This window comes from Pseudonaja textilis, chromosome Z (assembly GCF_049901715.1).
Source record: "Pseudonaja textilis isolate UNSWEBS1 chromosome Z, rPseTex1.2, whole genome shotgun sequence".
In the NCBI taxonomy this organism is placed as follows: domain Eukaryota; kingdom Metazoa; phylum Chordata; class Lepidosauria; order Squamata; family Elapidae; genus Pseudonaja; species Pseudonaja textilis.
In genome coordinates, this window is record NC_142008.1 from 52,536,993 (window position 1) to 52,597,940 (window position 60,948).

Here is a 60,948-nt window from a genome sequence, read left to right on the forward strand (position 1 = left end):
CCAGTCATTAGACGAATGGATATCTCAACTCCAACTTAATTGGCCAGTCACTCGTAAAGCGCTAGATGACGCACACCAGTCTCACAAGAAGTTTGCAGGCAAAAAGAAAACTCCTCAGAAACCATATCAAGTGGGTGACAAAGTTTTCTTGTCCACCAGATATCTACAAACCACTCAGAAGTCGAAGAAACTTGGTCCTAAATATGTGGGTCCTTTCGCGATTGAACGGATTGTAAATCCTGTGACAGTCCAACTGGAATTACCAAAACCTCTTCAACGAATCCACCCGGTCTTATATGTTAGTTTGTTAAAACCTGAACATACTTCTGATTTAAGACCGACCCAACCTGATCCTCCTATACCATTACTGATCGAAGGTGAACAACATTTTGAAGTTAAAGAAATTCTGGACTCTCGCAAATGGAGAGGTTGGCTCCAATATCTCGTGGCTTGGAAACACTTCCCTTCTTCCCAAGCTGAATGGGTCAATGAAAAAGAAGTTAGAGCCCCTAAGCTGATCAAAGCCTTTCGTACAAAGTATCCCAATAAACCCTAGAAATGTATCCATTTTATTTACCTGATTATTAATTAGTATCTTTTATGTTTCTTTTTCTTTTGTAGGACTAACGCCTTTTTTCTAGGAGGGCTGAATGTCAGCCTTCAAGATCTTCTACTATTGCTTTGCATCTTTTGGCTGCCATAAGTAATGGGGGAGGAGGGGGTAAAGTATGGGAAGCGAGCTGGAGGTGTTACATTCTAGTGTTGTAAAAATGAGGAGGGGGGTATAAATTCCTGTTTAGGTTTCTATTTCTCGCTTAGCTTTCTTTTCTCTGCACAGCTGCAAACCTTTATCAAAATATGCCAAGGTCAATGGCAGAGCCCTCATCACCACCTGAAGATGTCCACATGATCATATTCACAACTTTTAATTGGAAGAATCATTTGAACTATTGGGGGTGGGAACATTTCCATCACTTTGTATATGTGATTTGCGCGCCTAATTTCTCAGATTCAGAATTCTACAGTTGCTACCACTTCGTTTTCAGTAAGATATCTTTTCTCTAATCTATGGAGTCTAAGTATTTCTTTCTTGAATTTTGAATGGAGCACCACCTGACACATGGTGCAGCCAGCTTGCCACTTGCCACTGCCAAGTCACCTCTACCAACTCACTACTGCAAAGTGGCAGGACAACTCAACACAGCCAATTTCTGCACAATAAGCCATAGGTTGCTAGAACGAGGCCTGGCAGGTGAGTGAGTGGGCAGAGGGCAGAGTGGTGGCAGGGGTCTGGGGCTTTGCAGTAGAGAGTGAGCTACATGGATGAGCATATGGATAGAGAGCAGAGTGGTGGCAGCCAGAGGCTTCTCATTTTTACACCCTCCTTCCACAACTGCCGCATCACTGCTGCTGCACCAAGCTCCAGGCTTTTTGGAGTTTTGGCCATTGAATAGCAGTGGCAATGTTTGGACTATTTGGGGCAGGGCAGTAGAGGATGGTGAGGCAGAGGCAGCCAGGGACTCCCCATTTTCACACACCTCTGCCACCACTACCGCCACTGCCACATCAAGCTCCAGACCATTTGAAATTTGGACCTTTGGTGGCGGTGGGATATGAAAATGGGATGCGCCTTGCCTCCACTGCTTTCCTACCAAATCTACCACTGCTGCTTATGATTCAGTGGGCAAGGCATTTTGGATATAATGTGATGCTTGAACAATGGGAAAATATGTGGATTAAGCTTTTAAAATTCACATTAAACTACAATTTAAAGGAAATTTTTTTCTAAGGTGATGTATTGCTGGTATTTAACACCAGATAAGTTATCTGAATGAATAAAGGTACATCAAATGAATGTTGGAAGTGTAAAAGTAAAGAAGGCACTTTTTATAATTTTCAGTGGACAAGTGATAAAACAAAGAAATTTTGGAGTAAGATTCATATTTTAATACAGAAAATTCTTAAAGTAAATATAAAGATGAAACCAGAAACTTTTCTTTTGGATCTAATAGAAAAAGACTTAGAGAAAAAAAATTGGAATTTTGACCCTATATATAATAGCAGCAAGGCTATGATAGCAGTCTTGATAGCAGCAAGACTATTGTATGCACAAAAATGGAAGGACACCTCGATTCCACTATGGACGAATAGTTGCAGAAGCTGATGGAGTTGGCAGAAATGGCTAAATTGACTATTTTGATTAAAGAAAAGAATATAAGTACCTTTGTTTCCATATGGAGACTGCTTCTGAACCTTGTGCTTGAGGTGGAAAAAAATTAAACTCTGATTTGGGGTTTTACTGATTAGATTGATAGATACATGTAGAAATACATATAGAATTTCATATTATTATGGAAAAGCAAAAAGTTGTGGTTTGATGTTGATGCCTTATTTTACTGCAACAGAGGAAGTCAGAAGTCAATACTCACTGTTTTCACTCACTGCTTTCCTATTTACTTTTCTATTTTCTATTTTATCTTATAACTTAATAAAATGCTTAAAAGTTTTTTTTTAAGAAGTGTCTTCAGACATCAATGACTCCCTCATTTAAGAAACAGAGATGAGTATCATCTTTACCTTTATAGAAAGTCCTTAACTTACAACTGTAATGAAGCATGTCCATTATGGTTGTGAATCATGATATTTGTAAAGTGACTAACCCAAATTTGACTCTTTTTTGCAGGAGTTGCTAAGTGAATGTGGCAGTCATTAAATGACCAGTCATTCTCTATAGGTCAGTTTTGCTGAAAACTAAAAGTGGTCATGTGATCTTGAACCTGTGGCACCTCCCATTCGATTGCTGTGAACAGGCAGTGGCGACGATGTCTGCTTCCTAGAACAACTGGTCGGCACTGCACCAACCCTTCTCCCCCCCGCCACAATATTCGCTCTATAAGAAGCACAGACATTTCCACCCACTTTTTTTTTGGGGGGGGGGGGGAATAGTACGCCTTATAGTCTGAAAAATTTGGTAGTTCTTAATGCTGAATACAAATGCTGAATATCAAACCAATATTTCAACATATGCTGGGAAGAAATATGTGCATTTTAAAGCAAAATATAAATGTTATAGTTTCCTCCCAATTGTTACATGTATCATCACATATATCTATTTTACATATATGGTTTTCTTCTGCACTAGAAAAGCCAAGGGACTAATGAGTCATTAGTTTTAACTCTGATTTTCATATTTATGGCCTGGGTTATATTTGTGGCAGATATAACCAAGTTCATAGATTTGTATTGTAGTGACAATCACTCATATTACAACGTCTATTAAAGAACTAACTACAAGTATTTCACTAGAAGATCTATTAATTTAAAGAAAGCACTCATATTAAGTCAAAATATCAAGAAATTACCAAAGGAATCTATAATTGATGATATTTCTGTATATGCAACACCAAACAGTAGTATTTTTTAAGAGAGTGATTTCATTATGAAGTAATTTGGATCTTTTAAATGAGGAAAAGCCTGTGAGTCTTTCTACAAATTAAAATTTCATTTTATTTTGATCCTTGTTTCCAATGTCCTTGTTTATGAAGCAAAAATTATTTTTGAATATTTAATGTAACCTGCCAGGTTCACCTAGCCATGAGATTCTTAATTACAGCTTATTGTCTATAGTATACTAATATACCACTATGACATCAACATGCCCAACACATATTTCTCTCAAGCTTCCTATACTTTGTACTTGAGGTGACTTTATTTATCTATTTATTAGAATTTATCCAATCTCTATTACTTTGTAAGTACCTCAAAGTGGAAAACAACCTTGGAACTGTTCCAAGCAGGGAAGGGAAGTGCTTCCATCTGTTGTCCAGTAGGCTGAGCAAAGTTCCGAGGACACTTTCCTTGTCGTTTGTCCCTGTTTAATTCAAGTCTGTTGTTCGAGCTAGACGTGAGCAATTTGCTGACTGGGATCTTCGAAACTCTCAGAGAAAGCTTTCCAGGTTTTTTTAGAATGTTTAAAGAATTTTTTAGTATTTTTTAGACATTTTAGACGAAAACACTGCTATCCGACAGAGTAACAGCTGATTGTTAGTTGTGGCAGGTCCTTTTAACAACCGAGACAGTGTGAAGACTGGGAGCTCAATTCCGCTGCCAAAGCCGCCTTGATTTCCAGGCTTCACTTACAGCTGACTGTTAAAAAGCATATTAATACCGTTCCGATCTTTGGTGATTTTTTTTCCTTTCACCAAGAACTTCCGTGACAGTCCCTGACTGCTGTTTGAATTTCACGCTAGTGGGTAGAGCAGCTGGCACCATTTTATCAGCCTTCGAGCCAAAACCAAACGGCCAAGGCTTAATTCTGACAAGCTGCCGCTGTCTGCATTGATTCACCTGTCCTCCCCCTTTTGAGGCAAGGCACAGCTTCAGGCTTCTGCATAGAAAGTTTCAATACTCGGGCTTGTGCACTAAAATGATTTTTTTATTATTATTATTTTTTCCTTTCCTCCTCTTAGCCTGAGACAAGCTGGACGGTTGACAGTTCGTGCCAAGGCCATTGCCAGCCTGCACTCTTAAAGCTGTTTTCACTAACTGATTAAATTACAAGGGAACTACAGGCTGAGGTCTAAATTGGCCTTTTGAAGCCTCAGCCATATCAGGTCAGTTTCAAAGTTGCTTAGGTGTTTTTTTATTTTATTTTTTAGAAATTGATTTTGAATTTTAAAATTAAAAAAAAATAAGAAAAAAGTTTTTTTGACAATTTTAAATTTAATTTTTTATACAAGGATCTGACTTATTTGACAGTGGGTCACTTCTACACTTCGGAGCAGACTCTCAAGTGGAAAAGGGAGCCAATTATTTAGCCACATCTTATCATAAGTACACCTGTTTCCAGGAACGCAATGGAAGGAGAAGGCTCTGTTTGCTCCAGCAAGTCAGGATCCAGACTGTCAGAACAAACCCTAGAAATAAGACCTAGGCCCATCGCTCCAAGAAAATTTCGAAGGCAGCAGAAAAATATGAAAAACGCCCCCCAAAAGGCTCTGGAAAAACATCTGGAGAAGAGTCTTTGGGAGGCTCAAAAACACCAACAACCAGCCTCCCCAGCGGGGTCGGCATCTTCTCTGGGGCCTCTATTAGCACCCCCCGGACCTTTCAGTCACCAACAAGGGTGGTGAGAACCTGAGAGGCCTACCCTGATCACCAAGAGGAGCACCTGAGGTCATCGTTACTCAGGCCCTGTGACCAAACATCGGAACCATGATTCAATGTTCCCAATTGATTTGTCAGTAGGGATACACTCTCAGCATACCAAGAGACCCAGAATTGATTTCCAGGTACCATCCCAACCCATGCAATTGATAAGAAACCTACCTGAATTTCAACCACAATCTCATCCCTTGCACCATATTGGGGATGCTGCAGAGGGTCAGGGATTTACTTTCCTGTCTAATCTGCTGCATCTGACTCTTCCTCGGAGGAGGAAGAGGGACAATTAGGCAAGGATATGTCAGAGGATAAAGTGCTAGCCCCATAACAGCCTGTATTCACTGGATTGTTCCGACCTCAACTCTTCAAGTCATTGTTGTTCAAGGCCAAAACACAGCACGCCTTGACAATCCTAACAATCCTTCTGAACCCACCTTAAATGTGGCAGAGTCAGAGGATTTGGATTTTTCTGAACCAATAACAGAAACAGAAGTAATACCAGTCATGAAGATAGACACGGTCAAGCAACAGTGGGTTTCCACAGGCTCCTATCCCAACCCCAGAGGTCATGCTAGAAAGTTTTATAATCTGGCTCAAGATTTGTTGGGGTCACTTCAGACCCCATTAGTTTATGAGCCAGTGGTGGCCCCTAGCAGCTTTCTCTACCATGCCCAATGAGGCAGATGATGCCTTAAAGCTTGAGGACAAGAGGCAAAATCAGCACTCCGTAGGGTACACCAGGTGGATGCCTGAGCCATTAAGGCAATCACAGCTGGTGAAGGTGCTGGTGGCTCTAGCAGCACATCTCAGGAGCATGCCGGTTCGCCTGCAGTATTATTTGGATGACATTTTAGTACAGTCTTCATCCCACCTGCAGGCAGAGATAGATCTCCGGACCATGCTCCGTGTTCTTCAGGACCATGGCTTTTCCGTCAATCTGGAAAAAAGCCATCTTACACCGACCACTTGACTGCCATACCTGGGCGCCACCATTGACACAATGACAAGTGGGGTTTTTCTCTCTTAGGACTGACAGAACAGCATCAGGAATTATCTAGGCACATTCAGACATTCAAACGAGTGCCCCTGGCCCAATTGTCTCAACTTTTGGGAAAGATGATTTCCTGTATTGCCATAGTTTCTTGGGCCCATCTCCACGCCAGGACCTTGCAGTGGTTCTTGCTCCCATTCCAGAGATCCGGCCAGAGCAATTCCATGACCAAGGTTCTAATCCCACCAAAGGTCTATTCAATTCGCTGGTGGACCTCTACAAACATCGCTAAGGGCTGCCTCTTCAGAGAGCCACACCAAGTGACAATTACAACTGATGCCAGCCTCTATGGCTGGGGAGCTTATTGCCAGTCCCTTGTACCGCAGGACTGTTGGACTCCAGCAGACACAGAGTGCAGCATCAATTGGCTGGAACTCAGGGCAGCCCACCTGTCCCTTCACAAGTTCCAATACCAAATTCAAGGACAGTACATCCTTCTTCTCACAGACAATGTGGCCACCAAGGCACACATAAATCAACCGAGGAGCACGCACTCAAAAGTCCCTCATGAAGGAAGCAGAGAGAAATCTCCAGTCCATCAAGGCAGAGCATATCTTGGGAAGAGCAATATTCAAGCAGATTGGTTGAGCAGGGCCACTGTCAACCAATCAGAATGGTGCCAGCACCTGAGTCTCTTCCAGGAGATAATGGATTAGTTCGGCCAACTGAGCCTCAGCCTCTTTGCCTTGCCCCTCAACTACCAGGTTTTTCTCGAGGTTCCTGGCTCAGGGAGCAGAGAGAGTCAATGCTCTCTGCTCCCTGGCCCTTTGCCTCCTATACACATTCCCTCCCCTCCCTCTGATAACCAAGGTCATCAGGAAACTATTAGAGAGGGCAGAAATTCTTCTACTGGCACCATACTGGCCAGATGCCCATGGTTTGTGGACCACGTGGACCTTTTGATCATAGATCCTTGGTGGATTCCATTGGATAGGTCTCCCTCAGCCAGGGATCCATTCAATATCCAGAGCCTCAATGGCTCCACCTGGCTGCCTGGCACTTGAGCGGATTCTTCCTAAAAGATGAGACACTCTCCGCCAAGATCATAGAGACTGTACAAGCTGCAAGACATCCATCCACGATCCATATTTATAATGCTACTTGGAAGATTTTCTGCAGGTGGTGTGACAAAAAGGTAATAGATCCCAACTCAGCATCAGTGGCAGATATACTGGACTTTCTACAGAAGAGCTCATCATCCAAGAGTACATAATTTCCTACAGAGGGGGCCACTAAGACTTCCCATGGTCCATAGATACCCTACCTGGGACTTGAATAAGGTTCTCACGGTGCTCACCAAACCACCCTTTGAACCCTTGAGAACTACCAGTCTCTATCTTCTAACTTATAAAGTGGTTTTCCTGGTGGCTATAACCTCCACCAGGAGAATATCTGAGCTAGCCACTTTCTCAGTGAGCGAAGATCTTTGTGTCTTCCACTTGGATAGGGTAGTTCTTCACCTAGACCCAACCTTTATACCCAAAGTCAATACTTCTTTCCACCGAGTGCAGGAGTTGATTCTTCCCAACTTCTGAGACTGGTGCATGCATTAGAAAAACAATGGCATGCCCTAGATGTGTGCAGGGCCCTCTGCATTTATATGAATAGGACTGTTAACCACAGAAAGACAGAGGCCCTCTTTGTCTCATTCCAGCCCTCTACCTTGGTCAGAAAAGTGATGACTTCAATGGTGGGCAGGTGGCTCAGAGCCACCATTGCAAAGATGTATGAACTACAGACATTACCAGTGCCCAAAGGAATTATGGCACACTCCACCAGGAGTGCAGCCACATCAGCAGATTGAGCGACACAGACCTCTATTGCAAAAATTTGCAGGGTGGTGACATGGTCATCACCATCACTTTTCATACGACATTACAAATTGGACATTTTTACATCAGCAGAAGCTGCCTTTGGCAGACGTGTCCTACAAAAAGTTCACAGAGTGAGGGGGACTTCAGACCAAATGTTGGTCCCTCCCATAAGGACACGCCAGCTTGAGTATGTCCCTGACCTGGATACTTGGAACAGCTCCATGGAGAAAGCGTGTTGGTTCTTACCTGATATGCCCATTCTCTGGGAGCTGTGACGAGCATCCAGTCCCACCTGGAAGTACGTCTGGTTCTGGGTCTGATCCTGATCAAGCATGGTGAGCAACAAAGAATACAATAGAGTAATCTACAACTTCTACTTCACTAAACTGGGGACAAATGACAAGGGGGAATGTCCTCAGAATTTTGCTCAGCCTATTGGACAGAAGCACTTCCCTAACCTGGATGCTTGTCACAGCTCCCAGAGAATGGGCGTATCATGTCCTATATCCCCTCCTTTTATTTTCCTCACAACTCTGTTACTGGCCCCAAATCAGCCAGCTATCTTCAATGCCTAAGATAGGACTAAAATTTACAATCTTCTGGTTTCTAGGCACCTTAACCTTTGCACCAAACTCACTTTTTATTTATTGGAATATTATTGACCTGTAGAAAAACAAATAAAAAGAATAGCGCAATTTTGACAGTAATTTTAAATTCAAAGACTTGCAATGCCTATATTATTCAAGACATCATATTCAGTTTTCTGCTGCTTTTATTTTCTGATATGTCCCTTTTGTGTTTTGTTAGTGCTTGAGTCCTTTTTAAATTGAAGATAGTAAACCAATTCCACTGGCAATTGGATGATAGCTTGGATGACAGGAAGCAAGCATTATACTTTGCAGGCAAGGACTTAGCAAAGGGTTAGAATCAGTGGTGGGATTCAAATAATTTAACAACTGGTTCTCTTCCCTAATGACGATCTGGATAGGCATGGCTGGATGGTCATGTGAATGGGTGAGCATGGCCAACTCAATGTCATTCACATCAAGGGGCGCTTCTCCTCTCCCAGCCTCTCATGACCATGGGAATGCTGCAACAATCGTAAGTGTGAAAAACAGTCATAAGTCACTTTTTTCAGTACCATTGTAACTTTGAATGGTCACTAAATGAAATGTTGTTAGTTAAGGATTAGCAATCGCAATAGCAATAGCACTTAGACTTATATACTGCTTTATAGTGCTTTACAGCCCTCTCAAAGCGGTTTACAGGGTCAGCATATTGCCCCCAACAATCTGGGTCCTCATTTTACCCACCTTGGAAGCCTGGTAGGATTTGATCTGCCAAATTGCAGTATTTATTTTTATTTATTTATTTGTCAATTGCTTACAAGATAATAGGTATAAGTAAAAACACAGTTATGAATACGTGGATACATATAAGAAAAATTAAAAAATAAAAAATATATAAAAGAAACAATAGGACAAGGACTGTAGGCACATTGGTGCGCTTATGCACAGACCTCTTAGGAAAGGGGTGAGTTCAATAGTAGACAGTCTAAGGTTAAAGTTTTTGGGATTTGGGGAAAAAAACCAGAGTCAGGTAGAGTATTCACTATGTTGCTAAAGTCATATTTCCTGCAATCCAGTTTGGTGCGATTAACCTTGAGTTTGTATCTATTGTTTGCTCTAGTGTTTTTATGGTTGAAGCTGAAGTATTCATTGACAGGTAGGGCATTGCAATGTATGATTTTATATACTATACTTAGATTGGACCGAAGGCGGCGTAGTTCTAAGGTTTTCTAGGTCTAGAATTTCCAGTCTGGTGGCATAAGGTATTCTGCAACGAGCAGAGGAGTGGAGAACTCTTGTGAAATATTTCTGGACTTTCTCAACTGTGTTAATATCAGATACGTAGTGTGGGTTGCAGACTGATGAGCTGTATTCGAGTATTGGTCTAGCAAATGTTTTGTATGCTCTAGTTATTAGTGTAATATTACCAGAGAAAAAGCTATATAAGATTAGGTTAACAACTCTTAATGCCTTTTTGGCTATGTACTTAGTGGGCTCTAGCACTTAGGTCATTTGAGATGAATACTCCAAGGTCCTTGACAGAGTTTGGATCATCAACAAGGTCTTGACTATTCAGCCTGTATTTTATTTTCTGTTGTTGTTTTTTTTGCCAATATGTAGGACAGAGCATTTATTTGTTGAGATATGAAGTTGTCATTTGTTTGACCATTCTGTTACATAGTCAAGGTCTTTTTGAAGTAGTAGCAGTATTGTCTGTGGTGTTGAATAGCTTTACATCATCAGCGAAGAGAACTCAGTTGCTCTTGATATGATCACAGAGGTCATTTATGTCGAGTATGAAAACAGTTGGTCCTAGAACACTGCCTTGGGGGACACCACTGTTGGCAGGTACAGAATTTGATAGGACACTCCCAATTTTGACCATTTGTTGTCTGTTTGACAGGAATGCTTCCATCCAGTAATGCAGGTGTCCAGAGATACTGTAAGATTTTACTTTTAGGAGTAGTTTGTTGTGTACCACTGAATCAAAGGCTTTACACAAGTCTATGTAGATTGCATCTATTCTTTGCCCTGATCGAGTTGTGTAGTCCATATGTTTTTGCAGTGTAAGAGTTGCAGATCACATGATAGTTTTTTCCTAAAACCAAATTGTTTATTAGAGAGTAGGTTGTTTGTTTCTAAATGGACGATGATGGATTGGTTAATAATTGATTCCATGACTTTACAGGTGATGCAGCATAAGGAGATTGGTCTGTAATTTTCAACTAGGCTGGGGTCTCCTTTTTTGAAGATGGGGATGACCGTGGCTTGTGACCATAGGTTTGGCAAGGAGCTGGTCCTGAAAGATTTTTCAAAGATTATGCTTAGAGGTTCGGCTATGGCAGTGGGTAGCTTTTTTAAGAAATAGGCACATATTCCGTCCGGTCCAATAGATAGAGATGGTTTTAGATTGCACAGTGCATTTTCAATGTCTTCTGTAAAATCAATATGTACAAGATCATTGTAGTTGTCTGTAGTTCGACTAGGAAATACTGTGCATGATCCATTGCTGTTTACAAATACTGAGCCAAAGAATGTGTTAAAGAGGTTGGCTTTAATAGTGTCGTTGTTGCAGTCTTTACCATTAGGTCCTTTCAGGGGTGAGATGGACCTTGGGTCTTTTAGATTGTTGTTTATAAAATTGTAAAAAGCGCAGGTGGAATTGGTGCGTAGAAGGTTTTCTTCTTGTTTAATGTGATAATTGGTGCATTCAGTTTTTATCTGGTGGCATAAATTTTTGAATTGGCTTTTGAAGTTGGCAACGTGACCAGATTTGTTTTTCCGCCAAAGTGATTTCTTTTTGGATTGAAACTTCCTTATTGTTTTGGGTAATTTGTTTTTTTTTCTGGTTTTGGGAGTTGTTAATGGTACATATAGTTTGATGACTCTTTTGACTTCAAGTCAAAATATGTTGTAGTGGTCTTCTACAGTATTGCATCCAAAGAATAGAAATTGCCAATCAAGGGATGAGAGATCGATGTTTATAAGATCATAGTTGCCTTTTTTGAAGTTATAATTGGGGATTCCGTCATTGTGATGATTTTTGTGTGGCCGTATGTTGAGACAAAAGTCAATAATGTTGTGCTCACTGTTGGAAAAGGATTCTTTAATTTGTATTCTGTAAATTGAATTCAAACTATTGCAGAAGATGAGATCAAGGCAGTTGTTAAGTCTAGTGTTGTTGGTTACTGGTTGTTCTAGTCCCAGATTTGTTACTGCATTGTAGAAGGTTGCATGTGTGGGTTCAGTTGTACATTCATTAAGGGTCCAGTTAATATGAAATAGATTGAAGTCACCAAGAAAGATAAAAGTGTGTGGGCAGGTTACTGCCCATGTTAGTCATGTATTTAGCTTGTTTGCATGTTCAATGTCATAATCAGGGGCTCTGTAACATAGTAAGAACTGAAATGTGATATTTAAGGACAGTTCACAGATGATGGTCTCAGGAATAGCAAACTCCTGGGTTACTTGGATGTTTTTTAGATGTAGGGACTTTTTATAGAAGATAGCAACACCACCTCCTCTACAGATTTCATGATCTGATTGGTAAACATGATAATCTCTTATTGTGGTAATGGAGTCAGGGAGAGATGTGTTGAGCCATGTTTCACAGACAAATATAATGTCGAATTTAGCCATATTTAGTAAGAGGAGAAATTCAGGTATTTTATTTACAAGGCTTCTTGCATTGAGTAGCTTGCATTTAAGGCCAGTTGTGGTTGGAATAGAGGTAGTGCCACCGAGGCTCCATACCTCCATACCTGTACAAAAATACAAAAAGCTTCTTTGCTTGCAAAAAGCTGCCCTAAAAACAAATAATTAGATTAGAAATACCTGCAAGCCAGGTGCCAGAGCATTTTGAGGAATTAAAATAGTTGAAATGCAATGATAATTATCAGCAGTAAACTCTTGCTCATAAAGAGAAACCCTTTAGCAGAAAGGTCATTTAAGTTCTCCAGAAAGAGCACACCCAGGGGAAGCAATCCTTAGATCCATTTGCACCACTTAAAGATACCAGCTGGTCTCACTCGCCTCACAAGATATTTTAAAGAAATCATCCAGATTTAAGGAAAGATCACATGTCCCAGAAAGGCAGTAAAAATCAGTGCCAAGCTTGCATCCTGAGTGAAGAATACTGAGTTCAATTTTCTTTCCTCTTTGTGCTTTTAAGAAAAGCCCAAGGTTATAAGCAAATGTTTTAAATTAATTTACAAGAAAAATTTAATCCTTGCATTTACTGTGTGTTTAAATGATTTCATCTGTCCATCCTTTTCCTGAAGCATGTGAATCCGTTTTTTTCTTTCTCATTTGTTGTCTCCCCATTTTGTTGAAACTGATATATCTGATTAACAACTAGAGTATTGGTGTTTTTTCCCCCCTCAAACCCTGCCTGCAAGCTATCTACTCACCACCACCATCTCTAATCCTCTTACAATGCCTTTCCTAGGAGGATTATGCACAAAGGGGGAGGGGGGCCTTCTTCTTATGTCTTTCAGTCCTGCACAGATGACTGCAACCTTGGAAGCAGATAACGCTGACCTCCAGAGATCTTCCATTCATTGATCCAGTCCTCCACTAGAAAGTCATCACAGCAACCAAACTGGAACAGACCTTCCCAAGCCTGACTGGCCATCCTTATTAGCCAAGCCTAATGCTACCCAACAGACTTGAAAGAAAGGACCCTGAGAAGGACAAGTAAAGACTAAAAGTCTTTTTTCAATCCCCAGAAGACAGCTGGCAAGACTATCGGGGAAGGAGGAAATTCATTGTAAGATTTTCTTTCTTTGCTTCATTCACAATTGTAACTGATCAGTTAAATTGATTCATGTAGGGATTGTATTTGGGAGTGGTTGTCACAACAAGTTCTGAACACCTTGGAGGGAAATTTGTCCAGAATATCTTTTGCCTGTATTTTAGAAGTAGCTGCACTGCATACACAAACACACACAGAGAGACACACCATTCAGAATTACACAGAGGTTATCCCCTTCACTTACCTCCACACAAAGCTCATCCTAGGTTGGTTTTTGCTCTGTGGACTAAGGCCCAAGCAGTCATATCTCTCTGCTAATTCCATGCGGGAGGGGCATCCCCCCTCAGGCAATTCTTTCACTTGAACAGTAGCAGAAAAGAGATCTCCAAAATCCAAGCCCTGTTTGTGACTCACAAATGATGCTGCCCAATTGCCCAGTAAAGCAGGATATGTTGCACTGGTGGTCTCATTGTATGTAATTTTAAAAATACCAAAAAGCCTGAATTGCACACTGCCTAGAGCTAGAGCAGGTTTACTAACACCATTCCTTGGAAATGGGCAGCCTGTAATTTAAAGGAAAACCATGGCTGTGAAGAATTTAGGGACTTGTGCTTACTTGAAACCCAATTAAGTCACAAAAAGTGCATCAAACATCTGAAAATAATCAGCATGGAAAATTGGATACTGTAAATTTCTTTCCAGAACTTTCCCCATGGCTGCTAGACCTTCATGGTTGAAAGCTTTAGAGAGCCACCAAAGGAATCCTTTTCTCTATCAATGCCTTCCCCTTTGTATCAGAAAAACTAAAAGCATCAATCAAGACTCCCTGATCTGATCAATTTTTAACCTTTTGCCAATAATGTGTGTTGCACCCACATATGTTGGCAAAAAGGGGGGAATATTGTAGAAAGTTAGCACCCACCCCTTTCCTAGATGAATGAAATATTCTAGGAAATATTAAAAAGGCAGAATATTATATTTCCTGGGATGTTTTTAAAGACAAATCAGCTTCCTGCAGCTCCTTCCCCCCCACCTCTAGAATGATGGGATTAAAACATGGCTCTCAAGACATGATAGGATTAGCCCTCTACCCACATGGCACCTGGGAAGATTACATCACCTAGCAAGATTCAACCAAGGTTGGGTCTCAGGACCATCTACAAAGTTATCCCTGCATGGCCCCATGGGAGTCTGACAACCAATCATGATACATTTCTTGCTACAGGAACAAGTTCAAAGCAAGTTCAAAGCCCAACAGAGATTATAAATCTCTCTCCTTCTCAACCATGCCTTTTTTTTTGCCCAGGACCTCAATGTGGTCCTGTCCTCCATTAAAACCATCCTTCTAAGCAGTCTCCTTGTCTCCAGTGTCTTCCTTCCACTTGGAACTGAACGCAGATTGACATTTCTTCTAACAAGGTCAATATATCTACAGGACTTCCCTGAACTTGTTCCTATCCCTAGTAGTCAAATGGCTTCCTATGTAAATTCTTCAAGTCAGCATAAATTTAGGGATTCTGGGTATAATATAATTTTGAGTCTTCTCTCTCTCAAATACAGAGTCCAAATTAAATTAAAGCTAAAATAAACTGATGCATTTCTCCTAAATGTTACAATTTTTATGAATACTTTTAGAGCTGTTCCATTGCAATGAATAGATAGCAACTGAAGTGACAAAACTGCCATCCCTACTTTTGATGTCCCCAATTTAAAAATAGCTAGAGATTTATCTGGGTTTTATTTTTTTCAAGTATATTTTATCCTTTTTCAAAAAAAAAATGAGTTTAAAAATATTAACTTGCAAAAGTACAAAGCTGATAACTAGTTACATTTAATACATTTATTTGCAACCATATATTTTAGCAAAATTCATATAAAATTACAACAATCTTTATCAGTTTGATTCATATGTACCCCTACAATTAATAATACTGTAAAAATTGGCATTCATTATCTTCCTTATGGCCATTTCAAACAACATAGCTTGTTTTTTATTGTCTATATAGGTCAGCCTGAAATATATTTTTTCTCCTATGCCAGACTGATTAAGCTGGGTTAACAAAAGCATAAATCTACTATGGCATAATAAAGACAATCTACTATGTGTCCCTGATATAATTTTCAGTGGATCAGATCATTTACCTTTGAATAATCACAAATGCATAAGTAGTGTATAATTGGTAATCCTTTATATCTTCCAACAAACAGGCTGATGGCATTGTCAAAAAACAAAGCTATGTGAAAACGTGTTTCAGGGTGATGGGATGTGAGATGTAAATAAATGATATTCCTTTTCCCATCTTTAAGAAATTAATTAGCCAACTGAAACTTGTGTACGTGCTCTTTATATTCTCTAAAATCTTTAAATTATATTTAAATAATAATAATCTTTAATAAATAATGCCTCAATAATGTATGGTGATTTATGTCATTCAACAGTTGTTGACCTAGTGAAAATTGTGAGAATAGTCTTGAATATCAATTTACTCATCTACTACTGTTGAATTTTTCATTGAATTTTGCCAATTGATTGAGCATGACAGCTTGTCTTCTATAATGTGAAATTATTTTCTTTACCCTAATGCAAATCAATGAGTGGTCCCCACTCATTCAACACCACTATTTGTGTACATCAGGGTAAATTAGTACTTATGTCACAAATTTGCCCTAGACCATCTATCTCTCTGGTTCACTTAATCCTCAAACTGGAACTCCCTATGTCTATTACGAAATCTCACATCTTGCATATTATTCTTACTGATGTTATATATTTTCCATGATAACATTTAATGAAATGGTCACTTAAATGTGTGAATGACCTTACTTATTCTATCTTCTTAAAATGTGTGAATGACCTTACTTATTCTATCTTCTTAAAATCTAGGATTATTTGCCAAAAGGCTAAAGCCCCCTTAAGCCTTTTGGAAAATAATATGATGACTTTAAAAAATCCATTTGCAAGTATTCTTTTTATAATAAATGCTACATTCTGTTAATAATCTTCTCATTCCAATTAATGACTGACAACTAGTTAATTCCTATGACTGCCTAACACAGGTGGACATAGGAACATATTTTCTTTCTATCTGCAAGTGGAAAGAAATAACACTGTTTACAGTGTAAACTAATATATGTCTTGTTTCAGATATTAAAAAGATTACAGAATAAATGAATTAAGAACTATAGACTTTTTTGTTATATGTAATTTAAACTTAGGGTTAGGTTAAACATGAAGAAATGGGGTAGTGGGGATATACAACTTGAGGCTGCACAGTATTTCCTGGTTTGCACCCCAAAAGCCACTTCACCCATTCCCCTTTTTCTACATTAGGAATGAAATTACTGCCCAAGTAGCACTTAATTTCTACCCATTTGTTCTGCTTCATGCCCTTAGCTATTTCTTTCCCTGCTTTATTTAAATTATCACCATTTAACCCCATTTTTATTGAACCCCATTTTCTATTAAATGAAAGACATAATGGGTCTGTCTCTTCAACCTTCAAAACTGAGTTTCTACTTCTTCCAATGCAAATGAAAGCATCAGGAATTAGATATTCTGGTAATATTTAGTACCTGGACAAAGACAACCTAAATCATATCTTCTTTTCACTTTGTTGCTGCTCACTGACTTTATAAAAGATTGCTTTTCTTTGACTAGGGAGTCCTTTTCAGAATCTATTGGAGGTGTCATGTGATTTTGACAATGACAGTGCTAATTTTCTATCAGAGATACAAGCAAAAGTTACTTTGCTAAGAAACTAGAACAGCAAAAATTGGAAGTGTGGTCAAAATCTAGGTTACACTGGCTGCTAGAGGTTGACAAGAAATATTGCTAGTTTTGCTCATGAAAGACTTGCCGCTTTGCGTAAAGAAAAAAACACTCTTTATTCTAACTGAAGCATCTGTTTTTATTTCAAATTTGCACAGCTCTATGTTAAAGTATATAATATAGTATCTTTTCATGTGGCTTCACTTAGCTTGGAATTGTGTAATTAATGACATTGCAACTCTTCCATTGTGATGGAACTATTTTCTTGCTGTGTGTCAAGGTAACAGAGTAAATGCAGCTTTACAGTATGCAAAACATATCATACATCTATTATCCCCATCCGATTTTTATTGAATGATCTGCTAATAATAATTAGCTAATACACTATTAAATTATATTCTATCATTGGCTCTTGGACAACTTACTTGGTAGTCACTACCCCAATGATTTTTACTGTTTCCAGGCTTTCAAATTTAAGGATAAAGGCCTTGTAAACTCTTTTTATTTTCAATAACATTATAGCACTTACATCTTCCTGTACAATAAAAATACAGGCTAATTGCAGGTCTCCTGCTTTATTGATTTAAAAAGGCAAAGGTGAGATTGGGAAATGAACATTCTGAAATGCCTAGAGCCAATAATGGGGAGCATTCTATAAGGACATTATCTTCTGAAGACTCTAAAGATGCCTTCATTTTGTTATCAATTTACAAACCCAAAAGGTTGATAAAACATAATATAGCTGATCAAATTTATATTGTTAACAAAATAATGAGTTTGTCCAGATACCTAAAACTACAATGAACATGGGTTTTTTTTTCTTATTAAGCTATTACCCTCGGCCTTTCCTCTTTAGTCATTCCCCTTTTGAAAAAATGACAGCGTGCGTAGTTTTCTCTGGAAAAATTGTTATTCATAACAAATCTATGTTCCTCAGTAGAAGTATAAAAGAACGACTTCATCATGAAAAATTTGGTAAGCTTTTTAATTGCAAGATTTGTTTTGAGTTAGTTTTTATTTTATTTTATGCCCAGGCATTTAGGAGAAGGCAATATGGATAAAATTTCATTGAATGAACACTAATTTTAAGCAGGAAAATCAATATTTTTGTATTTTGCAATATATTTTATACACACTAAAGAATTCCTCTTAAAAAAATATTTTTTTAAAAAAGGAATTTGTAGCCCTCCAAATTTTGCAGAACTACAATTCCTAAAACACAAATAGTCCAACAAAATGATGAAAACCTGCCTCCCTTCCTTAACATAATAAACTTGAAATGCAATGTATTTTGGATTCTAGTTAATGAAGGATAGTTACACTGAGGTAACTAATCTCTGTATTATGTCATCTTGTTAAAACATAGAGAATTCAGATATCTAAAGAGCACCTTTTTGTGCATAAATATTCAAAAACTTGTATTGCACTTTGTAATTTTAATGCAGTTATTTGTTGAAGAATAATTCCAGCAATCCTCCACCAGCCTGGACAATAGTTGAGAGTTGTTCATTCACTCTTGTGACAGCAGTGCTTTTCTTTTTCAATATCTTTGTGCTTGGATCAATACATATATTACAAATAAAATATAAAGTCAATCAAAACAAACAAACATTAAGTCAAATTTGAAAACTGAGGTCTTTGAAGTGCAACAATATCGCTATTCATTGTCAAATAGCCTGATAGAATGAGAAACCTGAAAAGAAAAAACTCTCCGGTCAATAATCTTATTATGCTATTTCTTCCTGTCCCTTCCTAACAATACGTTCAAATCCAACAAATTTCAGGCTAATGACTACTTCCCATAACTTTTCTAACAAAAAGGCACCTCTCAAATCTGTTTTATAGTTTCTTAGATTATTTTTCCCCTGAGAAAATTTTTTTTTAAACTTTATTCACAGGGTGCTTGACATTTTCTTTTGAATTTTTTAAAATTGAATTTACTTTATTGTTGTTGGTGAAGAATGCTTCTTTTCTCTCACACATCTTTCCACAATCCTGAAATAACCCTGGATGTCCACAATTTCTTTAGCTTGGCAGTTACTCATAATGGTAACTTACTGAATTTGTCACCCTTTTTCTAGGCATGCAGTAAATTTAGCAAATGAGATGGTTTAAAAAGGCAGAGATGGAGAATTTAGTTCCAGCACTAACAGGATCAAGTCTGTTCCTCCCCCCCAACCCCACTTTTTGATGTTTTCTTTTTGAAAAAATGTGGGTTTCTGAAGGAGGGAGAAGTTAAGCAATGAAAAAGTTGGGGAGCTCCTCCTGAGTTTTCTCAAGGCATAGAAAGAGCCTGGCGATATTTGCAATCTTATGATGGTCAACTGTTTGGAAAGAGGTCCAGCTCACAAGCATGGCTTAATTGACCAAGCACTGAGACTTGTTTGAAAGCCTCTCTAGCAATGGCATTCAGCCCTAATCTAGCTGAACTCTTTCCCTCTGCTGAGAGTTTTGGGTTAACAGAGCTTTTTGCTGCTTGTCTGCCTCCTTTGTGGACCCAGCTCAGGCTCCATTACTGTCATAGGTTGAGGACTACCTGTAACTTGCATGAAAATATGGTTTGACAGAGAATTGGCATTGCCCAAGGACATCTGAGTTGTTCCTTCTTGGTTCCTTTTCTTTCTTGGATGAACCATTAATGAAGACAAAGAGACACAATGCCACTATAAATGGCTTCTGAGTAATTGCTGAATAAAGGCTTCTGATTAATCTTTTTAAGCATTAGTGAAGAAACAATAAAGGTAGTATTAGCTCCCTTTGATGACTTCCCTCTCCCTGATGAGAGAAAGCAAAAGGAAGTGGGAAAGTAAGTTAAGTTCTGCCTCAAGAACAGAAAGCAAAAAAAGAGAAAAATCAAAGAATACTAAGCTAGCAAAGAACAGACCAACCCAAGCAGAGAATAAAATATAGTGCAAATCCAAGTTTAGACAGCCAGACAAATAGGCTTATTCAGTAGGGTAACTGAATCAAAGGTTTTCTTCTCCCTCTTGGTCATGAATCTTTCAGTATTAAGTTTCTCAGGCTATTGCTCTATAGATATTCTATTTATTGGTTAAATTTATTTGCTGACTACCTCACCATGAGGCTCGTCTGGACAGCTTACAACAGTAAAAACAGAAATGAAAATAAATGTAAATGTAACAGTAGCAAAATAATGAAACAATGAAATCAACAATGAAAATGCAATACTATGAAAAGATAGGCTGGAGTGAAGCAGGAAATGCAGAGCAAGTAAGGCAGCAGGAACCTACAATGTGGAATTTCTCAGTTGGATTTCCAGGCAGATCTCACCCTGGGGTGTGTGTGTGTGTGTAGGATATTCCATGTTCCTATATTGATCATTTCTCACAATTAGCTTACATTACTTCTGGATGAAAATTGTAATGCAACATAGTTAAAGGGCACTGGGATGAGAAAAGTATTTTTGGTTGATTTCTAACTACAAAACCTTGAGATATTGAGGAAACTCAAAATCAGTGTAGGGAAAGGTTTTTCTCATGCCTTGGTACTAATAAAAATTCATCTTAGCTCACATTTGCTACACAGAGAATTGATGTTTTTCTTCTTCTTCTATTATCTAGTCCTGTCTTCAATAAATGCAGTGCCCAAATATAAAACCTGGATATATTTAACACTGCTCAATTTGAACGATCTGGCTTTCAATAAAAATTTGATTACAGAAAGCGGGAATTTGTACCTAGTCAGAATTTCCTTCTGCAAACTCTTAAATCTTTCCTTCAAACACCCGTTTCCTTTCCACTTTGCAAAAATCTTTGCCTCATTTACTTATCAGCTCAGGCTGTTATGCAACACTGATTGGTATCAATGGATGGATAAAATATCACAACTCAGGAAATCTTTCAGTAACAGGCATGATATTCCCCTCTGAAAAAAAATTCTGAAAAGTAGCCAAGCTCTTTTTTTTTTCCCTCCGCGCGACTTCCCGCAAGGGAATTTTCCGGTAAATGAACATTGCTTTCGCTCTCCGGAGGGAGCTGCAGCCATCTGGCTCTTTCCACACCTCCGCATCCCCGGAAACCTCTCCCCCCGCCCCATCTTCTTCCCTTCTCCCGCCTTCCCCTGCCTCGCAAGGTAGGTAGCCAAGTTGCTGTTCGGCTCGTCCGCTTGCCAAGCCAGCCCGCCCGCCGCAGGGATGGTTTTGCCTCTAAAGTATCCATGGACCGAAAGGTGCCAGGAGGAGGAAGAAACCTGGGAGCCGCTGCACGTCCTCTGGTGCTGTTGCAAAGCGCCGCCACGGCTCTTCCTTTTTGCCTTTCCCTTCCCGAAGCAACGCGGGACTGGAACCGCGCCGGCGGAAGCAACTCCTGACTCGGGGCCTCTGAGGGAGGGGAAGGAGAAGAAAGGGGGAGGCAATTCCCAACCGGCAACGCTGAAAAAATCGGAATTCCAATTTTAGTCGGAAGAATATCATGTATGAGTAATGATGGGACATATTTTGCAATAGTATTTTCAAATACTGTAAAATTGGGTGAGTCACTGGGTGACCTGCTTTAGGACTGTCATGACTTATGACCAAAATGGGCATAATCTTTTTAAGTCAAAGATTACCTGTATTTAAAAAGATTACTTTTTTCCATTCTTAAAATGAATATATTTATTGACAAATTAAAATGAGGCAAAAAAATGTTTACTGTTTTTGATGCATCCATCCCATGCACACCTCTCTCTTTAATCTTCATCTTTGCACTCTTGATTCTATTTTTGGTCACTTCTATGTGAAGCCACCAGATGTAGGCTGCAAAAATCCAGATACTCCCTTACCAATGATCTAGTAAATATCTGATTTTTCATATATCAGATTTGACAGTACTATATAAATGAATGTTGAGAATATACAGCAGATAAGCAGCAAGCTAGGTAAGAACGTATTTCCATAGTGGCTTTGTTCAAATGATACACTGTGACTGCAGAGTTAGCCAAATTATAAAGCATACAGAACAGCTAATCACATGGATTGGAATCACAGATGCTAGTCAATAAAGTTCTTGGCTAATTTGTAGTTCTATGTCCTTAAAAAAAACAGCTAGCGGGTAAATTTAGCCTGAGTATGATTACATGTTACTTTTTCTTCTAGTGCCCTCTTGCTAGTGTTAAATGGAACCTACATCTTTAAATTCAAAAGTTTAATTCAGAAGTTTAAATCTTCCGTATTATATTTGCAAAGCTACAGACAGATGTTAATGTGTTAATAATACAATGAATTATCCAGAAAATTCAACTCTACTCTTCAGATTATTCTGAATTGTTAAATAACAAATGATCAAAGAGTAAGAACTGGTAAACTTCTTTAAATGTCTGAAATACATACATACAGAAACATACACAAATTGACAGTAACATAATTCACAAATTATGCTGAACTGAACTACAATGCTCTTAAGTTTCATTTAGCCAAATTACTGTTTATCAACCATGGTTATATAAACCATAGTTTACTGTAACACGCAAACCCAATCAGTAGTGTGTGTGTGTGTGTATCTATATATATCTATATATAGAAGAAATGGGTAACATAGATGATTCCTATTTTAATAGTGTCCCCTACATGAACGCTTGCTTAACATAATCTGAGACTTTATTCTTAGCTAAATGTATGGGTTGCATTTAATAATGCTATGTCTACGTACTTACTACATTGTGATCAAGGTCTACATATTTAGAAGCAAGTCTTATTACATTAAGTAGGACTTACTTCCTATATACATCTGCAGATTTATAATGCTAATTTGTTTTAGAGACCAGACATGGAATATAAACAGTGTTGAAGACAGGAGCAGAAAGCAGTGTGGTACATTTTATTTTGATATTTTCAGCCATTCATTCTCTCAGCCCAATCTACCTCACAGGGTGGTTGTTATGGAGAAAATAGGAGATAGGAGTATTATGAATAGTCACTATTTTGAATTATATATAAAAATATGAGGATAATGATAATATTTAAAACAATCTTCAGTAGCAACAAATTCCAGAAGAAAGTACTCCCCCCCCAAAACTTTCTTTGGAAATAGTCTTGACAGAGACAATGATATCATTAGAAATTATAAAATTTCTTTATTAAAGACATTTAAAATAAGATATCTTTATTTTGTAAAAATTAAACTGCACTTAAAGATATTTTTCTTCTTGAAAAATCTTAGAGATGAAGTAAGCTATGCTTACTTTATATAGGAATCCAGCTGTGGGTTATATTTGGATATAGAGGTGAATTCATGGATAACGTTTTGATCAAATATTTTTTGTCTTTTTTTAAATATGGAAAACTGCTTTTAATTGTTGGTAAGTTAATCTACCCAGAAAGCTACAGAGATATAACTTTTAAAATTGTTTACATTTTGTAAATGTTGATATCAAATCTCCAAGTGCTTTGAACAAAGTGATATAAACAAGGATTATGAATGTAACATTGACATGGAGTATCAGTTATACAAACTGAAATGCAGAAATTAAATCCAATTCTTACAAAACAGATGAAACTGTTGGAGCTGCCCAAGCCAAGGATCTATAGCTGTATTTAGGCTGCCATCCAGAAGAGGAAAGTTCCTTTATATATTAAAAGGTGAAAGGTAAGGAGCCAACTAAGAAGCAGGAGACAATCACCATTTAAACCAGGGGTCCCAAACTTGCGGCCCGTGGGCCAATTGTGGCCCGCAGGATGATATCCTGTGGCCCACCGTGATATGAAAGTATAATATTAGTGCGGCCCGCAGGGGGAATGGACCTCTGAAGGAAGTCCCGCCCGCCGTTCCTCGTTGTGGCTTCTTCTCCACCCTGAACTTTAACGACTCCAGGTACAGGTCCAGACTTACTGATGATCATCTTCAAGCCATACTGAGGGTTTCAAGTGCCTCCTCTCTCAAGCCAAATGTGGCTCAGATCTGTAAGAGGAAGCGTTGTCAAGTGTCTGGCAGCAAGGAGTAAGCTGGAGAAGCCATGTTCTGAGGAACTGTTCATGATCTTCATTCAATGTTCCATTCATGTGTTCAGGACAGTTCATGTATTGGTGAAATCATTAACTGTTGATGACATTTGAGGATATTTTTTAACAACGTTTTTTGTGGAATCCCTTATGCGGCCCAGCCTCACCCAGACTCTGCCTCCAGCAGCCCCCAGGTATATTGAGTTTGAGACCTCTGATTTAAACATTGAAGGATGGCTCATTTGATTAGTTAGGGAAGAGTCAGTAAATTCAGAAAAGTACAGCTAAATAGAAGAGCTACTTCTAAATGGTGTCACAATGCAAGAAAGTGATGCAGTATATGGAATGCTGCCAATTACACTGTCATCGATGAAAGATTTCATTGGCTATACACCACATGGGGTTCAACATCAGTTCAGTAGAGGACTCTAGACCTGTAGTTAATTTACAGACTCTGCTCTTTAGGAAATGGCTGACCTGGGAGAGATAATCTGGCAACCTTTTGGGGCCAATGACCACATTTGGAACTTGGAAAACACACTGTGAAGCTCCCATAAAATCATGATGTTTAGTTACAAAACACCCATTTACCAGAAGGCAAACTAATGACATTTCTCTAACAGAAGGATTCCCAAGAAGTCTGCTGTCTGCCCCTGACATTAAATACTGAAAAGTTCTATACAAAGATTTCTTCAGCCCTGATATTTACTAAAAGGCAAACAAGTAATAATTTCCTCATCCAAAGTAGTCACAAAGGATAGTTTTCACTCACTGCTACCTCTTTTATTAATATAGACCCGTGATGGTGAACCCTTGCTATGCATGCGGGAAGTGACACACAGAGCCATCTCTCTGGGCATGCCATCAATTGCCCATTGCTCTGGGGTTCTGGTGCGCACATGAGCACTGGCCAGCTGGTCTTCACATGCGTGGGAGTGCCAGAAACCAAAAGAGCAGCTCTGCTGGCACGCATGCATGCACTGGCCAGCTGGTCTTTGCGCATGCAGGAGTGCCGGAAACCGGAAAAGCAGCTCCCCAGAGTGCATGCTGGCCAGCTAGTCTTCGTGTGTGTATGTGCGTTAAAAACTGGAAAACCAGGTGGCTGGCGCGCATGCACACACCAGTAAACTAAGCTTCCAGTTTTTGGCGCTCCTGCGTTTGCACATCAGGGAATTGTTCTTCTGGTTTCTGGTGCACGTGCATGCACCCATTTGGGTATTTGTTGCCAAAAAGGTTAGCCACCACTGATAAGAAATAAGTCTTTATTTTAAATTTACTTGTGTTTTTGTTAAAGCAAGATATGAGTGTGTATTTGATTACAAAAGTATATAAAACAGATCGATAATGTCAGTTCTGTTTTACCCTTTATCTTTAAAAATTTCAGAAAATTCTTATTTTAACAAAACCTGCATAATATTTAAGTACTATTAATGAAATGTTTAATCTATAAGGATCTTTCTACAATAACCAAAAAAGTAAATATTAAGACATTGGATATAACACCTGTCCCTACCTACACTAATACTCATTTTCATCTATATTTTAGTCCCAACTATAATCAGGACAGCCTTCATTAATGCTATGCATTTGTGTTAGAGAGAGAGAGGGAGAGAGAGAGAACCAAAAGTGCTGATTGCATTTATTCTCTGCATGGATGGTCCTCAGTAAGAGCCTGCAAGTATTTAACACACCAAGCAGTTCAACATTCAAATCACATTCAGATCAGTGAAATGTTAATCTTTCTTCTATACAAACAAAAATGATAATAATATCAACAACAACAAAAAAGACAAGTCCATGAGAGAGGAAAAAAACCCTAAGTTAACAATGGCAGAATGCTACCAAGACAACATCATAAAATCTTAACTGAAGCAGGAGTTAATTCACATCACATCTTAGCAAAGCTCATCACAGACTTTCAAAAATAATATTGCTGTTTTATTTTTAAACTTTGGGTTTGGGTGTCAGGTTTTCCAGTATAATGTACTAATTCAAAAATGCTAATGCAGAAGCATAAGACCCCACCTGGTAAGATAATACACATACATATATACACAAACATATATATACATATACATACATATACATACATACATACATATATATACACATACATACATACATATATATATATATATATACACACACACACATACACACACGCACAAATTCCTCTGAATATTACTGCTGACTGACACCCATCTGCTGAGGATCAGCTTCGGCCTCCTCTTCTTCCACATCTGCATGATATTCTTCAAAGGCATCATCCACATCTGGGAGCCCCAATAGCTTTATAAAGAAGGAAGAAATAAATTGTAAATGTAATATGAAATATGAAATAATGACATGAGAAATATAATTTATACACCAGAGTAAACCTGAAAAAAATATTTGTGGAATGTGTACTACTGGTATAATGCTTTTTATATAAAAGAAGCAAAACTAGGCTAGATTTTATTTAAAGGCACTTCCAGATAAATAACCCTTTCTCTCTCTGAATCTAGCTTTCAATACAATGAAAATTATCTTGACTAGTTTTCAATTTCTTTTGAATAGAAAGATGAAAGACAACCTAGAATAGGCGTTGGCTTACCTGAACACATTTTCTCAGCATGCCTTGGGATAATCCACACACATGGGTTGAATCTGCCTTTCTGCCCAGAGACTGAGTCATCAATTTTTGCCACACCTCTTTCTGTCAGGCCAGGAAGTCCCCTAGCCCCAGTCACAACGAAGGCACAGCCACCTGATGATCTTTGTGGCGTTGGCTCTGCCTCTCACCTGAACACTGGACCAGACGATTGCCAGGGTAGGAGTGGATTATCCCAAAGCATGCTGAGAAACTGCATTCAGGTAAGTCATCGCTTATTCTCCAGCATGCCTATGGGAGAATCCACACCAAAGCTTGCAGTCCCTATGGGGGACTGAAGTCTGGTCCTGTGAACCCCCATCTGTATATACTCATTAAAGCATTCTTCTGCCAAAGGCCACCTCTGCTGAGGCATGTGTCCAGTTTGTAGTGCCTTATGAAAGGAGATGGGGAGGACCAAGTCACTGCCCTGCAGATGTCCTCAAGTGAGGTTTGTGTCGCACAGACAGCTGTGGTAGCTGTGGTGTTCTCAGTGAATGGGCGGTTACTTGGTACAGGAATAGCCTAAGTCTCGTAGGCCTTGGCTATACAAGCCCTGATCCAACAGCCTATGGTTGAGGAAGAGACTTTGGTAACAATTGAAGATGGCTGAAATGAGACAATCAGGGCTTTGGTTTTGCGATACATCGATGTTCTTTTGATGTATCTGCAAAGTATCCTCCTTATATCCAATTTGTGCCATCTGTGCTCCCTGTCATGAAATGGAGTGGGGCAGAAGTCAGGTAGGATGATTTCCTGAGCCCTATGGGAGTTTTCTTAGGGTTATCTTAGGGATGAAGGAGGGGTCAAGGCACAGAACAACCCTGTTTGTGTGGAAGGTGCAGAGGTCCTCTCTGACTGAAAGAGCTGCCAATTCCGATATGCACCTGGCCAAGGTAATGGCCACTAAAAAGGCAACTTTGAGTGTCAAGTAGGCTTACAGATTGAAGAGGTTTAAACGGTGCCTGGGTAAGGGCTTGTAATACTATGGACAGCTTCCAGGAAGGGTACCTGTGAATCATTGGCAGTTTGAAATTGACAGATCCTTTGATGAAGGTGCGGACCACTGGATGGCGGGCTAGGGAGTCCCTCTTTCCGTAGTGCAACCGTGGACAAGGCGGCTACCTGTCTGCTCACTGTATTTGGAGAGAAACCTTTGTCAAGCCCAGCCTGAAAAAATTCCAGGACCTGTGGGATGGAAGCTGCAGGCAACTTCTGTACTAATGGCTGCTGAGGGAGGGAACAAACCAGGCTCTGGCTGGAGGGAGGTGGACCTATCCTGGTCTGCTTGCTTCTGAGCTCTGGAGAATTATTTTTTCCAATGTTCTTTGCCTTCTTTCTTCAGCTCTTGTAGGATTTCTAGAATAAAGAGCTTTTGCCTTTATTTTGTTTGCAGCCTCTTTGCTTGCAGATCTGGCCTTTCTGGGACTCTGCTTGGACCGTTCTGCACACGTGGGCTCCATGCTGTCTTGGTCAGTCATTCTGCACACTGCAATTGAGCTGCTCTCAACCCTCCAAATTTCCCCTCTAGTAGAGATTTAAGCCCTAAGAGCCTTCCCTGGGCTGTGACAGTGGCGGCCCTACCAATCTCCTTGATAGCCTGCACAACTCTGCTGTCAAAATGGCTGCCGCCAACCCCCCAAATCAGTTGTTAGGCACGAATAGCAAAAATGCCCCCCCCCATTACTCAGTTGAGCCTGGGGTTGCAATGGCGCGCTGGGGGCAATCGTAGCTTCAGTGCCCTCCCCAGGAAGAAGGGGATCATTTAGGGGCTCTCCCCTGTCTGCCTGGGCTGTTAGGCCTTCAATTGATAGTTCAGGGGAGCCGTAAAAAAGGGAGCAGGCAGAAGTACCTGTTTATGATGTTTTTTTCTCTTTTAAAAGCTTTGCAAACCTTTAGGGGAATCCACACTTTAAAATGCTGCTTTCTGCTGAAATTGTTGGAGCCAAACTTTGCTACGTCTCTATAGGACCAAGACTGAGTCATGATTGGAGCTAGGGGACTTCCTGGCCCGACAAGGGCATGGCAAAGATTGATGACCCAGTCTCTGAGCAGAAAGGCAGATTCAACCCATTTGTGTGGATTCTCCCATAGGAATGCTGGAAAACTGGCTAAGTTACAAGTGGCAGGAAAGCATCAGAAAGAACCCATGAACTTGCTTGCAAATTTTTAACATCTATTAGTGAATTAAGGCTTCTAATATCTAACTCTGTATCATCTGTTTCAGAAAAAGCTAGCCGGAGAAGGAAAGTAAAGGTGGCATGATTGAGGGATGTTTGCAAGAAAACAGATAATTTGATAAGTGACTAATTACAATAAAATTTTATCAGCATGCTTCATCTCAGACAATGTCAGAATTTCATCTGTTACAAAGAATTTTAAAATATTTCTTATTCAGAAGCTGCAGCCAATTCTAGTTCTCAGACATTCTGATATTCTTAGTAAAATACTTAACTTTGCAAACACTTGTTTGTTATTAATTTGTACATTCAAAGACATTTTTAAAATCTCCATATGAAAAAGTGCAACAAATTTATAAACTTATTGCTGCTCAATTATTGGTAAATCTGAAGGAGCTTCAGGTATCAAGAAAAATACAAGCATTTCCAGATGAAAGATGTGTAATTGCTTTCAAATTATTCAAATTATAACCATTGAAGTTTTCTTGTAATATAAGAAAAAAGGTGGAATATATATTTAGTAGTATAGTTATAAAAAAATAAGAAGCCCAGCACTGGAATTTTTTGGATTCTATATTTTTAAATTAAAATTCAACTGAAGGAGACTGACAAATGCTTTTCAATGACAGCATCAGAAAACCTTCATATGAAAACATTCCTGAAAATAAGCATCCCTTAAAAATCAGTGAAATTATCAAATTAAAACTATATTTGTCTAATACTCTAATTAAGTTTAAGGCTGCTACATATAGTTTGAGCTGGGGAACAAAAAGTTAATCTATTGTTCTGCTGATAGGTACAAAATATATCCTCAATATAAATCAACATCTAACTTATATTTGTGAAGTAATTTGCAATTCAAAACATGATTGCAAAAATGCATGACTGCATTGGGCAAAATATACACAAAATGTGTGTGTTTTAAGTACTAAAATTGAAAACTGCAGAAAGTATCATTAGTAATATGCATAAAATGCATCTGAATTCATTCATATACAAAAGGAGCCATTACTGAAAAATGAACAATAAAAATTAGTGTTGTTCATTTCTCAGACTTGGCTTCTTTTGTATGAATGACAGCAGATTAGGCATCCCAATGTTTCTTGTTCTTTTTAAATGAAACTGCTGCTTTTATTTACATAAAAAAACCATTTTCAAGTAAATGTACTTATAGCTACATTTCTATTGACAAGTCTTTGAAGTCTTGCTTTAACTACTATGTTCAATAATTTACATGATTTTGAATCATAAAATCAGTTACCAGAATGTGTAAAAGTTACACATTTGGGGCCAAAGTTTATTTTTCTGCATTTGTCTATCTCATATCAATCTACTATCAGAACATATCAGAATGTGTAAAAGTTACACATTTGGGGCCAAAGTTTATTTTTCTGCATTTGTCTATCTCATATCAATCTACTATCAGAACATATCAGAATGTGTAAAAGTTACACATTTGGGGCCAAAGTTTATTTTTCTGCATTTGTCTACCTCACATCAATCTACTAACATACGTAAGATCATTTGAAGAATTATAAGAATACTTACCTTCCATGCTATTTGTACCTGGAGAAGGTTTTACCTGAAGAGGGTGGAATAAATAAACCACAAAGAGCTAGCAACTTATTTTGTTACCTACTTTGAGTGTTTTTAGAAGTATGGAAAATATCAAAACACTATTTGAATAGGATGCATATTTTTTTCAGTTTGTGAGGTAGAGTGCTTGATCATCTATTCCTTCTGGTGAAAGTCAATACATTTTCATTATGAAATTCCCTAAAAAAGTAGTAGAAAATAGTTCCACCATAGAAATCAATATAGACATCCTCCCTATAGTTCTTTAGACCGAACATTTAAATATGAAACATAATTTCTCACTTGGCTGGGGAGTCAGTATGATCTGCCTCTGCCCCAGCAGGGAGTCTGCAAAATGGAAGATCAGAGATGGAAAAAAAAAAGTAAGACTGATGAAAATAAATTTATTTATTTGTGTTTTGCCAGATAACTTATAGACATTAGAAGAAACATATATTCCAGTGGTGTATTGAATCCAAATCTTTGGAAAAGAAAATATCCACTTACTGGTCTAAATGATTTGAAGACTTTTTCCAGAATTTCATGTAGTGTCTTTTTACCACACGAAGAAATGTAGTCCTGAGCCAACTGCAGAAAGGGCAAACAGTCCTCACTTTCACTCCAGACGTGCTGAAAGATAAGGCAAAGGTAGCCAACCAGAAATGAAAAATGCCAACATACAAATGCTATTTAAAACTCTGAAAGAGGAAGATGATACTCTGATGCTCTAGACGTTGCTGAACTACAGTCCTAGTAACTCTAGTCAGCATGGCCAATTGTAAGGGAAGCTGAAAACAATTGTCCAGCAATATCTGGAAGGTTCTAATCTGATCTGTGGAGAGTATCAAGAAGGAAGAAGCTAATACCAGCACTATGAATCCCTACCCCCAAATCCAACCTTCTCTAGTTTTAATATTACAGTAGAACCTCTGGTCACGACCGTAATCTGTTCCATGACTTCAGTTGCAATCCAATTTGGTCAGTGAGACTGACTGTGCATTTGCGTAAAAAGAAAAAGATGCGGAAGGGAAAATTGGCACGGAAGGAGAAATCGCCACTGCTGTGTTGATATCACCACTGAGAATTTGTTCGCAACCAGATGCAAAGATTTTCTGACATGTTTGATCGTCACCCAATTTGGTCATAGTCAGAAGCGTTTGTAACCAGAGGTTCTACTGTACTGTATTATAATTACATTTAAGTCCTACCTTTTCCATCAATAATATCTGCCATAAAGATATCTCTGCACACATGGGCTATTATGTGACAAGAAAATTTATACCTTTCCCTTATGCAAGCTCCTTCCTTGCTCGTAACATAGCAGATGGATAAGAAATGACAAGGTTCAATGCCCACCATTGGCATTGTCAAGCAACTACCAAGGGCTCTCAGCCAAACTCCAGAGCCTCTTGAATCTGCTGATGTTTCTTCAGTTATTAGCAGGTGAATGCCTGTCCTGGGTGAACAAGTTGTAACAGTTTGATGTTTCTCCTTCACTTTCCATTTAGTCTCCATTAAGCAAAAATTGCAAATCAAGTTTAAATAATGAATAATGCAATTAACAGGAATATAATTAGATTATATTTGCAGGTAGAACAAGATAGAGGGGAAAAACAGGTCCATAAGGTCTCCTATGCCAGTGGGCTGCTAAGGGTTTTTGTCTATTCACAACAAACTGATTTTGGGCCAATATTAGTTACAAAGCAGCACTATATTGGAAGATGATTTACTATTCTACTCATAACACTCTAATTGCCATTCACTTTTATCAATTTTTAGAAGTTACTCACACTTCAAACATTGGCTTACAATTGCCATATTTTTAATTTTTTTAGAAAAATTCTATGATTAGTTTGAACTTGCAGTTGCTCAACTTTTTAAAGAAAATCTAAAATGCCATGCATGGCAGTAAATTTGATGGACACCAATAGAGGCAAATCTTAAAGGCACAGATTTTCAAAGCCTTAGTCCAAGTTTAAAAAAATGAACCTCTTCAGGCAAATTATAGATTAATTACTGTCAATAAGATCATCCCTTCCTAAACTAGCACCTTCAAATATGTTGGATGATTGGATATAGTGACTAGGAATTTTTGCACATATTGTTTCCACGCACTAAGAAAATATAGTTTAAGAAAACTGTTTTCAGATCTTTTATCAATCAATTCTATACATACATCAAATAACAGCTTAGATTTTAAGATGCTATAGTTGAGTAATCTTGCTTATCTGTGTTTCTAAATGAGCCATCCAAAGAAATAAATCTGAAAGAAGATGATTAAACTAAGCTTTGGCAGACTATAGGAATCACTGAATCCTAGGCTAGAGGGCAAGTACTAACAAGTGCCTCTCAGTGTGTCTGCATTCTCTATGGGCTGATCAATGTAATAAAAGTTCAGGCACTCTTTGTCACTTAATGCCTGGAACATTAAAGGAAGACTTATTAACATGCATCATGAGGAGGCCAAGCTTTCTCAACACCTGGCATCACTTCAAAAAAAACAAAACTTGTCTTTGGAAGCAGCTTCAATATTCAAGAGATCTTTCAGATGACAGAAAATGGAGCATTTTGGTTGGATTGTTCAGTAGCCCAGCTTGGCAAAAAGTGTGTATGCAATAAAAATTAAATCCCAACTGATAATGATTTGTATAATAGAGGAGCAGAAGGAACAATAAAAATTACAAGGCTGGAATATTCTATTACATCCTGCTATCATTGTTTTTCTGTGATAGGACCTATAAAATTTTTTGCATTTGCCATCCAGTTCATGATGGAGCTTAAATATTTTAAGCAGACTTTCTAAAATTCCTATTCTGTGCATATTGGTAGATAACATTTTATTGCTTTCATGTTTATAAAATGTCTAGAACCATTAGGAGTGAATAGAATAAAATCTGTTCAATAAAATAATCACTGATAGCTCATCTACACCAAGAAAAATAGCAGAACTAAGTATGTTGAAATAAAATAAATGCTTTGCTTTTTATTTTTGTTGTTTAATCTTCTTTCATTTCCCTTTCCTTTCTCAGTTTATTTTCTCCAAACTATTGAATTTTAGATTGTAAGATCCTCAGACAAGGATTGTCTTTTTATGCTTTGAAAGCCCATTCACGGATGAATGAATAAAAATTCACATTGGAAAAGATTCCACTATAGTTGTGTAGGCAATTGAAAGGAAAAAATAGTAATTAATCTACACGTGAAAGAGGCAGAAAAAAGCAACATGCAGACCTGGATATTTTAAATGATAAAATTAAATAAATAAATTCCCAGATATAAACATTGGCATAAATTATACCACCACCCCATCTAAATTGTATATTTGGATATTTGTTTAAAGGTTCAAAAACTAAACTGAATGAAACTAAAGCCATGAATTCCTTCTTTCCCTCCTACTGTAGGTTGATGCGAGTGAAAATCTTAATTTGATTTAGGACAAGTTCCATACTTTTCCTAAATAAAAAGCTCTGCTTTACAGTGGTTAATAGCCAGAATCTCATCCTGAAATTAAGCCACAGCTCAAGATTTGTCCCTTAATAAACTAGGAACTTAGCATTCAAGTTTTGGCAACAGAAAAAAGAAAGAGAAGCCTCATAGATTATGAAGATGAAAACCTGAAAGCTAACAGTGAATGAGATGGGAAGATAAGTTATAAATGTACAGGGATTAACACATTTACAGATGCTGCAAGAATGGAAAATTTAATGGTCTATTCTTGAAAAGCACTAGTTAGCACTAACTCACAGAATTAGTTGAAAGTTAGTAAAGCCATGGAAAGATAAAATCAATGTATACAACCCCTCCTCTGTGATTCAGCACTGAGACAAAAAGTATTTAAATAATTATCCTTAAATGAAGGTAAAATGGTCATTGTGCTCTTGCCCAGAGTGTTTTCTGGTATTCCTATCTAATTCTACAGCCCTGAGATTTCCTCAAGGCATTCTATCCAAATACTGGTAGCAGTTAAGGTCAACCCTACATAAATGTTTCAAGAATAGTCAAAAACAGTTAGGTGCGGCTTTAATATTAAGAGGAGAAAAATAATGCTTTTATTAAAGTAACAGTACACACACAGTTAAATACATGGTTGCTAGCTAACAAAGAGAAAAAAGGAGGGTAATTGTTTTTGCTTCCACCGTAGCAGCTAAAAAAAAGATTAAGCAAGGTTAATTTTTTTTCTCTCTGTTAAAAACAAAGCTGTATAAAATATACAGCTAAACTGTTCTGTATTCTGTACAGTGGTAGATTTTGTCTTCTGTTCAGATGCAGATAGATAAACTCAACAAAACTTTCATACAAAGTCTTTATTATTGGTTCATCAAGTATCCTCATAACTCACATTTGTGATGAAGTTCTTCTTAATGTCCAATCCTTTGCATATCTGTCTTGTAGGTAAAAAGATGGTTATCTCCTTATCCCTTTCCTCCCATCTTGTAGCGGTAGAGGTAGAGCAGCTACCACGAGTCCATGAATTCAGGCAAGAGTGAAGAAACCTCCCCCAACCGATCGAGGGTCAATTTAGTGACCAATCAGGATTACAGATGTGGTCACGTGACATGGACTACATTTCCCAGGATACCTTAACTACATTTACCATGATGCATTCCCTTAAGGAGACAGCTCACAATTGCTAACTAACTATCCAATTCCCATACACTGGCTGGACAGCACACTCTCCACCTGGAATTGTAAATTCTACTATTAAGAGAAGAAAAAAAAGGAATTAACTATAAACTAAGATAAGCAGTAAACAGTAATACTAACTGAATAGCAGATAACGATATAACTAAGATAAACAGTTAGCTATATAACTAAGAGAAACAATAAGCATTAATAAAGCATCAAACAAACCAAAGCATGCAAAGCTTGAGGTTCAATCTTCAAGTTCAGCCTCTTGGTGCAAGTCTGCTGGTCACCTCTGGCGGCCTTTTAGGGTGTACAGGTACTCTTGGTGGCAATGGTGAGAGTCTGGTGGTCGCTTCTGGTGGCTGTTTAGGGTTGGAACAGTAACCTTGCTTCCACATTGTCAAAGGGTGTCAGGAAGCTGTTGGAAAGGGTGTTGTGGAGGCATATGCTCGTGTAGAGCACCTTAGTGGATGTCTGGTGGTTGCTGGCGGCCATTTAGGTGTCCTAGCGAAAGTGTACTGGTTGCCGGTAGCCTTTTTAGGCATTCTTGTTTTCGATGGTGCTAAAAGGCATTGGAATGGATGGTGCTAAGGCATTTGCCTGGGTTGGGGCCTGCATCCGTTAGACACTGACAATTCCTGAGATTCCCCAACCCAGTTATGTAGGGGGCTGAGATCCAAATAATTAATCAATATTATCTGTTATGCATTCATTATTAGGGGAAGGGTAAAGGGCTGAATGTGACCACCCCTTGACTAAAAATTGCTTTAAGATTGTAATTGGGGTCCTTTATTAGCTTTTGAGCCAGGGTCCTTATATCTTGGTACCAAAATAAAAGTATAATTTTGGACCACGCCTTGTGTCCAGAGACTTATTGGCTTTGACACCAAGCAAGAGCCCAGTTTGGGGACAACAGCTGCACTTCAAAAAGCAAGCAATGGTATGCAACAAAATTTAAATTTGATTTAGCTAGTTAAATCTTCATCTTTTTTTACATTAAAGACTGAAATTCCCAAACAATCTTTGGAGTCTTTTCAGCAATTATATCCAATAAATGGGGAGATCAGAGATGGCCTTCAAGTTACAGGTCATACATCCTCACAACAACCAGGTAAGGTACATTTGGACAAAAAGATAATGACTTTGTGCTGGTTAGACGGTATATAGTTAGTTGGGAATTGGAAGCTGTCCCCTTAAGGGAATGCTTCATGGGAAGTGTAGTTGATGCCTCATGGGAGATGTAGTTCATGTCATGTGGTCACATCTGAAATCCTGATTGGTCACTGAATTGACCTCTAGTTGGGTTGGGGGAAGCCTTTGTTCATTCTTGCCTAGAGTCAGCATTGTGCTGGAGCTTCCCTTGCTGTATTGTTATGGGATGAAAATAACCATCTTTTCACATTATGAAGACGACTATGCAAAGACTGGACATTAGATGAATCTCAACATAACTGAGTTATACCTTGAGGATGACTAATATAATCCAATAAAGAAAACTTTGTATGGAAGCCTTTGTAGTGTTTAACTACCTGTCTCTATATTCAGCCAGAAAATTAGAGAGGCAGCATAGTGAAAAAATGTTTAATCTGATTTCCTAAGAAAGTGAAAAGGGGCGTTGGTATTTACCTGATACGCCCATTCTATTTGAGCTGCGAGGAGAGATGGAGGTGCTTCAGTCTCTGCTTGCTTAGGCTGAGCTCGAATTGAGGAACACTCCTCCTCTTCCACGTGACTCTTCCAGGGCGTTCCCCAGTTTTGCGAAAGCAAGTGGAAAAAAAGGTTGCTCCTATCCCTATCACCTAAATAATTTTTGGTCCTTGGCCGAGAGAGAGAGGCCCCACCAGACGGAAATTAGGGTGGGGCTGGATGCTCCTCGCAGTTCAAATAGAATGGGTGTATCAGGTAAGTACCAATGCCCCTTCTCCTATGAGCTGCTCGGAGCATCCAGAGATGGGACATACCAAAGCTTGGCCTATCCTAAGGGAGGGACTCCGTCTGGTCCTGGATCTCCCTAGGGTCCCTAAAAACACGTTGCAGGACCCGCCTGCCAAATGAAGCCTCCGCAGAGGCAAACAAGTCAATTTTGTAGTGCCGAATGAAGGGGGAAGGTGACACCCAGGTCGCTGCCCGGCATATTTCGATTATTGGTGCCTGGGTAGCCCAGGCCGCAGAGGTGGCTGCACTCCTGGTTGAATGGGCTGTGATGCCCTTAGGGACCTGAAGGGCCTTGGACTGGTACGATTTTGCTATGGCCACCCTAATCCATCGTCCTATGGTAGACGATGACACCCTGTGTCCCAGAGTTTTGGGTTGGAAAGAAAGAAATAGGGCCTCCGACTTCCTGAAGGGCTTTATGTGTTTGATGTAAATTCACAGCGCGCGTCTTACATCGAGTTTGTGCCATTGTTGTTCCCTTTCCTGTGACGGATTGGGACAAAAATTTGGGAGGATGAGCTCCTGAGTTCTGTGGAAAGCCAAATTGACCTTTGGTAGAAAGGTGGGGTCGGGTCGGAGAACCACCCTATCTGCATGAAAGACACAGAGGTCTTGCCTGACAAACAGGGCTGCTATTTCTGAGATACGTCGGGCTGATGTAATGGCTACCAGGAAAACCACTTTATATGTTAGGAACTGGAGACCCGTCTCCCTCAAAGGCTCGAAAGGCTCTTTGGTAAGGGAGAGGAGGACTTTATTGAGGTCCCAGGTGGGATAACGGTGCACTGGTGGGGGCGTAGGTTGGCAGCCCCTCTAAGGAAAGCTCGGATGAGGGTGTGGTGAGAGAGGGAACTGAGACCCTCGTAAGAAAGGACTGATGACAGAGCAGCTACCTGACACCTTAGTGTGTTAGGAGACAGCCCCTTGTCAAGTCCCTCCTGAAGGAATTCTAAAATTTGAGCAATGGAGGGAGAAACTGGGTTAATTTGAAGTTTGTTGCACCAACGACAGAAAATGGTCCATGTGGCATTATAAATTCGGGTGGTTGATGGTCGTCTGGCAGCTAGGATGGTATCAATGACCTTATTTGAGAGCTGCCCTTTCCTCAAAGTGCTCCGCTCAACCTCCAAATGGTCAGTTGGAGCCATTGCAGATCCAGGTGTAGGAGAGGCCCCTGGGACAAGGAAATCCTGTCTGGTGAGATCCTCCAGGGGGAGGCCACCGAGTGCGGAGGTCCACAAACCATGGCCACCTGTGCCAGTAAGGAGCCACTAGGTGCAACTCCGCCTTTTCGTGGATCACCCTGGGTACCAGAGCCAGAGGAAGGAATGCATAGAGGAGCCCTGAGGCCCATGTGCAGCGGAGCGCGTTGTGATTCTCCCCTCCTTGGGACGGGTATCTTGAAAGGAATCTGGGGAGCTGGGTATTGAGGGGGGAGGCAAACAGGTCTATCACCGGAGACGGATGGGGGTATTTCTGATATGAGCCACCAGAGCTGCCAGGACCTTGGTAAAGGTCCTGGGGGCGGAAGCCAGTCCGAAGGGAAGGGCCACGTATTCAAAGTGTTGGTTATTGTAACAGAACCTTAGGAATTTGGAGTGGGAAAGGCCGAATGGCGATATGTAGGTAAGCTTCTGTTAAGTCTATGGATGTGAGAAAGTCCCCCTGTCTGATCCCCAGTAGTATGGATTGAAGTGTGTGCATTTTGAATTTGCGGTAAGTTAAGAAACGGTTAAGTCGCTTCAAATCTAAGAGGGCCCGCCATTCCCCCGAGTGTTTTGGAACGATGAAGAGGTGGGAATAAAAGCCCCGACCTCGTTGGTCTGGTTGAACAGGTTGGATGGCCCTTATGTTAAGGAGGTGCTGGATGGCGGAAGTCATCAGATTGCGTTTAATCGGGTCTTTGGAGAGGGGGGATGACATAAAAAAATTTGGGGGGGGTGGAATGGAACTCGAGAGCAAGGCCAAATCTAACAGTGTCCCTGACCCAGGAGTCAGAAGCAGAGGAGTCCCATATACTGGCAAATGACTTTAAGCGCCCGCCAATGGGGATAGGGTCCTTATGTCTATCTGGGACGTTGGTAAGGCCTGTTTCCGGATCCCCGAAAAGGCCTTTTATATTGGCTGCCCCTCCTACTTCTTTCTCCAGAGTCAGGTCTATCCTGGAATTGGCCCAGTCTGAAAGAGGGAGGTCTCTGATATCTGGGAGAGAAGGGGGCCTGATAAGAGGGCCGAAAGGAGCCCCTCCGAAAGGGCTGCAACTGTCTAGAATCTGACCTCCAGGTGAGGGAAGGGAGAAATTTCTTTTTGTTCCTGGTCTCCATAAGCAAAGGGTCCAGGGATGGGCCGAATAGTTTGTCCCCCACTATGGGAGAGGAGGCCAGCTTGGCTTTGTTTTTAAAATCCGCTTGCCAGTGTCTGAGCCATAGCAGGCGGTGGGCCTGGACGTGCGATGTAATTGCCCTGGCAGAAAATTTGACCGTGTGATATGTGGCATCCACTGAAAACTCAGCTGCGGCGGTGATCTTAGCAATGTCCTGGTGTGCTCTGGTGTTAGAAGCGGGAGCATGTTGTCTGAGCTGGCGCAACCATTGAATTAAGGACCTAGTAAAGAAAGATGCGGCCGTAGCCAATCTTATGGCCAATGAGTCCGACTGATGGGCCCTGCGCAGGCCAGCTCGGCCCGCTTTTCCTCCGGTTTTAGGGCTTCTAACACCTCAGTCGGAGTCGAGGAGGATGCCAGACCCACAATGGGCTTGTCGACCTCAGGGGTGTTCAACAGATTAGAGAAATCCGGATCCAAGTTGAAGAATTTTTTGTCATGGTTAGAGGGGGCTGGGGGAACCACTACAGACGCCAGTTGTTTTTGGACCAGATCTGCAAGAATAGGGGGAGCTGGAATAGTCTCAGCCTCTACCACGGGTTGGTTAAAAATGAGGTCTTCAGGTCCTTCCCCAGGAGAGATAGGGTGGACTGAGGGGGATTGCTTACTCAGACCTGAAACATTTTTGGCCTTAAACAATAAGGATTTGAATAGTTGCGGCTTAAAGAGGCCCGCAAAGGCGGGTTGGTCAGGGGTGAGCCCCTCGTCCTCAGACATTTCGTTCTCTAGAGGGTCTATGTCTGATAGGGGTTCGCTATAGTGTATGGACCCCAAATCGAAGTCGTCTGGATCCATGAGTTGATCTCCTTCCTCCTCTTCCACCTCCTCCTCCCGCCCTTGCGGGAGGTCCCTATGCAAGGGCACCTGAGCCAGATGCTGTTCAGACCTAGGCAGGGATCTCACCAAGTGAGATTCCTGGTCAGAGCCTACCGGATACTGACTGGACCTGGTGGCTTGCTGGATGCCAGTTGCGATGCCTTGGCGAATAGCCAACTCCATCCAGGATCTTATCTTCTCAGGGATCTCCTCAGGGAGAGACTCCTCTTGTCGGAGACCAGCAGCAGTTGGTGTGAAGGTGGCCTCTGGAGCCCTTCTGGCCAATGTTTCAGGAACCAGAGCCTGTTGTTCCTGAGATGGCAAGCTGCGCATGGAGGAGAAGGAAACATCTGGGGGGGGGAGGTTGAGCAGAGGTAGAGGGACTGGAGGATGGAGGCACCTGAGGCACCTTGGGTGCTTCCTTAGATCTCCTTTCTATTTCTTTTTGTAGGGCCTTAGGGCATCCCTCTGGGCCGCTTTGGAGGTCTCCTTAGCCTGCTTGCACAAGTGGTGGGTTTTGGCTTTTGCCTTCAAAGAAGGTCCTCTAGAAGAATTACCATCTGCCATTGCAATAACTTAAATGTAACTGTAGAAAATTAGAGGTCAATATGAGGCGGTTGGCACGCTCAGGGCCCGATCTATGCAAAGACGGTGTCCCTGATCAATATTACCTTCCCCTTTTAGAATAATTTAAGTGTTGTTGTTCTTTTTCTCTCTCTTATTATTTTTTAAATATTTAATATATATCTCTGAGGAGATATATGATTATGTAGTCAAAGAGAACAACAATTGAGCCGTACCTCAGTGATATTTTGAGAATGAAAATATTATACTGTTAGATCAAGTCAACGTTATATTCAGGGTTGTATCCCTGCTCCTGGGATAACGAAGGTGGCCAATTAGCCGAATTTCGAAGACGCCTAGGCCCGGTAATTAAGATAGGGCCTGCAACAGCCTCTCTGCACAGGCTGACACAAAAGGCCTGGGTGCGGCTGCTGCGCTGCTGGAGAGAGCTGTCGGGTTGAGCCAACAAGTATTCCAATTAAATACAAGCCAGAAAATAGAGAAAAACTAGAATAAGCTCTGAGATAAAGCCAGGCGGGGGCCTGGTAGTTCAGAAAAGCACTCACAGCCTTGAATTAGAGAGAAACAAAATGGCGCACGCCACGAGGCAGCCTCCAAAATGGCGGCCATTAAGACGACGCACCTTCCAGCAGCGTTTCCCCGCCTGGCAGGCTAAACTGAAGCTCAGTTTAGCAAGGGGTAGAAGGAGAAACTACAGTTTCTCCTTAAAGTAACCACAAAAAAGGAAAGAAAGGAAAAACGGCGTTTGAGAGTGGGGGGGAATGAAAAGAACGGCTCAAGCGGAGCAAATAAACCTGAGTCGCTGTGAAACGGAGCGACTAGCAAAACGGCAACAAAATAGGCAGAGAGAGAGAGAGAGAGGTATATTAGGCTGTGGGAGGTAGTGCGAAATTCGCTACTGCCCCTCCCTTGGCCTCTCTAGGGGGCGAAAAAACTGCACTTCCCCTTAATAGCTAGAGTGCCAAACTGAGCAATTGCGCAGGGCTAAGGAGAGGGAATCAAGCCTGGAATTAAAGCTGCTTGAAATAGGTATAAGAATCCAATAATTCTTGCTTCGGCCAAGGAGCAAAGAGCAGAAACAGCCTGTCTCGCACGAGGCTGAGCAAAAACTGGAGAATGCCCTGGAAGAGTCACGTGGAAGAGGAGGAGCATTCCTCAATTCGAGCTCAGCCTAAGCAAGCAGAGACTGAAGCACCTCCATCTCTGGATGCTCCAAGCAGCTCATAGGAGGAGATGTTTAATCTGATTTCTTATGGACAGTGAAAAAAAAGTGAATCCAATTTCCTCTTAAATTAGTTAAAAGAAGCTTGATTCTGACTTCCTCTTAACGAGGTATGAAGCTGAGTGAAATCCTTTCAAATTGGAAAGCAACAAAGGATTTAACCCCTGAATCTCTCTCTGAGCAAGAAAGTTATAAAGCCAATTTAATTACTGGGAGGGGCCAGAAATCCCCCATTTGCAAGAGACAAACAAGTGGCATAATCTCTGTCTCCCTCTGTATCCGTTTGTGTGCTACCTCCGTGACTGTATTTGCAAACAAGAGGCTGATTTGAGTAAGGAAGCTGTATTATCTCCAGGCTCTTGAGTTACTAAAACAAAAAGTTGATTCCTCTCTGTTCATCTGGATGAAGGAATTCGTGCCATAGAGGAAATAGGAACTAAAAGGGGCCCATCTTTACTCAAGTTTATGATGGTGGTCTCCAAGCAACCGAGTTGTAAATACTTTAGGTTGGCCTTGCAAGGAACTGAGGAAATGTATTAGCAATTGAAAGAGATCTCCATGGAGATAAGTCATCTCCATAGATATGAGCCATAAATACCTTTGGTCACTCTGCATGTAAAAACCAACCTCCCTAAAGAGGGAATCTACATCTGTAAGGAGGTAACCAAACCCAGCCTGTTGTTTAACTTTGTTTGCAAAGCTGAAGCAGCATTCCCCTTACTGGAATTTAGAGGCAATCTCAAATCTAAGGACGCCAGCCTACATTCCTCAACAAAGGGAATAAGCCTAAGCACAGCTTGCTCCAAAACAGTAGTTAAATCTGCAGCATCCTTTGGTGACTAATCTTCAATGTCACGAGCCTGTAATCAAGTTAACCCTTGCAACACACCCTCTAGTGGCCAACCAGTATTGCACCAGCATCTTACAGAGCTTGCAACGCACTCTAGCGGCCAACCAGTGTACTGCACCAGTGTCTTCCAGAGCTTGCAACACACCCTAGTGGCCAATCAGTGAATTTCATCGGTGTCTCCTAAATTCAGCTACCCGCTTGCAATGCACTCCAGTGGTCAAGTAGTGAATTTCATCAGAGTCACCAAAATTCAGCTACCCGCTTACAGTACACTCTAGTAGAAAAAGGGGAATTGCACGGAAAACTGCTAAATTTTCCAAAATTCATCCTTTGCCAATTTAAACCATGGCAGCATCTTCAGCCATGACAGATATCTCTGATGTGCCAGAAGACTTGAACCCTCCACCCACCTTTGATGTAAATGTGGAGCTTGGTTCCCCAAACCCAAAATCGGATGTCCAAAGTTCTGAAGAGACAAGGGTACCTCAGAAAACCTACAACCTCAGACAGCAAAGAAAGCCTAACGGAGTTAGGCTTGAAGGAGGATGGAGTTACACTTGAGGGAGGATTGGCAGAAATGGCGAAAGCTCAGGCCCAATTGGAGTTGCTCGAACGACAAAGGGAGATGGCAGCAAAGATAGCACAGGCTGCAGCATTGCAGAAGGCAGCCAACAATGCCTCCCTCAACTTCAACCTTGGAGAGTTGGAAAGAGAGAGCCCAGATAAATGTGTCAAGGACTATGTGGATGAGCAGTACTCGCTACGGCATGAGCAGGCGGAACTGGCACAGTTAGCTAGCAGTCTCCCAAAACCAGGGGATCAAGGGGGAGAATCTCAACCACAGGATCTAAATGCCAGTCAAAATATTGATGTTGTTATTACCAAAATTACTGTTTCTATTCCAAAATGCTCCGGTAAAATTGATTTTTTAAATCAATTGGATTAGTATTAAAATTTATTTGGCAGGGAAAAAGCCCAGAATTAGACTGAAATTGTTACAGGATGCTACTGAAAGGGGAGGACTTGGTTTACCAGACTGGGAAATATACTATAGAGTGGCCACTCTGACCTGGATTAAAGCTTGGATAAGTGTTAAAAACAAAAGAATATTAATATTAGAAGGATATAACCTACAGGCAGGGTGTTATCCTTTTTTTGTGGCAGGACAAACACCAAATTCATGGTTATTTCCAAGGCACAAAATTAGGCAGACCTTACTAAGTGCATCGAACAAAACTAAATCTCAATTCTACATTGAAATACCAACTTGGCTATCTACATTGGAAGCATTAACATACCCACATTTATTGTGACAAGGACAGGTCATTACATATGAGAACATATTAGATGAGAAGGGAAACTTAAAAACAAGACAGGAGCTGAAAGATTTGGGATTTGAGATAGAATGGTGGGCCTGCTTACAATTACAATCAAGGTATAGTAAAGATATGAAAGAATGGGGTACTAGTAAATGGAAAACAGAATTAGATAAAATATTATTAGGAGCGGACGAGAAATTGATTTAAAAAATTTATAAAGTACTATTGGAATATAATTTGGGAGAAGAAAAGGTGAAAGAAACGATGCTGGCCTGGATGAAAGATTTTGGATATGGTATAAATCTGGAAGATTGGGAAATTTTATGGGACAGGAATAGGAAAATTACTCTGGCGTCATCATATAAAGAAAATTTACTAAAAATGTTCTATTGATGGCACATCCCGCCATCAAAACTAGCAAAAATGTATCTGAAATTATCTCCTAAATGCTGGAAATGCAATAAAGAAATTGGAACATATTACCATGTATGGTGGAAATGTGAAAAAGCCCAAATATATTGGCTGAAAATCAGAAACTGGTTAGAAGAGATGTGTAATATTAAAATAAGAGTTCAGACCTGAAATTTTCTTATTGGGTATCAATGTGGGGAAATATAATAAAGAGATAATATATTTAATAATCCATGTCACCACTGCCGCGAGACTAGCTCTTGCCCAGAGATGGACAGGAAATCATATGCCAGAAGAGATGGAAATAATTAGAAAAATCTGGCTGTCTACTGAAATGGATAGAATAACTCAAGAATTAAAAGACTGAATCTGATTATTACAGAATTTGGAAGAAGTTTTACCACTGGTTTAAAAGAAGAAAGGAGTAACTCTAGCAAAGATGATTAATATTTATGCACATGTTTAAATTTGTATTTTTTGTTATGTATGCACCACATTCATTGTTTTTAATGTTTTTTTCTGTTTGTTGTTCATTAATAAAATTATTTTAAAAAATTGATGTTGTAAGACCTAAAACTTGAGACTCCATCCCCGAAAACAGAAAACCTATCCCAATGACTCAAGACCTACAGGGCAAGCAAAGATTTCTCAGCACAAAAGGATCCTGACTTGCCAGGACTCGCTTGTCTTAACTAGTTTGAATTGGTGGACGGCTTTGTGTTGGTTAAACAGTATATAGTTAGTTGGGAATGGGAGCTGTCTCCTTAAGGCCATGATGGCGAACCTATGGCATGCGTGCCACAGGTGGCACGCAGAGCCATTTGTGCCAGCACACAAGTTGCAGGCAAACTGTGCATGTGTGTACCTCACAGCTGATTTTCGGCTGGTTTGAGGCCTTTTTCAGCCTCCCAAAAGCCTGAGGAAGGCTTCTGCAGGCTGAAAACTAGCCCTGTTTCATCACTTCCTGTTTTTCCAAAAATACCAGAAGTGACAAAACGGGGCTAGTTTTTGGCCTGCAAAACCTGCAGAAGCCTTCCTCAAGCCTCTGGGAGGCCGAAAATCAGCTGTAAGGTACAGTACAGGTAAGGGGGCAGTGGGAGTGGGTGAGGATTGTGTGCGCATGCATGGGGGATGCGCGTTGCCCTCTGGGTGCTGGCACGCGAGTGCGAGTGTGCAAGCGCATGCACAATTTTGGGCACAGGAGCCCAAAAAGTTTCACCATCACTGCCTTAAGGGAATGCTTCATGGGAAATGTAGTTAATGCCTCATAGGAGATGTAGTTCATGTCATGTGGTCACATCTGTAATCCTGCTTGTTCACTGAATTGACCATTGGTTGGGTTGCGGGGGGGAGTTTCCTTCACTCTTGCCTGGATTCAGCAGCGTGCTGGAGCTTCCCTTGCTGTACTTTAAAAAAAAAACACCTTTGTCAATATAGTGGATTTGTGAGATTGCATGGAACATGCAGCTGAAATTAAAGACAGACTAATGACCAGAATAGCAACCCTTTTCTTTTTACCTCTCCCTAAACAAGAGTTCTGAGAAATCAAAGCTTGCACACTATTTTGTAATCCTGAGATAGCTGAATATGGGTTTTATATCTTAACTTTCTAATTTGACTGGAGAATTTGAGTTAATGAGTAGATTAGCAGCTGTAGAATAAAATAAAACAAATTGCCTTTTCCTCTTATAGTTAACCAAACTAGATTTGCTTTTTATCTCTATTATTACTAAGAGAAAGGGTGAGACCTTACTTTGGCAAACTAAGATAAGCTGTCAGCAGAAAGTAGCTATCTCATGCCTGTGCCATATTCTACAGGCAGGCAGACCTGATTGAGGAAGATATGTCTCATTCTAAAATCATTTGTTTAAATTAATAAAGGCAGCAAAATCAAAGGCATTCTTCCACAGTGGTTTCTTTAGAAAAAATCTTGGGGGGGGGAATATACGTTATTTGTTTTTCTCCCCCTCCAACAAAAGTCACCAACTGATATTTGTGTGTGTGTTTGTGGGGAGGTGGAATCTACCATCCTCTTCTTAATGCAGTTTGGAACTGGAATAGGAGGTAAGTTTTAATAGATGACTAGACTGTGGGGTTTAGCTTTCTGGCAAAATGCCTCTGGGTCTTGCTCAAATATTTTGGGGCAACTACATTCAAAGTGACCTAACTACCATTAAAACCCATTCAAAAGTAGTGTGAAAACTGGCATGGAGAGAATTGTACTATGGAGAGCATAGGAAAAGTAAATTTTCTTTTTCTTTGGTCTATAATACAATCCCACTATAATCACTGACCAGCTCCTTTTCAGGCTGATTTAGTTCTCTACCCAAGGATCAGTTTGAGTTCGATCAAACAGGGTGAACTGAATTTGAAAGGCCCAGGCTTGCTCCCTATTAAAAGCAGACCATTGAAAACAATACCCAGGATTTGAAGTGGAGGATGTGAATTCATGCTAATCGAAAGTGATCAATAAGTGCTGGGCTGATCACATTCTGTAGAAAGCATTGGCCAACTGTTAGTAAAGTAAGTCAGATTGTATCTGTTATGTATTGAATATATATAGTCATGTTAACCCCTGCTAAAGTGAAACTAACCTTTAGATGACCCTAACTGTTAACTCCAACTGTTTTGGAGGAAACTTAGAACATTCATATTGGGGTAGGCTTTTTCTTTTTTCAATCGATGCAATTTAATCAATATATATACTCACTTAAGATGAAACCAACATGCAGAAAAAAATATGTTCTGTACTTCCATGTTCTTTTACAAGAAAGATTGTCAGTCTGAAGAATTATTATCAATGATCCCCTATTTATTAAAGCAGGAGCTTCATACATCTTGCAAATGACCTCCTTCATTTAGCTTTTAACCAGTATATTGCTTTTTAGGAATGAATTTTGAATTTCTCAGACTCTTAAGACAAAGAGGGGAATACTGAATTTCTAAATATATTACTGTACAGACACAATCAATTTTATTTTATGGTAATTTCCTTGTTTGGTTTATTAACGAGGACTTTTTCGTGATTGTGGATAACGAAGACATCATGAGAAAGAATCCCCTGGTAGACATTGAACTGACAATAACTGGGAGCTCTCACCATATCACAGCTCCTTATTTGACATTTTTTAAAAACGGGCCTCCACTAAACACAATAAGCAAATGTCCAACTAATCACGCAGAAGTTTGCGCTATGTCCCAGGACAGATTTGGGAAAGGCCTTTTGATTATCAAGGAAGAATGTTTCGGAATTCCCTCAACTAACACATTACTGCTGGTGGCGTCATGCCATTGGGCATGCTCTTGCGTAAGCTCCAGCAGTAGTTGTACAAAAGCTCCAATGATGAAGTGCATTGCGGTGCTGCTTGCAGGTGACCAATTTCCAATCCAATAGTCTTTGGAACAGCCAGGGTTCCAAATCAAGGTAAGAGCTATTGCAATCGAAGATCTCCCTAAGTATGCCCAGTACTATTGGTCCTGTCCTCATCGAAATTTGGTGGACAATCTCATGCTTCTCAGAGGTTTACTTGGGTTACTCTCTATAAAAAGCTGTACTCAAAAAATAAAATCCAGTAAACACAGGCACACAAACAATTCCCAAAGACTACTTCTATTGAGGCTACGTTGGAATTCTTGGGTAGGCTTTTTCAAGTATTATGATTGGTTAAGGCCCTTACATTATAGGCAATTGCTTACTGTTCCTCAATTCCAGTTTTCAATCAATAAATATTGTTGTAGCTATGCTGGTCTGCTCCTTGCCTGCTGAAGCCCACTACACAATAGTGGCTATCAAGGTGGGATGTTGCAGAGGAGACAGCTGCTGCTAAGAGACTGAAATCACTGGGCAATAGGCTGGGTAATGAACCCTGGGAGGATTAGTCCTCATCTCCACCTATCAGTAAACCACACTGGAGGCACACTGAAATCACTGGGTCTTCAACCAGATAAAGAGCCCTGGTGGGACCTTGCTCCCTGTCCTGACTGCCAGTAAGACACACTGAAGGCACAGACATACCTAAGGGATCTGTCCCCAGGACTCTTAAGTGCAGCCCAGCTCCAACCGCAACACTACAGGCATTAACTAGCACAAGGGCCTTCCCAAAATGGCTAAACTGGGAAGACTCAATGAGTGTGATATTGCTCACCTGGAACAGTGGAGCTCATGTCTCCCAAATAGACAACTATCTTTGGGCTAACTAGGTCACAGACGATGGCCTGAAGGTGGCAACTCTGCTATGAGTCTGTACACAGGCCACGTTTGATATCGCTGAAAACTTTATAGTACCAGCAAGCATAGAGACAGTGACCTATACAGACCAAAAAAAAAAAAAAAAAAACAATTAAGAGAACATTTTGAACTTAAGCTCCTGGTCATTGCCCGGCAACATGCATTTGAGCAATGGGAACAGAGATCCGGGGAATCTGCAACAGAGTTTGTGGCAGCCCTTCCCTAAGCATCATGCCAATGTGAGTTCCCTGATCTGGAAGACCATCTCAGAGACAGTCTTGTTTGCGGCCTGCATAATAATAAAGTACAGCAGCACTATTCGCCATGGAGAAACTGACTTTCCAAGATGCATTGAAGGAAGTCATTGCGGATTAGATTAGATTCAACTTTATTGTCATTGCACATAAACACAGGTAATGAAATGCAGTTAGCATCTAACCAGAAGCGCAAAAACAGCAATGAAGTGTATGTATGTATGTATGTATGTATGTATGTATATATATATATATATATATATATATATGTAGATCTTTGGTTGTTCGGGTTTTCTCCCGCGTAAGATTTGAAGTATCTAGGCAACGTTTCGATGAAGTCTCATTCATCATCTTCAGGCTTCTGTCTCCAGCTCTGTGCTTCTCAGAGTAATGGAGATTGCAGCTGCTTCCTCCTTTTAACTGCCAGTGGGGGTGGAACTTGATTGGGTGGGGCTTGGCTGTGTTCTGATTGGGTGGGGTGTGTTCTCATTGGTAGGGGTTTGGCTGTGTTCTGATTGGTTGGGGGTTAGCCGTGTTCTGATTGGTTGGAGGCGTGTTCTGTTCAGGAGGGGGCTTGGTTGTGCTCAGGTTAGTTTTAGTTGCTGGGGGATTTGAGCTGGAGAGTTGTGATCTTGCTGTTTGGCTTCTAGTTCGTGGTCCTGCTGCATCTTCATAGTGGGTGTTGGTTTGCTTCATGTATGGCTCAGAGGGGTTTGAAGTGGGTAGTGATGCAGCTGCAGTGCAGCTTCTGGTCCATGGTCGCTTTCTCATTTTCTGAATGGGTGGGAGTCTGTTTTCTACATGGAAGTGTGGTGGTGGCATCTTGTGTGGCTCTCATGGGTGTGGGTCCAGTGTCCTTCTTCATGTTAGGTACTCGCCTGTTCATGAGGGCGGGTTTCCAAATGGCTGGAAGGCGGAGGTGTCATCTCGTTTGTTCATGCTGTGTGGGCGTTTTTCTATCTCTATGGCTTCTCTGATTATTCTGCTGTTGAAGTGTTCGGTTTTGGCGATAGTTCTGGTATTTTTAAAATCAATTTCATGTCCTGTGGCTTTGAGGTGTTGGACCAGGAAGAGGTCGTTTCTTCTTTTTGATTGAGTTCTTATGTTCTTCAATGCGTGCGCTTATTCTTCTGTTAGTTTGTCCAATGTATGTGTTAGGGCAGGCTGTGCAGGGGATTTCGTATACTCCTTGGTTTTCTAATTGATTTTGTCTTTGGGGTTTCTTAGGATGGTGGATATTTTTTTGTTTGTGCAGAATGCTGTTTTGATGTTGTGTTTTTGGAGGATCTTGCTAATTTTGTCTGTAGTGCCTTTTATATATGGGAGGAGGGCTTTTCCGTTTTCTTGTTCTCTGTCTTGGATTTTGGTTGGGGCTTTTTTTGGATTAGGTGGGTAATCTTCTTTCTTTGGAATCCATTGGCTGTGAGTACGTTGGTGAGAGTGTGTAGTTCGGTTTTTTGGTGTTGTTCATCGGCTAAGCATTTTGTTCTGGAGATGAGTGTCTTGGCTACGGAATTGATCTGTGCTGGGTGGTGGTGTGAGAGTGCATGTAGATAGCGGTTAGTATGTGTTTTCTTCTGGTAGATGGTGTGTCCTAGGGAGCCATCGGATCTTTTGTATACCAAGACATCTAGGAAGGGAAGTTGATTGTTGGCTTCTGTTTCCATGGTGAATTGTATTTTGGGGTGTAGACTGTTGAGGTATGTGAGGAAGTTGTTCAGTTTTTCTTTCCCGTGTGGCCAGATTATGAAGGTGTCATCTATGTATCTGAGCCAGAGTTTGGGTTTGTGGTCGCATTTTTCTAGAGCTTGTGTTTCAAAGTGTTCCATGTAGAGGTTTGCGATGACAGGTGAGAGGGGTGATCCCATAGGTGCTCCTTCTATTTGTTTGTATTTTTTGTCCATTGTAGGTGAAGTAAGTATTGGATAGGCAGTGGTTGGTTAGATCTAGGATGTGCTTGGGGGGGGTTGTATTTGTTTTGGATGGCTGTCAAGGCTTCTTTTATTGGCACTTGGGTGAAGAGGGATGTGACATCGAAGCTTACTAGTAGGTCGCTAGGTTGTAAGTTTTGTTTCTTTATGATCTCGATGAACTGGAATGAGTTTCTTACGTGTGAGTTGATGGATTCTGCATAGGGTTGTAGTTGTTTGGCAAGAAATTTGGCCAGGTTTTGTAGAGGTGAGCCTATGGAGCTGACTATTGGTCTGAGTGGGGTTCCTTCTTTGTGTATTTTGGGGAGACCATAAAGCTTGGGGCATCTGGATGATTTTTCTCTGGGTATGATTCCTTGCTGGATTTCTTCACTGATGGGGAGGCTTTTATTTTGGATTTGGTAGTTTTTCTAGGTAGGTGGTGGGGTCTGTCTTTAGGGGTTTGTATGTGGGGTCTTGGAGTAGGTTGGTTAGCTTGGTTTGGTAGTCAGATGTGTTCATTACCACTGTCGCATTGCCCTTGTCTGCTGGTAGGATTATTATGCTGGTGTCTTCTTTCAGGTTAAGTAGTGCAGTTTGTTCTTCTTTGGATAAGTTGCTTTTGGGTGGTTTGCTAGTGCAGAGGATGTTGGTGATTTCGAGTCTGATTTTGTTAGCATCATCAGGGTTGGTTTTGGTCAGGCTGGTTTCAACTCCACATATGATGGTTTCTGTGGGGATGTGTTTGGGAGCGACAGCAAAGTTGAATCCTTTTGAGAGGATCTTGGTTTCAGCTTCAGTGAGGATCTTGTCTGAGATGTTGTGCACTGTTTGTTTCATGTGTGGCTGTGGGGGGAAGAGTTGGTTTCTGGCATTGTTGTAGTTTCCTGAGTTTGTTGGTCTGTGTGTCTGTCTTGAGGATGGTCTGTGTTTCGGCTCTCCAGACAGCGAGTTGTTTGGATTTGTCCCAAAGTAGAGGTGAATCTTGTTGCTGAGTTTGAGGTGGAGTGTGAGGAGATCTTTGTTGATTTGGTCTAGGAGAAACCTTTTTGTGTGAAGTTCATTTCTAATTAGGGCCAGTTCTGTTCTTTTAAGGATGCGTTTGGTGGCTGCTCTGTTGGTGTGGAATTTCAATTGGAAGCTTGTGGGAATTAAATTTTGATCTCGGCAGTTGCATAGGAATGCAAGGTCACATAAAATGGAGGCTCTTTGGACTTCAAGTTTTTCATAAGTCCTGGTCAGATGGTGGGTTTCCTCCCCGTAGAGGTGCAATATTTGTTTTCTGAGGTTCTCGCGGGTATTTATATGTAGATCTTTGGTTGTTCGGGTTTTCTCCCGCGTAAGATCTAGGCAACGTTTCGATGAAGTCTCATTCATCATCTTCAGGCTTCTGTCTCCAGCTCTGTGCTTCTCAGAGTAATGGAGATTGCAGCTGCTTCCTCCTTTTAACTGCCAGTGGGGGTGGAACTTGATTGGGTGGGGGCTTGGCTGTGTTCTGATTGGGTGGGGGTGTGTTCTCATTGGTAGGGGGTTTGGCTGTGTTCTGATTGGTTGGGGGGTTAGCCGTGTTCTGATTGGTACTTCACCTACAATGGACAAAAATACAAACAAATAGAAGGAGCACCTATGGGATCACCCCTCTCACCTGTCATCGCAAACCTCTACATGGAACACTTTGAAACACAAGCTCTAGAAAAATACGACCACAAACCCAAACTCTGGCTCAGATACGTAGATGACACCTTCATAATCTGGCCACACGGGAAAGAAAAACTGAACAACTTCCTCACATACCTCAACAGTCTACACCCCAAAATACAATTCACCATGGAAACAGAAGCCAACAATCAACTTCCTTCCTAGATGTCTTGGTATACAAAAGATCCGATGGCTCCCTAGGACACACCATCTACCAGAAGAAAACACATACTAACCGCTATCTACATGCACTCTCACACCACCACCCAGCACAGATCAATTCCGTAGCCAAAACACTCATCTCCAGAACAAAATGCTTAGCCGATGAACAACACCAAAAACCGAACTACACACTCTCACCAACGTACTCACAGCCAATGGATTCCAAAGAAAGAAGATTACCCACCTAATCCAAAAAGAAGCCCCAACCAAAATCCAAGACAGAGAACAAGAAAACGGAAAAGCCCTCCTCCCATATATAAAAGGCACTACAGACAAAATTAGCAAGATCCTCCAAAAACACAACATCAAAACAGCATTCTGCACAAACAAAAAAATATCCACCATCCTAAGAAACCCCAAAGACAAAATCGAATTAGAAAACCAAGGAGTATACGAAATCCCCTGCACAGCCTGCCCTAACACATACATTGGACAAACTAACAGAAGAATAAGCGCACGCATTGAAGAACATAAGAACTCAATCAAAAAGAAGAAACGACCTCTTCCCTGGTCCAACACCTCAAAGCCACAGGACATGAAATTGATTTTAAAAATACCAGAACTATCGCCAAAACCGAACACTTCAACAGCAGAATAATCAGAGAAGCCATAGAGATAGAAAAACGCCCACACAGCATGAACAAACGAGATGACACCTCCCGCCTTCCAGCCATTTGGAAACCCGCCTCATGAACAGACGAGTACCTAACATGAAGAAGGACACTGGACCCACACCCATGAGAGCCACACAAGATGCCACCACCACACTTCCATGTAGAAAACAGACTCCCACCCATTCAGAAAATGAGAAACGACCATGGACCAGAAGCTGCACTGCAGCTGCATCACTACCCACTTCAAACCCCTCTGAGCCATACATGAAGCAAACCAACACCCACTATGAAGATGCAGCAGGACCACGAACTAGAAGCCAAACAGCAAGATCACAACTCTCCAGCTCAAATCCCCAGCAACTAAAACTAACCTGAGCACAACCAAGCCCCTCCTGAACAGAACACGCCTCCAACCAATCAGAACACGGCTAACCCCCAACCAATCAGAACACAGCCAAACCCCTACCAATGAGAACACACCCCACCCAATCAGAACACAGCCAAGCCCCCACCCAATCAAGTTCCACCCCACTGGCAGTTAAAAGGAGGAAGCAGCTGCAATCTCCATTACTCTGAGAAGCACAGAGCTGGAGACAGAAGCCTGAAGATGATGAATGAGACTTCATCGAAACGTTGCCTAGATACTTCAAATCTTACGCGGGAGAAAACCCGAACAACCAAAGATCTACATATAAATACCATGAGAACCTCAGAAAACAAATATATATATATATATATATATATATATATATATACACATACATACATACATACATACATACATACATACAGATATACAAAATATACAACTATAGATGAGGCTGCCAGAGGGGCAGTGAAGACTCTCTGGCCACCAAAAACACACACCAGTCCCCCAGCAATCTACCAAGAGACCACAGAAGGTTTAGGGGAGGTCAGTTAGAGCGATGAAATCAACCGCTTGTGGAGAGAGCCACCCATATGGCCACACTCCACAGAGCAAGCAACTCCCCCCCACAGGGCTGCGCAAGTTGCGGGGGACAGCATGAAGGAGCAGAGTGCAGATTCCACACAGCAGCATGCCGTGCCTGTGGAAAGCAAGGGAACATTGACAGAGTCTGCAGAGATCGTCAATGGGAAATGAAACCTACAACACAGCAGCACAAGGGGAAAATGCCTCCAGGACAGAATAGAGTTGAATACTGCTCAGAAAGGCCTACTTTAACACACAGAGGCCCAACGCCCCATCAAAGAAAAGACTGCAACTAAAACTTCAAGGGGTCCCATGCTCCATGGAACTAGATACTGGATGTGCCCTGTCCGTTATCTCCTCCACAACTTTCGACCACATTTGTAAACGTAGCCAATGGCGGCTCTTGCTCAAATCATCAAGTTTAGTGCTAATGGACTTCCAGAATCACCATGTTCTTATAAGGGGCGAAACTACCATTGGAGTATAATTCAGGGAGTTCAAGTGTCCCCTCAGCGTAGTGGTCATAGAGGGGCCATGCACCAGGACTGGACTGGTTCGAGGCCCTGGGCATCAGGGTAATGAGCATCCATCGAACCCCAGTAGCCAATCTAGAAGCGGTATGCCAACAATACACTGATGTATTTAGCAAAGAGCTGGGACAATATAAAGGGGCACCCATTTCACTCAACCTTGATCCGGCAATAGCTCCAATCCGATTAAAACTGCACAGGGTTCCCTTTGCATTGAAGCCTCAAATTCATGCGGAACTAGACAAGCTAGTACAGCAGGGAGTGCTCCAACCTGTGGATTATAGCCAGTGGGAGACTTCCATAGTGACTCCAGTTAAGCCTAATGGGGACATTCAAATCTGTGCAGACTACAAGTGCACCATAAACTAAACACTACAACAGCATGCTTGCCCTGTACCAATGGTAAGCCACATGTACAGGGTAATGTAAGCTCCCCAGGGAGGCCGAAACTTTACTAAGCTAGACCTTGCCCAGGTCTACCAGCAGCTACCAGTAGATGACACTACCACAGAAGCATAAACAATAGTCACACACGGAGATGCATTCTGATGTGCCGCTTGAAGTTTGGGGTAAGTATAGTACCATGGTTGTTCCAAAGTGTTATGGAACGAACACTGAAGAACGTTCCCAGCATCTGCCCGTACTTCGACGATGTCCTGATTGCAGGGGAATCAACAGCAGTCCTGGCAGAACTCCATGCAGTACTCCAACGTTTCAGCAAGGCAGGACTTAAACACAAAAGGGAAAAGTGCCAGATTGGCATAGAATCCACCGAATTCCCAGGTTTCCACATCGACACTGCCAGAATTCACCTATTTGAAGCAAAGCTAAAGGCAATTCAGCAAAGCCCCCGCACCAAAACCCAAGGGGGAACTTCAAGCATCCCTGGGCTTGCTCAATTTTTACAATTCCTTACAGCATAAGACTGCCCTGGCAGAACCGCTACACTGCCTACTGGACAAACAAGCACCCTGGGTCTGGTCAAGCACTTGAGACAAAACATTCAAAGCAGTAAAATCATTGCTGTCCTCAGACTTAGTCCTAGTAAATTTCAATGAAACTCTATCAGTAACACTAGCCTGTGACACTTCACCATACAGCAGAGGCAGTACTAAGCCACAGGGTGCCAGATGGTACAGAGGCCCCCATCACATACTATTCTAGAATGTTATCATTGCCTGAAAGGAACTATGTCCAGATAGACAAGGAAGCCCTCACCAAAGTGGCTGGTATTAAGAGGTTCCATGACTTTTATATGGATGAACCTTCACCATCTTTACAGATTATAAACCTCTGCTTGGTCTCTTTATAGCTGACAGATACTGCAGATCCTGTTGCCACGAATGCTACTCAGCCGACTGCCCTCTACCGCAGAATGAGCCAGATTCAGCCCCAGCTTGTTGTATTCTGGCAATCCAGGACCTGCCTGAAGCAGGGTCATCCAAGAGTTGCGCTGGCTGTTCACCACACATGGTCGGCCAGATGTAATTGTGTCCGACAACGCAGCACAGTTCAGGCAGAAGAGTTTCAGTCATTCCATAACGCTAACATAATCCAGCACATAACATCTGCCGAAGAAATAGTCAGGACCACAAAGGAGCTCCAACGGATGACGACTGGTGACTGGAATCATTGCTGGCGAACTTCCTCCTGTGTTGACACACAATTCCCAGTACACCAACAGGTCACAGCCTAGTGAAGCTGAGGTGGGGCCACCGGCTCACCACGAAACTCGACTGACTTCACCCAGAGTAGCGGCAGAAAACGGCTCAGCTAAACCTCACCCCGCAGGAACTTACAGCAAGTGAATTGATCTGGACCCGGAACTATGGGAGTGGGGCACTTTGGGTGGCAGCTAGGGTAATTAAGGTAACAGGCCCCTTGCCATAAGAGGTTATTCTGGGGAATGATGGTACAATCAGATGCCAAACCAGACAATTATAGAGACTTCAGAGGATAATTAGGACTGGAGAAAAAACAATTACTACCAAACTGCCTTCAATCAAGGACCTGTATACTGCACAAGTCAAAAAGAGGGCTGTGAAAATATTTACAGACCTCTCACATCCCAGACATAAACTGTTTCAACTCCTTTCCTCAAAACAACACTATAGAGCACTGCACACCAGAACTAGATAAAAGGAGTTTTTTCCCGAAAGCCATCACTCTGCTCAACTACTTGCAGTCTGCATTACTATTACTAATTAATCTTCTCATCACTCCTTATCACCCATCCCCTACCACTTGTGACTGTATGACTGTAACCTTGTCGCTTGCATCCTTACAATTTATACTGTTTCCTAATATGATTTGATTGCTTATTGTACCCTATGACTATCATTAAGTGTTGTACCTTATGATTCTTGACAAATGTATCTTTTATGTATACTGAGAGCATTTGAACCAAGACAAATTCCTTGTGTGTCCAATCATACTTGGCCAATAAAGAATTCTAATCTAATTCTAATCTAATCACATTGATCAGTTATGGTGTCGGCAGGCCGAGCCAGTTCCGGATGAGGATCCTGAGGTGTTATCTAGGGAACTATTTTCCTCCAAGTTTGCCTACTACCCATGGCCACCTCCACAAAAACGGTGGGCAGTAGAGCCGCTGCCACTCACGGGCCATCAAAACAGCCATCAAGGCTCTGTCAAATTGGAAACAGACAATACTCCACTTAAACAGGACTCTCCAGTAACATTGAGGCGGTCCACCAGGATCCGTGGACCCAGTCTATCTCAAAGACTATGAACAGGCTGAAAGAACTATCCTGGTGGGGAGGTGTGTTATGTATTGAATATACATGTGTTAAGTCCTGTTAAAGTGAAACTAATCTTTAGATGACCCTAATTGTTATCTCCAACTGTTTTGGAGGGAAACTTAGAACATTCATATATGGATAGGTTTTTTAAGTATTATGATTGGTTAAGGCCCTGTGGGCCCAGGGTATAAATTACAGACATTTGCCTGCTGTTCCACAGTTCCAGTTTTGAGTCAATAAATGTTGTAGCTATGCTGGTCTGCTTCTTGCCAATTGAAGCCCAGTACATAATAGCATCCATGGCAAAACTTGTTGGGGAAGAAAACTCTTATTCTGATAAAGAATAGCTTTAAATTACCAGAGTTATGTGCTAGGCATCAGATGAAAATAGAAAAAGGAAGTTGCTATAAATAACTGCAAATGGGAAACCCATGCATCAAGTAACACTTGAGAACTCTTGGCTCTTCAGATAATTTTCAATATTCTTGATAACTAATTATGTTGCCTACTGATACTTCCATGACATACTAAACCAGTAACAGCTAACCAAACAGTTTTGCCCAGCCTATCGTACAAACCAAGGCCACATGGTTGAAAGTGTTGTAGAAATAGGGTGATTACAGAACAAACCAGTGTTTCTCAATCTTGACAACTTGACAATATGTGGACTTCAATTCCCATAATTCCTCATTCAGTCATACTGAGGAACTCTGGGAGTAGAAGTCCACATATTTTCAAGCAGCCGATGGTTTAGAAAACCAAAATAAACTTTGACTTCCTTAGCCAAACTGTGGCGAACTCAGTATCTGAAATTCCTGTTCTCAAGGTAACCTAGATGTGATTCTACTTCCAAAGTTCAAGTTACATACAGTTACATACATACTAACTCCAGAGACCTTCTTCTGGTTCTCTGAAAGTTCCAGATTGCAAGTACAGCCCTGAGGGGAGACAAATGCTAACCAGAATTTAGAATATCTTCTGAGAGAAGCAACAGTACTTAGCCAACAAGCAAAGGCTATATTTCACATGCTGAATGGATGAGAGAGTGGGAGAAATCACAGTAAATGGTTATTGTTAAGCTGCCACAATAGGCCATTATGTGTACCACACCACAAACACACTTCTCCATTAACCTTCATGAATAAAAACATGAAAAAAACATGAATAAAAAAACACTGGTGACATTTCCACTATGTTCTGGGGGGTGGGGTGGGGTGAATACTCGCTAGACTCCCCGAAAACGATCCAAAATAAATAGGATGGCGGTCCCTCTTCTCACCAATGGAAGGCTCTTCCATTTTCCTTCCACCTGGTTTGTGTGTGCGGGGAAAATCGTCTCTTCTCCGCCATCTCCGCAAACGAGCGGGGAAAAGAGAAATACAACTTGGAAGAAATAAAAAACCGCGAGCAGCCTCCCCGCCCCGGCCAAAAATTAATGATTCCCGCTCGCTCACCATTCACTCGCCCACCTTTTCTTCCTCCACTTACAAAATTGTCTTCGCATCCGTTCTCCGGGCACAAGACGTAAAAAGAAATGCCTGGGTCTGCGTAGAAATCCATCCTCCTCTCAGTCTCCTCCGTGGCAATAAGCTCGAAGGGGGTGTTGGAGCACCATTTATCTGCAACGTCAGCCAGCTGCTGGAAATCCATCCTCTTCTGTACTGGCGACTGCCTTCAGCCTCCTCCTTCTACTGTGTGTGGCTGTATACGATTCTGCTCCCCTCGTCCGCTAGGAAACCGGGCAGTCGGACCTTCTGTGGGCAGGGAAAAGGAAGTGTTACTGGGCGCGCTTTAGGCCAGGGGCCTCCTTTGCACCCTGGGTGATTGTTGCCACTTACTAGCTTAACATTACTTGATAACTTCCATATATTGTTTACATACTGAGTGTAGAAGGCTGCTTGGCGCCGTCGCTACTGCTGCTGTCTTCCTCCTCAGGGGCCGCCGAATATAGGCTCAGGGCAGCTGCGCTAAGTTTTGTGTGAGGGTCAATTAACTGGTGTGGGTAAAAGCTGGATTTTGCCGGTTCTTACTTGGATTTTAAAGGATCCACCCGTTACTTCTCAAACCCGAGTCTGTCTATTAAGCTCGCGAGTCCCATCCACCTCTCCACCTGCTTCAAGGCCCCTCCTACCAGCTCGCAAGATAATAATAATTGAAATATTCTGCCAGCACGCATACGTAAAACCGGATATCTAAGTTCTAAAAGCCCTTGCCAATATTTGCATGACAATTCATTTTCTCTACGTCGATTTTTGCTCCCAAACAAAAACCAAGTTGGGCCTCTTCTACTCCAAACCAATCGAATGCATTAGAGCCTTGCAAAATCAGATTGAGATTGGATTTTACCAAATCCAACCAAAGTGGGACTTGCATATTCAGATATTAAGATCTGCCTTTGATGAATTTCAAAACTAAAAGTGTAAGTGCTCTTTGGTTACATTTCAATAGTGTAATTTTTTAAAAATTCCAGTCTTGGAAAAATATGGGCTTATGCCTTTTACATAGAAGTCTTTTTATTTGACTAGCATTTAATGATTACTAAATTTTCAGGCAACATGTGTAATTGAAAAACCTATAAACTCTATCTGCCCACATCCCACCCACCCTCAGGATCTTGTGTGATCAGAAGGTACATAACACTATGTTGTTCCTTTTAGCCATCAAAGTGTGATCATAATGCTTTGTACAGTAGGTGTTTATTTTTGTTTTATAATATATTTGATGTCCTTTCTTACATTTATCACCAATGAATAAACATTAAGACAGTCCCCTCTTTAACTGGACACTTACTAGGTGGAAATAATTATAGACTGTTCAGAACAATAATATATTTGAAGGGACTTTTTGAATTGTTTTTCTTGGATTTTTCCCATCTTCATATGGGCAGAAACCTGTATATGATTTAATGTATTTAAGTATTTGGCCTCCTAGATTATTAATTTAATGATTCTCTTCCCCATTGTTCAGCAATACACTATTATAATTATAAATTATAATTATAAAAAATATATTATAAGGCACTAGTACATTTCCAGCCCTTCTGATTTGCCATTTGCTTGCTTCCCCAAAATACTTGGAAACAGAGATCATCTCCTGCACCAATTCTGGATTTGTCTACTCACATGCCACCATTTTTGTGAGCAACACACCCTCATTCTAGCTCCAACGTGAATTATTGGTATTATGTATTG

At 40.8% G+C, this 60,948-nt stretch overlaps 1 protein-coding gene across 2 annotated transcripts; it reads right to left on the minus strand.

Annotated features, from left to right (window-relative positions):
• Window positions 1-25,304: 25,304 nt before the first annotated feature.
• On the minus strand, window positions 25,305-59,905 carry MTURN (maturin, neural progenitor differentiation regulator homolog). 2 transcript variants are annotated; one of them, XM_087917910.1, is made up of 4 exons: window positions 59,788-59,905; window positions 59,246-59,511; window positions 30,948-31,070; window positions 25,305-26,345 (listed from the first exon to the last, which is right to left on the minus strand). In XM_087917910.1, the coding sequence occupies exons 2-4, from the start codon at window positions 59,405-59,407 to the stop codon at window positions 26,238-26,240; spliced, it is 393 nt and encodes a 130-aa protein (XP_087774036.1). In that variant the 5' UTR covers window positions 59,408-59,511; window positions 59,788-59,905; the 3' UTR covers window positions 25,305-26,237. The 2 variants fall into 2 exon arrangements, with proteins under 2 accessions (XP_087774036.1, XP_026573575.1); XM_026717790.2 differs by having other exon boundaries at window positions 59,639-59,892.
• Window positions 59,906-60,948: the final 1,043 nt, after the last annotated feature.

What these genes read in the sequence shown, in the direction of transcription:
- MTURN (XM_087917910.1), bottom strand. Translation starts at nt 59,407, where the DNA reads ATGGATTTCCAGCAGCTGGCTGACGTTGCAGATAAATGGTGCTCCAAC. An exon ending in ACGGATGCGAAGACAATTTT is followed by an intron (nt 31,071 to 59,245) that starts GTAAGTGGAGGA and finishes CTTATCTTTCAG; the next exon opens with CACGTCTGGAGTGAAAGTGA. An exon ending in TCTTCAAATCATTTAGACCA is followed by an intron (nt 26,346 to 30,947) that starts GTAAGTGGATAT and finishes TTCTTTATAAAG; the next exon opens with CTATTGGGGCTCCCAGATGT.